Below are 72,089 nucleotides of genomic sequence, written 5' to 3'. Positions count from 1 at the left end.
AGTGTAACAGGTGTGGGGTAATGAAGCCAAACCAGTATAGCAGTGTGCACAGCTACAGCGGGGGCAACTATGCGCAGGCCAAGCCACCACCAAGCTGTACACAAACCGACTACGCCAGATCTATAAAGAAAGAGCAACTAAAATGTAACGTTTCCCAATTTTGCCCTAGTTTAACAGCATAGGTTATTTTATTGGGAAAGAGCAATGCATGATGGAATGAAAAATAGAGGGCAAGCAAAATGGAGTTCAATGTTTCTATTTGAAAAATATGCTTTTCACGTTTACAAAAATATATCAAAATGGATCCTTTTTTCCAGGGCTTCGTAAAAGCAGAGGCATATTAGTTATCAGCTGCACAAATTAGACACAGTAGTTAATATGTCAGCAGCACAGGTTATAAAGCACTGAAGGGCAGAATAAAACAATCCAGAGTTAATTGCATTGGTGAATTGGAGAAAATATTCAAATCAAAATAATTTGGTTCTCCAATTAAACAAAACAAAAGCGAGTCCTCAATTTCAACTCCAGTGGAGTTCAAATAACAAGCATTGGGCACGTATTCCATTGACTAAATATTCCCATTCTCCCAGCTAACAAAAAAAGAAAATGGATTTTCATTTTACAGCTAAATAATCACACAAGAGCCATTCTAGATCTCCCACTACCCCTCTCACCTCAGACAGAGGCGGTGCCGGGTTAAGAATGTAGCAGCAGCTGCAACACATGAGCTACAGTTGCTATATGCTGATACACACCACCACCAGTATATGCTACAGTTCATAAAGTTCACACACAAAGTAGCAGTTTCTCAAAAAAATACTACCGCTGCTCCTACTTCGCAGCCCAGCATCCATGCTCACACAAACTGCTCGTTATCCCAGCATGAGCACTTTACACCCAATCGATATGATAGAAGCTGAAATCCCACGTAACGAGGTGAGAATACTTGCCAATAACATGTGTATTATTAGGCTTGAATACTTTCAAGTGAATGAATACCTCTCCCACCCACAACAATTAAAAAAACAGCTATCTACATCACCGTTGAAACAAAATGTTTTCAGTATAATTAATGAAAGCTCACTAATGTCTTTGTTAATAGTACAATCATGCTTGAAGTGTGCGTGCTGTGTGTGACTACCTACACATTGCTACACTAAACCCAAACTGCATAACAAATGGAATTTCAGAAATGTATTTTTAAAAAAACTTAGCTCTGTATGGTGACCTCTGTCCCCCTCCACAATTTACTTTGAAAGCTGAATTTTTTATGACTTTGAAGAAGTATGCATGAGCTAAATATCAAAACACATGTGTTGAACTTTTGTCCCCTTTTATCCCAATAATAAGTTGCAAGGAATGTAATACCCTGCTTCCACTTGAGTTGAAACCAGAGATTTAATACAGCTGGTTTGGGAAACGGCTGTATATTTAGTCAAGAATATATCTATATGTGTGTGGGTGCGTGTGTGTGTGTGTAATATTTAGATTATTATCTTGAAAGAAATCATTTATCATGAAGAAAACATCAAAGTAATTTACACATGATTGAAAATAGGTTTAGTGTTTGTTTTCATAAACAGATTCAAATCAAAAAAGAGACTGGCTGGGAATACTCTGAACTGTGATTCGCTGATTAAATTCCAATCCCATAAGGCTAAAAGAGAACAACCATTGTGTGTTTTGTCGTTGAGCATTTCTGTGCCTGTAAAAATGTTTTTATATTAAATAAATAAATTGGATGATAAATCATTATCCTTTATTGATTGTCAGGTTGCGTTTGTTCTGTAGTGTTTAGTACTTGAGAGTTCCAACAACAACAATTCATATTTCTATAGCGCCTTTCATCATAAGGATCCCAAAGCGCTTCACACACACACACACAAAATAACAATTAAAAGAGATACAAAATGTGGTTTTAATTGTTAAAAAGCTAGTTTGTAGAAATAGAACAATTAAAAGAGTCTAAAACAAAACTGTAATACAGTTAGAAATCTTAAAAAAGGACAAAAAATGCAGTTTTGAGTTATAAAAAAAAAATAAGATAGAAGAATGAATTCCATGATTTAGCTTTACAAGAAAAGGCCCTTCCTCCCTTATTTTTATTCACCCTGGAATAACAGTAGCCCCATATCCTATGATCTAAAATACATATATTGACAATATTGTAAGTAACTGGATGCTAATCCATTGCTAATCCATTCAAGGCCTTAGAAGTTAAAAGCTAAATCTTAAACTAATTTCTAAACTGCACAGGGAGCCAGTGCAAAGAGGTCAAAATAGGGGTAATGTGTTCACATTTTCTGGTTTTAGTTGGAATTCTAGCTGCAGTGTTCTGAATGAGCTGTGAGACACTACACATTTTGGAATACCACAGAAAAGTTAATTACAATCAATTATAGTTGAAACAGGCATGTGTTAGTATTTCAGCATAGGTTACAGTAATAACAGGTCTAAGTATAGCTATTTCTCAAATGCTAAAAGGATACATGAGTCTTGAATGAAAGATGACCCCCACATTTCTGATTTCTAGTTTTAGTTCTAGTGAGAAACTGCTAATGTAACTCAAGTTAACTGGCATTTTTTTAGTTGGCTCTGCGAGTCCAGTAGCATAACCTCTGTTTTATCAGAATTCAACATTAAAACGTTCTGAGACCTCTAACACTTGAAGTCACCAGGGAAAGCAGCTAATAACACACCAGAAGAAGTATACATATACAGCATAATGAAAATAACAAAAGGACCTAAAATAGAGCCCTGTGGAACACTGCAGACAATGCTGATTTCACCTCCCCAACAGATGACCTGCAACCTTTCAGAAAGATAAGGCCTGAACCTGGGTGTGAGAGAAATCTGTGCTGTAAATGCCAGAACAACTTCTATTTGAATTTATTTCTTATACTATTTTTCAAATTAATTTAGAAAGTGCCTTTATGTGTGTTAACATTCCTAGCATGATCACTCTTCTTATCTTGTGTTGATTTTTTTATTTTATTTTTACTTTGGGATTCAAGAATAACGCTGCAGATCAATACAAATATTGTTTCTTTCTGGTACCTAATCACTTCCTGTGTGGAAGTCATATGGCCTGATTGCAGCCAGATCATTGGAGAAAATTCAATCATTTCATGTCAAGTTAACAGCAGTATTCTGCAGCCTATCTATATACTGCAAAATAGTACTTGGAGAATAATAGCAATCCCCTAGAATCCTTAATTTCCATCTGTTAGAGCCTGTGGCAAAGTGGCTGGTAAGGGGAACAAGTGTAGCGGTGATGCGATGCAGGAGTGACAGGCAGACAACGGTATTTCAGTGAAAAAAAGTGCTTTAATTATAATCCAGGTCTGGTGACCATAAAATAATAAATCCCCGTCTATACACAACAATGTGTAAAGCGCGGGGATAACAAAAACAGGGCACAGTCCCGAACCAAAACACAAGACGCGGTCACCAGTCCTGGGTGCGTGCAGACGTGCAGGTGCTCGGTGCAGACACAGCTTGTGTGGTGTGTAGTGGTGCTCCGGATCGTGCTGACCCTGGCGACAGCTCTGGAGGTGTGCTTAACTGTCTAGTGCTGAACACAAAAACAGACAGTTACACGGACAGACACAACAATACAAAACACGAACACAATCCACTCTGAGAGCTCCTCTCTCAGTCCTTCTCTCTCTCCAATCGTTTAACCCAAACGAAGGAAAAGATCAGCATTACCCTGGCCCCTATATGTAATCCTGCATGATATCTAGGTAAACGGTTGCAGCTGCCTTATTACTTGCAGCTGCTTCTCGTTTACCTTTCAAATCAATAAGGTCTTACAACAGAGTCGCGCTTCTTTCCAGGCTGACCCACTTCCCTGACCTGGAAACGAACTGTCAGGCCAGCCCTTCCAGATACTTCTCCTCTCGTTCTTTAGCGCCCTCACAGGTCGGGAGGAAGATTCATCACCAGAACTCATCTTTCCGTCACAGAGCCCCACATCTCTTGAAACATATGACCTTAGAAACTCTATTTTACTTCAGTCATTATTTTGTAGTATGCAATCATTTAAAAAAAAAAAAAAACAGTTACAGCGTACAACATAAAATACCATACAGAGACTCATAACTTTGATTGGTGCTTGTGACCAAGTGAGTAAATGTGTACAGGTGAAAGCAATGCAGAAGAAACAGACAGACAATGCGATTGAGGTGCAATGGTGTTTAATGATCTTTGTTTTTCCAAAGCCTGACAGGAAACAAACAGAAAACAATATTGATAGAAAGTAATACAGCAACGTATATTAATTTACATATAATCCCTAGGTTTGACCCGCAACCAAAAAGTCCAGTTCTTTATACACCCACACATAAAATAAAACACACACACACATAGTTCATTAGTGAGTGAATTTGTGCTGTGGTGCAAATGCAATCCTCGGTGAAAGCAAGTTCAGTGATGTTGTCAGTTTTAGTGCTGGCCTTTGGTGACAGCTCTGGATTGTGTTAGCTGTCTAAATAACAAACAAGTAGAATTTAGAAATGACAAACAAAACACTCACGGTTCACAATACAGGTCTCCTTTAGGTCTTGTTCTACCCATTTACAAAGGAACAGATAACTTTACTACATCCCCTTTTTATACCCTCACTCATGACCCCTTTACAAGTGCATCCGCTCCTCCAATCCACGGATGCCACACCATTTCTCGTCCGGGTCATTGAGTTTGTGTACCATAGCTCCGCCCCCTTTCTAGATAGCCGACTTCCACCTAACCCTGGGAATAAACTGTCATGTCCTTTAGTCCAAAGTACTCTGTTCCCTTTACACAGTGCCCTCGCAGGTCAGGAGAGAGATCTATAGTGGCTCTCAAAAGTATTTGCCCCCCTTAGACTTAATAATGTCATAATGTCCATAATGTCAAAGTAAAAAATGAAATCTACAAATTGTTCTAAATTAATTACAAATACAAAATAGAAAATAATTGACTGTATATTTCTGTATTGACTGTCAATATTTGGTAGAGGCACCTTTGGCAGCAATTACAGCCATGAGTCTATTTGGATAAGTCTCTAACAGCTTTGCCCATATGGACACTACAATTTTTGCCCATTCTTCTTTGAAAAATTGTTCAATCTCCGCCAAGTTGGATGGGGACCTTTGGTGAACAGCAATTTTCAACTCTTTCCATATATTCTCAATTTGGATTGAGGTCCGGGCTTTGACTGGGTCACTCCAGGACATTGACCTTTTTGTTTTTAAGCCACTCCAGTGTGGCTTTGGCTGTATGTTTGGGGTCATTGCCCTGCTGGAAGATGAAACTTTTCCCAAGTCCCAGGTCTCTTGCAGACTTCAACATGTTTTCCTCCAGGATTTCTCTGTACTTTGCTGCATCCATTTTGCCCTCTATCTTCACGAGCTTTCCAGGCCCTGATGCAGTGAAGCATCTCCATAGCATGATACTGCCACCAGCTTGCTTCAAGGTAGGGATGGTGTTCTCAGGATGATGTGCGGTGTTAGGCTTGTGCCAAACATAACGCTTAGCATTGAGGCCAAAAGGCTCTAGTTTGGTCTCATCAGACCATAGATTCTTCTTCCACTTGGTCTCAGAGTCTCCCACTTGCCTTCTGGCAAACTCTAGCCGAGATTTGACTGAGATTTTTTCAACAATGGCTTTCTTTTTGCCACTCTCCCATAAAGGCCAGTTTTGTGAAGCACCCAGGCTATTGTTACCGTATGCACAGTGTCTCCCAGCTCAGCCATGGAAGACTGTAACTTCTTTAGAGTTTCCATAGGTCTCTTGGTGGCCTCCCTGACTAGTGTCCTTCTCGCCCGGATACTCAGTTTTTGAGGATGGCCTGTTCTAGACAGATTCACAGTTGTGCCATATTCTCTCCATTTCTTAATAATGAACTTTATTGTGCCCCAGGGGATATTCAATGCCTTGGAAATGTTCTTATATCCTACCCTTGATTGGTACTTTTGAAAAACCTTATTCCGAAATTTGCTTTGAATGTTCCTTCGTCTTCATTATGTAGTTTTTGTTAGGAAATGTGCTAACCAACTGTGGGACCTCCCAGAGACAGGTGTATTTAACATGAAATCACGTGAAACACCTTAATTGCACACAGGTGGACTCCATTCAACTAATTATGTGACTTCTATAGACAATTGGTTGCACCAGAGCTTATTTAGGTGTGTCATAGCAAAGGGGGTGAATACTTATGCAATCAATTATTTTCTGTTTTATATTTGTAATTAATTTAGAACAATTTGTAGATTTAATTTTTCACTTTGACATTATGGACTTTTTTTTTTGTGTTGATCAGTGGCAAAAACTCCTAATTAAATCCTTTTTGATTGCATGTTGTTACATAATAAAATGTGGACAAGTCCAAGGGAGGTAAATACTTTTGAGAGCCACTGTAACACCAAGAATCATTCGATCTGTGAATCATCTGTGAATTATCTACAAACAGGTATTCACAATACATAATTTGATTGCTTACACCTTTGTGCTAAAATCCCTTACGTATTACATCTTAGAACTGACACTTACTTTAGGGTCATAAGAACATGATGTACAAGTGATACAGTTCTATAATGTGAATGGTTTGTACAGCCTGTAACACTATAACAAAATTATTACAACTATAACAATTATTTCTCAGTGCTCCTGTAGCTGACTACGCCATTGGGGATTAACCCCAAAAATATTTATTAAAAACAATTTATTGAGGGTAATATATGGCACACAGGTTCTTTTAATTGGGGTAATGAGTCCCTCCCACCCAACAAAAGCCAGAGAGACAATGTTAAAAAATCAATACATGTTTATTGCAGAAAAGTAACACTGGTAGGGCAGTCCAACCATTCGGATAATAAGGGAGAAATAGACAAAATCAACTGAACAATTGAACAACAGAAACACAAATAATCTATCAAATAATTTCAACAACAAAAACTGCGTAGAAAACAATCAGTGCTTCTTCCAGTGTAAACAAAACAAACAGTGAAAACTAAGCAACTAAAGTACTCTGCAGCAGTTTGGCTAAATTGGTGCTTAAGATGAACTGGTATGTTCTAGCAGCAGCAGACAACAGCTGCCATACAAACACAATGGCAATAATAGTACACAGCAATACAAAACAGCACTTTAATATCCCACCTCTTCCAGAATCTATTCATAATGGTTAAAACAATTACTCCCCAATAATCCACAATGTATAAAATAAAACACCAGTTTAAAGCAAACGTGCCAGCCGCACACAAACTAAAACACATAAAACACAGACAAGGAAGGAGCTAGCGGTTCAAATAGAGCAGAACTGAGAGTGCGGACACAAAGACATAAAGCAGTCTGTACTATACTTTCTGACTACAATATCAAAGCATCCAAGAACAGCTCACCATATTCTTTACCGCAAATGTTATCCTGAAGAGGTACCAAAGAGCAGCTTTCTCAAATTTTCCTTCTAAAAACAGCAATTGTCCCGTTCCCTCTCAGCATCTCTATTCTGTCAGTGCTCAGCAATCCTCAGTAGCAGCTTTACAAAAATTGCCTCTGCCTCACCATGCCACTGAATGGGAAGGAGATGCACACCAGCTACATACTATTACATTTAATATACCATTTAAGGCACAATACAAATAAACGGCAAACAAAAAAAAAACACACATGTTAAACAGCCTGATTGCATAGGCCATGAATGTATAATCTATTTTACACTCACTATGTTCCCCATTATCAGGATTTAATCTCCTGCAGAGCATAATAAATTAATTTTCTAATAACTATCCATGTATGACTCTACACACCATCCACTTTTCAAAACTGTATCAAAGTATGTTTTGCATGCAGCTTATAAGATGTAATAGGTTTGAGAGTGCTTGAAACTTTCCTGGCCGAGGAGATATTGCTAGGCCATGTTAGGTAGCTGCAAGAGAGGTGGTGGGTTGTTAAATCAAACACAAGGAAAGGTAGACAATGATATTTAAATTATGAACAACTATGAATCAATTTTTAGTATATGTTTGACTATTCACAATATAATAACGAGTAGGATGTTGTACCATATGGTCAGAAAGGCCTCACACATCTAGCAAAAATCCAAAGTGGTTAGTAGTAAAAACAAGCAGTACTGAACAGTGCTTCTGGGGTATTCTGTTTTCTATTCCATATAACAGCACTCCACATGTTGTCAACATTGTTCCACTTGAGTACATTTCCCATATTCTGCTGCCAAAACATTTCCATATCCTGGACCCACCTTTTCAATGATGGATTAGTTCAAAATATCAACACTAATTTGGGTGGGGGGGGGGGCTGCTGGGGAGACCCTTGTGCTGTTCTTCAATGTTATTGCTGTGTAATGTAATTAAATCAACTGTATTTCAATTAAATATAGTAATTGATTAAACTGAATACAAATAAAGTTAGTCTGATGTCTTCTATTAACAATTACCAACAATTGTATTTTTGTTGTACTCTGTTGATTTTCTATACAGTATTCCCTATATGAATGACACCAACTATTTGGAAAGTATAATATTGCAGTACATTTGACTTTGATTATTGTATTGATAGAATATATGTTTTTCTCTTAAGCACATTTACCAGACATCGAGGATCAAAAGTAAGCATTCAAGGAATGAACAGTAAATCTGTTTAATGGGAACCTTATGTTGGTATACACTAAGGATAACCCATGTGATTATCTCCTTTGATGGCAAATAGACCGTATTATGCTTGACTTCATTAACTTCATTCTCTGTGGAGGGAAATAAAAGCATGGTGATTATTATAATATACTGTGCTATCTTGCCTGTTCTAAACAAATTAATGGGACAAATTGTTCATGGTACCATATGTTTAGATGTTCTGATATTACCTTTCATAAACTGAATGTGCACGGTACAACTTATTAATGTATGCATGTAGGCAAATTGTTTGAATGAGGGATGGAGTAATATTACTCTTTCAGACAGCTAGTATATGTAATTTAAGATTCTAAATATACACTTGAAGATGTTTTTACATATGTAAGTGATCTTGAAATACTGTTACATAGCAACTAAAAAATCAAAGGATTCCACCAGCTCAGTTCATGGGAAAGAAAATGTCATGAGCTGGGACAAAGTAACTCCTTCCCCTCTAAAATCTACTGCAACAAAAATAAATCCCCTTCAGATGTAAACAGATGCTGTTAATTTCATCAATGCAAGAAAGACGTTAAAAGATTTATTGAAAATCTACCTTATTCAGATGTTACAGGCTGTGGTCTCTTGGCACGAGACCATATGATGTGTGATTTGAAGATACTAGTGACTGACTGGGATAGAGCAGCTTCAGTAGAATGTAACATCTCATAGACAGCATTCAATTAAGTTTCAGTATTTACTGTTAGGTCCTAGAATTTATTAGCGAAAGTAAAACAGAAAAATCTACAGTATCAGAGAGCCTACATGTGTTTATGCAGATTGTACTGTTTGTTCAGTAAATTCACAGTGTGTTAATTTATCTATTCAAAGCCTCTAGCTTTGTTAGAGAACAGAGCACAATGCCTTTTGTGGTTAAGATGTGGTAAAACAAAGTTGCTGAAAGTACTCAGTCTGCATCAAGTTGTTTGATTTATTTTCCATTCAAACCATAGACTGAATGTATAGGACAGAGACTTTAGTCTAGATTGAAAGATAACATCCAAAGGGTGTGTACAAAACTGAGATTTTCTTTCATCAATCATTAGAAAAAGATAAAATACATAAATGAATACTGTATTTACCAGTAGATTGATTTGTAACAGAGATCAAACATAGTTTGAATGATTATTATTTGTTTATTTAGCAGACACCTTTATCCAAGCAGACTTACAGAGACTAGGGTGTGTGAATTATGCATCAGCTACAGAGTCATTCACAGCAACGTCTCATTTGAAAGACAGCTCACAAGGGGGTTAAGTGGCTTGCCCAAGGTCATCCAGTGAGTCAGTGATTGAGCCATGATTTGAAATAGGGACCTCCTGTTTACAAGCCCTTTTCTTTACCAGAGATTAGGGACTTCATATTGATCAATCAAGTTAAAGGAAATCACTGATCTATTTTAAAAGATGAAGGCTCTACTGTGACCGTGGCTGGAGTTGTGCGCCCCAAGCCAAAGACACTGGTGCTATTAGAAAGCAATTTTTGTTATTATTTTATCCTCGATTTACTTGTAATGATTCGTCAGGTACCCTTCCACTGAGAAACGTTTTTGGAAAACAATGATGTTCATAAAGCATCACATACATAATTAGAGACTGTGACAAAGTGCCCGCCCCTGTGTATATTACCTGTTATATGTTGTGTGTTTAAATGTTGGTCTATAGACATTGGTACACGGGATATAAACGGGTCTGTGTAACAAGAGTGGTTAAAATGTATATATGTATTTAGGCACAAGGATTGCACAGCACTTCACGTGCAAGTAAAATGTTGTAATATATGAGCAGGGGGAATTGCACTTGTATTAATTCAGGTGCAGTTGTACCGAGACTCCAATTGAATGATTGATTACCAGTCGAGTCTCGGTACAGCTGCATAAAAGGAGCATGTTGTCACATACGCGGGGTTGTGTGTTCAAGAGTGGAGAACGGGGGAGAGAGAGAGAAAGAGAGCGAGAGATAGATAAGTGTAAATATAGATCTCAGTTGTTGTGTAGCGTTCGTCCACTCTGTGTTTTGTCTGTGTCTGTTCATTTTGTTTATCTATTTATTTTGGCCTCATGTGCCATGTGTTGTTTTGTTACAAACCTTTTATTTTCTGCCTGTTGTATTATTAAACTGCGCATCAGCGCCTTCACCATTTCAACAGCTGTGTGCAGAGTCAGTTCCTGTTTCTGGTCTGTCGTCACCCACTTCGGCCGTCCTTGTGACAGAGACAAATAACTTTAAACAAAGAACTTTTTACTAGGCAGTTGCTTATAGTTTTTCTAGCCTTTGCCAGGTGTCTCAATGGAGAATTGAAGAATAGCTAGCAGACCCAGCCTCTTTCATGAGAACTGCATCCCAAACAGGATGTACTGTATGTAGGCCTCTTCCTAATAATGTACAGTGTTGATTTTTGTTATGATAAACACAATGAATTAAACTTTTTTTTTTTGGCATACTGGGCAATTATTTTAGGTGTCTTTAATATTGTTTTATTTTTCGATTTTTACAATGGACTCAGTAACATTGCTTTCACTGCAAACTGGACAAGTGGCTATTAGTCCAAAATACACAATTTATGGTAGTTTAACAAACAATCTTTATATTAAAAAATAAAAGCACTTAAGCAATTTCAAATATTTATCGGCCATTCATTTTACCCCATTTTTCTCAAAATTTTAAATGTCCAATTGTATTTAGGCTCAGCTCACCGCTATCACCCCTGCGCTGACTCAGGAGCGGTGAAGACGAACACATGCTGTCCTCCGAGGCGTGTGCAGTCAGCCGACTGCTTATTTTCACTCTGCAGGCCCGCCATGCAGCAGGCCCACCATTCAGCTGACCCAGAGCTACAGCGAGGGAGGACAATGCAGCTCCTGGCAGCTTACAGGCAAGCTCACAAGCGTCCGGTCAGTCTGTAGGGGTCGTTGGTACGTGGTGAGCCGAGGACACCCTGGCTGACCTAGGCCCTTTCTCCCCAGGATGCACCCTATAGCCTTGACTTGACGTGGCCGCTTTTAGTCCAGGCTATTCCACTGCTGACTGTGGATGGGAGCACCCAGGAGGCATAGCACTATTGGCCCGGCGCCGCCCCCTGGGAGCTCCCTTTCACGGTTGGCAGTGGAATAGCCAGGACTAGAAGTGGCGACGTCAAGGCTATAGGGCGCATCCTGTACTCTATGCGGAGTGCCTTTACCGGATGTGCCATTCGAGAGCCCCCATTTATGAAAATTCTTAACCAGTATGTTACATCTGGGCCAATTTTGTTTTGCATATTTCCTTCAGCTAAGACAGATTGAATACACAAGGCATGTCTACAGCTTTTTCAGATCAGTGCAAAGCATTTCAATTGGATTGAGATCTGATGATTGCGAGATATATTTTCAAAGTTTTACATTATGGCACCAGTTCCTTTCTCTGGGAATAAATGTAGTTGTATTTATATTATTTTAGCCCTTCTGCAGCAGTGTTTGTTTATTTTCCCCAGCTCAGGTAAACTCTTTCACTTTCTTTTCACGTATTTTTGGCAAATTAAGTCTGTATAGGATGTGCTTGATTTTGTCTGACTTTCTCCTGCCGTAATAACTTTGTTTAGAACATATTTTATTCAAAGTATGTTAGTGAGTGGTCTTGAAATCAAAATGCTATATCAATTTTGTATACAATGCATTCTTCGACACATGCTGGCAGTGTGTAAGAGTTAAGCATATTAGAATAAACTATGATGGGTACTGTTTCCTTTGTTGGCTAGTGGAGAAAATGCGTTTAACAGGGTAACCCTGTTTAGACTGCACTTGTATTATCTATTGATCTACAGCTACTACTACGCTCGGGATTTTTCTGATCTAATCACCGCATTACTGGATCCTCAGCTGATGCACTATCCTTGCACAATTGCTCTACTATTATGTCATTATATATATAACCTCTTGTAATCCTAACTTGTTGCATCATATTTCACATTGTATTTTAGTAGTATTATTTGCACTTACTGTAAACTATACTGTATTTAAATATTCAACTTGCATTGTAACCCTTTACTGCCCTGTAAGTCTCCTTGAATAATAATAATAATAATAATAATAATAATAATAATAATAATAATAATAATAATAATAATAATAATAATAATATGAAAAGTGTAGATAAGATTCTACTGCTGCTGGTAGTGTAATTATAATAATAATATGAGAAAGCCTTTGCTCTCCAAGCACCCTTTCTCAGCATAGACAAGAGGGTACTTCCAGGTCACATCACAGGCTGTTCAGAAAACAATGTGGGGAAGTTTTCGGTGTCGTTATCCATTGCAATAAATAACTTGATTTCCCATTATCTTAATATTCATAAAGGAAAACCAGTATGAATAATGTGCGCAGTGTGTAATTGAAATGTCAATCATGGAAAGCAGTCACACTGTCAAGAATAATATTTTAAAAAGTATACAAAGTTCGCTGCATTTGAATTGATATTTTCACCCTCTTTAATAAAACTTGAAGGTACATAAAACAAGTACTTTTGGAGCTGTATCGTTTTTACTAGGTAGAGGAACAGCTGCATTGTTTAAAAAAAAAAAAAAAAAACTAAATTGGGGTGAATGGATGATATTATGCAGTAGAGCTTTATTGCTTAATCTAAAGCACCCCTCCTTTTAGGACATGTGTGTGTGTGTGTGTAAATGTTTTTCTATGGTTAACATATCTTTGTCAAGATACTATGTGTTTGTTTAAATTTCCTTCTTTCTTATCATACTCCACATTGCCTCATCCCGCGAGAAAGTCTTATAACATGTGTTGTTAAAGATAGCCATTCAACCTAATTGTCCCGTAAAGCTATATATTGTAAGCAATTGCTGTGTTCTTTGGTCTTCATTTGTGATGTTTGTACTTGCTAACATTTTTATTATTGTAATGTCTTAAGATATTATTATAATTTTAATCAAACTCAAAACGTACATTCTTTTCTGATGTGTTATGTGCATCCCGTTTAGACCTAAATACTTCATGCTATTTAGCATCAAGACTATAAAATTAAATTCCCTTGTGGTGTGAATCCAATTTGAAACCAGGCCTCTAGAAGGGATGAGCATGACTGAATAAACCTGTGGCTCAACACTATCAAATATTGTACTTACAAACTGGTATTAAACATACTTTTATTCTGTATACAGATGTGATCTCCAGCATAGTAGTTCCTGAGTACAAACTTTGCAGTCTGGGCAGCTCATCTTCAGTCCTCTGACCCAAAATGTAAGTGCAAATTCAGTATTTCAGACACAGTTTTGTGACTTGTAGCCATTAACACTTTTTGCTGTATTTATTGAAATCTAATATCTTTTTTTAACCATGTTAGTAACACAAGGGTTTGACAACACTGGCAAAAGTGTTATGAATACAGATATGCATGTAATGTCAGTTTTCAAGATGATCATAAAAAAATAAAATGTAAACAACTGAGCCAACATAATCAGCCACCTGATATAAGCAGATACAATTATTCAGTGATTGGTTAATTACCACATGGAGTTACTATAGTGTAAACTGCAGTATATGAGAAAAAAGAAGCAGCAGTTAACAGCAGCTAAATATGTAAATATTATGTAGGTCGATGAGCACATACAGTAAGGTTAGGTACATAAAGAGAAAAATGGTAAATCAATAGAACAGCCATGCAGAGATAAATGTCATTACATCTGAATGCAACACTTCCCTGTGTGGCTTGCTGTCAGAAAAAAAAATTGCCTGTCTTAGTGAAAATGTAATCGTTCTGAAAAGCTCACTTGCACAGATGCAGTCGAGATAAGACATGTTGCTGTGTAACTGAACACTTATCATCTGCTACCACTTGCTTTGCTTATATTTATCTGGGAAAAGCACGCTCTTAGGAAAGTCCTCCCATTTACACCAGTTTCATCAAAATGTACAGTACAGTGACACTAATGTTTGAGCTGAATAATCACCACTTTGAACTTTTGGTATCTACAGCAATTAGTTTCGAAAGAGAATGTTTTCATTACTTATAACATACAGAACCAAAGTTAATGGTTAAAAAAGAATTAAGTTAACAGCTATAAAGTATGTTGATGTTTTTATGGTGCTGGGGGTGTGTGAGACACTTTTGACTTTTAAGGTCCTTTATTAAAACATTCCAATTAAAATCAATGTAAATACAATAAGGTAAAACACAACATAATTAAGATTCCTGCAGGCCTTATCAGCATTAAAAATCCTAAAATACATCATGTTTTCCTTAAAAACAGGTTTTAAACAAATAAAAGGATCATAAAATATGAATAAAAACACAGTGTTTTCTTTCTGTTAAAAACAGATTAAAGCCAAATGAATAAAAACACTGTAAAACAATAAAAAGAAAATTAAAACTAGAAAAAAATAACAAAAACTGCAGCTCCCCCTCCTCACTCACAGAACAAAAGGCATCTCCCACACACCACCTCTTTAAAATAACTAGTTTTGCCTGACCCATTATAAAATTAATTAAAACACACCTGCTACTCTTTTTAAAACTGTATGGAACCCCAAAGATAAATAGCTCTTTAGTGAACTCCTCTCCTAAGCCCTGCAAGAGTTCCTGTATGAGATGGAAGAGTGGTCCTAGCCTTATGCACTTACTGTATGTGGAACATTGTCTCCTCTGCAGAGCAGAAACAGCACTCTGAGCTAATGCTAGAATCAATTTTGTGGAGAAACCTGCCAGTGGACTGTGGCAAAGTGGCCTCTGCCTCCGCCACCTACACCAGTAGAGGGTGAATGCCTGCTAGGTCCCTTTCCACCAGCAGAGGGTGAATGCCTACTGGGTCCCTTTCCACCGGCAGAGGGTGAATGCCTGCTGGGTCCCTTTCCACCAGCAGAGGATGAATGCCTGCTGGTATCACTTCCCCCACCATCACGAGGAGAGAAGCTGGAGCTCACTCTGCCTCCATCACCGTGAGGGGGAGAGGAGCAGGAACTGCCTCTCCCTTCACCAGCAGAACCAGGAATAGATGCTGGCGGTCCCGACCGCAGTGGCCGAGAAGAGGGCCAAAACTTGCACCCCAGCTTGTCTTCACATCTTCGCCCAAGGATGCCTGCCTCACTTCACCCATGGATGCCTACCTCGCTTTGCTCAAGGATGCCTGCCTTGCTTCTCTCAAGGATGCTTACCTCACTTTGCTCAGGGATGCCTGCCTCACTTCGCCCAAGGATGCCTGCCTCGCTTCGCCTGGGCTTGCCTGCTGCTCCGCATCGCCTGGGGTTGCCTACCTCTGTGCATTGCCTGGGTTTGTCAGCCTCTCCGCATCGCCTGGGGTTTCCAGCCGCTCCACATTGCCTGGGGCTGCCAGCTGTGCTTTGCCAGGGATCGCCGTCAGCTTTGCTTGGCCGCAGGAGTCAGTGTGGCCGGAGCCCCACCAGAGGGAGCTGCCGGCTATGAAGAAGGTGGGAGAGGTCAGGAGACCACCTTCCTCAGCAGCCTTTCCACTGCCAGGACTGCCCAGGCTGAATGATTTAGCCTGGAAACTGTCAGTTTGTCTGCTGACAGCATTGCCCCTGGCAGTTTTTCCGCTGCCAGGGGTGCAATTGGACAGAACAGCTTTTCTGCTGCAGGAGTGGACCACCATGCTGTCAGCCGTGCCACTACCGGCAGGGGAGCTGACAGCATTTTCAGCCATGGTCCCAGTGAAGCTTCCCTTCCCGGCCCAAGAGTTTGACCTGGACTGCTGGGTTTTTAAGGGGGGAGGTGGCCGTTACCATGTGCAGGTAAAATGTAATAATATGCAAGCACAGGGAATTGCACTTTATTAATTCACGTGCAGTTGTACCAAGACTACAATTGAATGATTGATTAGCAATCAAGCCTCGGTACAGCTGCATAATAGCAGCATATTTTCACTCACTCGGAGTTCAGTGTTCGGTGTGTGGAGAACGGATGAGAGAGAGGAGATTTATTCAGATTACAATTGCTATTGCATGCTGGAAGTGCCAGCACAGTACTTGTGTTCTGTTCGTCCACTGTCTATTTAGTGTTAGTGTGTTTTTTTTGTATATTTATTTTGGCTAAAGTGCCCTGTCCTGTTTTGATGTCAGTGTTTTTGTTACAAACCTTTTTATTTTCTGTCTGTTTAATTATTAAACAGCGCATCAGCGCTTTCACCATTTCCGTGTTCTGTTTTGGTTCCTGTTTCTGGTCTGACATCACCCACTGCAGCCATCTTTGTGACATGGACACAATACAGTGCAGGATACTCTGCTGCATGTCCCCCACTCTCTTGCTGAGGGGCAATTTATACAGCACCTTCCACACTGGCCTGTACCCCTCCTCTACCTCCCGACATGCCCTTCATCTTGAATCCACCAACCCCCTCAACTGGTTAAAAGGTGATGCCTTCACACATAACTGGTAGATTTTCTTACTTCCTGCTGTGTGAAGAGTTAAGTCTTTAGCTGTGTTTCCCTCATTCCTTCCATACCCCTCTCCTTCACCTACTGCTGGACACACTAGCAGCCCTGGAAAGATGAAGTCTTGTCTGCCCTGTGCTGCAAGATACCTCCTCCCACAAAGCCTCCCTGAACTCAGCATAGAGGGAGCGTCCCAGCTCACTAATCATTTTCTCTGCCAGCCTCTCAGTATGCCAACCCAGCTGCCCAGCCACTTGTGCAGCAGTCAGCCAGCAGGAGAGCTCAGGGTTGATCAGATGGCTCAACCTGGTCACTCCTGCCCTCACAAAACTGGCACAGAGCATAATTGACTGACAGAAACGCACAGAGAACAAAGGATTGAAAAATAGGAGCTCCTCCAACAGGACCTTTCCTGTCAGAGACCCCTCAACTCTTTCCATCCTCACTGCATCTAGGCATATAAAACACTCAAGTAAAAAGAAGGGAGACCTATTTTAGCTAGTCCGGTGCTCTCAATTAAAAACAGGTGTTTGTCTATCCCCAGTCCCCCTACTCTGCTGAGGAAAAAACAAGCCAGCCTCTTCCAATGTGCCTCCTCCCCAGCGTACAGGAGCCTCTGAACCACCAGCAGTCTGAAGGCTGCCACTCTGCTGGCAATGCCAACCAGCCCCTGTCCCCCTTCATCAGTGGGGAGACACAGGGCTTCTGGCCCAGCCAATGTCTCCTGCTCCAGAAGAACTCCAGCAGCATTCTTTGGATCTCCTGCACCATGTCCCGGGGAGGGTCCAGACACAGCAGCCTATGCTACAGCATGGAAGCCACCAGATTACTGATCATCAGGACCTTTCCCTAAAGGACAGTTGGGCCAGCAGTCTTCTACATCTCTGCAGCTGCCATCCTTACCCTGTCCACCAGGCCCTTCTAATTTTTCTTTATATAGGTCTCCATCCAAAGAACACCCCAGCAATTTTATTCCTGTCCTGTCCCATCTCAGTGCCTTGGGCAGGACAGGGGGTGTGCGATCATGCCAACTGCCTGACAGAAATGTGTCACACTTTGACTAGTTAACTCTTGCCATGCAGGCTCTGCTGTAGCGCTTTTATGTCTCCATCATTGCACATGAACACGTTAACATCGTCTGCATATGCAGACATCTTCACTGCGACAGGGGAGGGTGAGGATGTGCAGCAGGGGCTCTATGGCCAGTGAATAAAGCATTTAAGACAGGGAGCAGCCCTGGCTAATACCCCTGCACACTGGGAAGGGCTGGCCCGGCCCATTGTTGATATTTAAAATGGTAAAACATTTAAGTATAAAAGCTGGATGTAAGAAATAAAAGCAGGGCCAAATCTGAAGGCTTCCAGAGTTTTAAATAGGTATGTGTGGTCGACCCTGACAAATGCTTTCTCCTGATCTAGAGAGACCAGCCCAACATTCAAATCACATGTATTAGCTATTGATAAAAAGTCTTGAATTAAAAACAAATTATCAAAAATGGAACGTCCCAGTATACAGTAGGTTTGGTCCATGTGAATTACAGCTCCTATACAAATTTTGAATCTATTGGCCAGACATTTTGAAATTATTACAGTTTTTGAGTAAACATAGGCCTCCCTTCTTGGGCAGTAGTGTGATCACTGCCTTTCTGCAGCTGAGGAGCATTTCTTTATTTCAGAGACTCTTTCCCAGCATCTGAAAAAAGTCTACTCCAATCACAGTCCAGAATTATTATTTTTAATTCAGCAGGCAGACCTTCAATACCTGGAGATTTTCTGTTCGAAAGCTGTGTAACAGCAGCGGTCTGCTCTGGGTATGTTTGGTCCATATCCTGCTGGTCACATGGCTCTTTGCTATATAATTCAGTAGAGAACTTTACTGCCTCACTGCTGATTTCCTTCCAGCTGTACAGCTCCCTGCCAAAAGGCATCCAGATGCAGTGCATCTGCCCCCTGTCCGTTCTCCTCATCTCCAAGCCAAAGAAGAAGTGGGAGGGGGTGTCCATGTCTTTGAGTTCCATGAAGTTAGAGCACACCAGTGCCACCTTCACTCTCTCCTTCAGCAGGCTGCCCAGCATGTGTTTCTGCTCCCTTAGGATTTGCAGGGTCTGCTCCTGGTGGTATGTGTTCAGGCTGTTCTCTAACTGCAGAATTTTAACCTCCAATTCTCTCACTGCTGTGTTCAGTGATCAGGTTCAGTTGAGTGTATACTGCTGGCAAAATATTTAAATCTGTGTTTTGCCAATGTCCCATCACTACCTCATATTTTTATAGTGTGTTTTTTATTTTTTCCATGTTTCAAAATTGATGAAACTGCTTTAAACAATTTGTGACCTGTAATAACTTTACATTAAAATGCCAGTAGGATGTACTGTGAGAGTCAGAGGCAAGTACTACTGTAACTGACAGGCAGTGGTGATCAGAGATGCTAGTGGGGATGATGTTGGCTTTAATAAATTTATTCAGATGAGTGTGTGACATGTAGAAGTGGTCTAACCTTGCTCTATATATTTGCTGTGAGCGACAATGAGACCAGATGTATTGTCTTGTACTAGGGTGCAGACACCTCCAGACATCAGCCAGGCCACTGAACTGAAAAACTGCAGCTAATTTATAAGATGATTGGGGATTGGATTCCTCATTATTTCTATCTATAGTAAAATCAATGGTGCAGTTAAAATCTCCCACTAACACCACATAATCATTATCAGTACTTAAAATAATTTGCTTTAGTTTGGTTAAAATGAAAATGTGTTGCCTCCCTATTTGGTGCATACATATTAATAAAAACATATACAGTGTCACCCAACCTTGCCCTCACTTTTAATAACCTCCCCTTTTCAATATTTTCAATATCTAAAATTGTTGCTCCTAGGCAGGGCTTAAATAATATTGCCACTCCTTCACTGCACTTTTCCATAGTGGCTAAATAAATGAAAACTGACAGAGTAAAACATGCAACAATAAAAATAATTCTTAAAAGAAGTATCCATTTAAAAATTATTATTTAACGACATTAGCAATCTTTTTCTTAATCATTTGAATAGCATACCACACAAGCGTTCAAACACTACTGCTTCCTTGGAAGCTCCTCCTACAATCCCACAATCCCCTGTGAGAGAGAGACTTTTTGTACTTTTAAAAGGCCTTTATTAAATGAATTATATAAATATAAACAATGATATTGCCATAAAAAGAAAAGGAACGAACTAATCAATATCAAAAACAATCATTTTTCTAAAATAAATATTTAACTCATCACCCTCACTACGCTGACAAAGAGACAAAGAGACAAAGTGTATACACCATTTCAATTAAAAATTCTCCAGGTCACAAGTCACTCTGTAAAATGTTAAATAAATGTTATGTCTAGTGACTATCAGCATCCTTAAAATACACAACACATTGTTAAAGCTTCAGAGCTTCTACTCACAGCACCTTTTGGCACACAGAGAGTATGGTGGGAGTGCCCCCAAGTGGACAGGACTACTTAAATAGTTTTATTCTGAATATGATGGGAAACCTTAAAGACTGAACTTGGTTTTTAAAATCTGATACATTGGCATCTATGTTACATTAAATGTAATTAACTTATGATCAGTTTGCATCTTGAATATGATTTCCATTACATAAGAGTTTGTGTTAAAACTTCATGCTGAACTCTCGCCAAAATAAGCACCAGCTAAGACATAGCTTATTTTACTGTAAACTAATGAGATCCATCTGTGTTTCCTTCCATCTCATGATGTAGATATCCTTCTGCCTGGTGTTGATGGTGGAATGCTGGCTCCAGGGATCAATGTTGCTTTCTTTCTATGATGCTTGAGTTCCCCAACCAGAATCTTTTCGACTCAACCAGAGATTGTTGCTGCTCCTCTCTGCTGCTTCAGATAAGTTCTTCACTATGCGTCGCAACTCTTGACCACTGAATCCGATGTCTCTGAAAAACTGGGTTGTGGCGTGTGCCACCTCCACTGGGGAAACCTGGACTCTCCATCCTTGCTGTTCTGCTTCAGCCGCCAGTTGAGCATACCAAAGTTTTTTCCTTTCATGCGCCTCATCCACAGCATCCTCCCATGGCACTGTTAACTCTACAAGACAATATCAGGTTGAAGGTTAGTGGTGGCAATCTCAGGTTGGAAAATAAGCCATTGTCCAACATCTGCCAGCATTTTCCAATCTTTAGCAGTTTCCATTTGTCCATGACAAGTTTTGGTTTTAATACCTTTTCTTGGTGGTTACTCCCCTGGACAAAGGAATGTTGTTCTTCACGTGCCATATATTGCTGGAATTAGTGGCAACCTGCTGGTCATGCTCCACTTGTATTCGAATGCTAAGGCCAAACATCTCAGCACTTGGTCATGACGCCAAGTAAACTGTCCTTAGCAAAGACCCACCTTACATTCTGTCAAAATTATCTCTCCTACCCAAAGATATGGGAGAACATCATATGTTGACCTAATGAGGAAACTGATCCTCCTCTGTCCATTGTCCATAGATCTCGCCAGCCGATCGTGAGTTGTTCCACACTCTCCCACCTCGTTCACCCTCCCTGCTTGGCCTGGGAAAGCCTTTATGCCCCTCATCCTCTCCTCCTGCTTTTGAACCTTGTTGATTACCAGCTTCCTCTGCTGAGCTGGGGCTGCTTTGTACCATGTAGGAGGAGCTGAGCTAAGATGAAGGCCTCCTCTTCCATGCTGTACTTGCCCCATGAAGGACAGCTTTTGCATCTTCCACAGCTTCCTTGCCACCCACTTTCTTCCAGTTTTCAACACAGGTGCTTCCTCCCTCACACATTCGTTGTGTGACTAAGGTTAGTGTGTATTCAGTACACTGAGATCCTCGAGTAGAGCTGAGTATTTGAGGACTATGACTCCCACTCTGCTGAGGCAATGTGGAACTCCTAACCATTTCTTGACATATGAACTGATTAACGCTTCCAGCTTCTCTACTGTTGTCAGGGAAACCTCATACACAGTGAGTGGCTACAGAAGTCTTGGCAATAGACCAAACTGAAAGCACCAGAGTTTAAGTTTGCCCGGTAAACCACTGCTGTCTATGCTCTTCAACCCTTGCACTGCTTGTTTTCTAACTTCTCCAACATGAACTGTGTCCTTTATGTCTCCATCATACCATCTCCCAAGATAGTAATCTTCTTGAGCATCGTAGCTGTATATAATAATAAATAATAATAATATAATAATAATAATAATAATATAATAATAATAATAATAATAGTTGAGATTGATGCTAAATATTAATTTATTTCAGATATTTTAAAGCAATGTAATTTTATTTGTATGTAAGAACATAAGAACATAAGAAAGTTTACAAACGAGAGGAGGCCATTCGGCCCATCTTGCTCGTTTGGTTGTTAGTAGCTTATTGATCTCAAAATCTCATCAAGCAGCTTCTTGAAGGATCCCAGGGTGTCAGCTTCAACAACATTACTGGGGAGTTGATTCCAGACCCTCACAATTCTCTGTGTAAAAAAGTGTCTCCTATTTTCTGTTCTGAATGCCCCTTTTTCTAAACTCCATTTGTGACCCCTGGTCCTTGTTTCTTTTTTCAGGCTGAAAAAGTCCCTTGGGTCGACAATGTCAATACCTTTTAGAATTTTGAATGCTTGAATTAGGTCGCCACGTAGTCTTCTTTGTTCAAGACTGAACAGATTCAATTCTTTTAGCCTGTCTGCATATGACATGCCTTTTAAGCCCGGAATAATTCTGGTCGCTCTTCTTTGCACTCTTTCTAGAGCAGCAATATCTTTTTTATAGCGAGGTGACCAGAACTGAACACAATATTCAAGATGAGGTCTTACTAGTGCATTGTACAGTTTTAACATTACTTCCCTTGATTTAAATTCAACACTTTTCACAATGTATCCGAGCATCTTGTTAGCCTTTTTTATAGCTTCCCTACATTGTCTAGATGAAGACATTTCTGAGTCAACAAAAACTCCTAGGTCTTTTTCATAGATTCCTTCTCCAATTTCAATATCTCCCATATGATATTTATAATGTACATTTTTATTTCCTGCGTGCAGTACCTTACACTTTTCTCTATTAAATGTCATTTGCCATGTGTCTGCCCAGTTCTGAATCTTATCTAGATCATTTTGAATGACCTTTGCTGCTGCAACAGTGTTTGCCACTCCTCCTACTTTTGTGTCGTCTGCAAATTTAACAAGTTTGCTTACTATACCAAAATCTAAATCATTAATGTAGATTAGGAATAGCAGAGGACCTAATACTGATCCCTGTGGTACACCGCTGGTTACCACACCAGTTTATTGCAGTATGCAATAAGTAGTTTTATAAAGATTTTTCTTTTCAGGTTAGCAACTCATAAATATTTTACTGAAAAAACAAACATTCGACGTGATCTTTGAAAAACAACATTTTTAAGGGCTTCTTGTTTTATTATTATTATTATTATTATTATTATTATTATTATTATTATTATTATTATTATTATTATTATTATTATTATTATCATTCGATAACTTCAGTTGTACAATACAAGTTGTTGCACCCAACCCTTTTTTACATGTTACTGCAGTTTCCATAGGTGTTCTCATAGATACAAGGGTTAGCTAAAACAAGAAGAAAATAACAATATTTAGAGAATAATGTTTTATCAATGAAAATCTGCTTAACCGAATTGAATTCATATTAACATGAGGCTGTGATGTTTATCCACTTTGTGTGACTTATCAATGTCTGCCCTCTGCTGGTCCGTGACGTTGTTGTCGAGTGAACTGGTCCAGTCAGCCAGTGTTCGTGAGGATGTGAAAGAGCTTGTGACAGCTTGCCGCTGCTTTGGCTTCAATTGGCCAACTGTTTTTTCACAGAGTGGAACTTAAAAAGACACATTCATGACATTTGCCTAGTGCAACTACATGAAATAACAAGGTACTGTATGCCAGTAGAAATGCTAATGATATAAATAATGCAGGTGTTTCAGCAATTTTCAGATAGCACATATCAACAGAAAAATTAAAAGTTGCAAAATGCAATAAAGGGTGTTTTTTATTTCATATAAGGCAATGTAAACTAAAATTATCGGTACAAGTGAACATTTCAGAGTTAAATGAAGTATCACAGAATACTGCATATAAGCTGATCAGATGCGTTTATAATTGCATGCGTGATCTGCAGGAAATTGTGGTCCACTTAAACCTCATTAACAACTGATTTCGACCAAGGTGTTACACAACGTTTGTAAACTAAAGTACATAGAAGTACTGCATATTGCCTATGATAATATGAACAGTTAAATGCCCCAAAACGTATTATCAAAAACGTTTCATTGGCATCAACAAACAGCATCATATCGTGTATTAATTGAGTGACTTACAACCTGTATGGAAAGTGTGTATTTGGTACAGAATATGAAAAATGTCTCCTGAGGTAACTGTAGTTGTACTATTTTCAAAAGGCACCTACAGACAGCACGTGTGTGCGAGTCCTGTAATTTGCATCTCTTATAAAACATTGGAGACCGCTAGGGCATGCGCACAGTGGTTCTGTTGAGTTTAGGCTTCAATCATACACAAAACGCGGAGAACATCAGTCTTTCTTTGTTCCTTTGATTCAGACTGGAATATATTTTAAATGTATTACGTGTAGGTTCTAAGCCCTTTGTTTATCGTTTGAAAAGGGAGAACGTACAATGAAGAAACGTTATGTGGATACGAGCAGGATGAGGAAAATGAAGAGGACTAAAATATCAGAGAGGCTTTCTGAAAGGTATGGGCACAAAACGCGCGCTTGGCATCAGTTCTATCCTTTCTGTGACGCTGGAGTTTTCTGTACTGTATGCTTTTACCGAATATTTCATGCTTCTTGTGAATGTGTGGTGTCAACGTTGTTAAATACAGCTTTTTATGAGCAAGATGTTAGAGATACAAAACGTCAGTTTCGTACATTTGCTTTATAGGAAACGTGCAGTCAGTCCACTAAGTGGAAAACGATAATGCTGTCATATTTAAACAAAATGGAAATCTGACAGCGCAGCCTGGTAAAGTAAAAGAACTATACAGAATACAATATACCGTATAGGACTAGTAGGGTATTTCATTTTTGTAATAATTACTTGGCAACATTGTCGTGAACCATCACGCTTCACTTAAAATCAAAACAATAAAATAAATTGAATTGATCCGGTACAATTACTCATAATTAGGGTTCTGCATAAAAATACTCAAGATGTCTAGACTGCTAGACAATTGCATTTCCTGGGGAGTCACACAAAGAGCAGGTAACGTAGAATATGCTTTTGCATTACCATTTAAAGTTGAGGGCGATTACAGTTGTAGCATTAAAGACGACAACCGTTAAGAAGCTTAAGAGGTTACGAACAAGGAATTCTGCACGCACTTGCAATACAGACTATTATTGGTAAGCAATGTCGTCATTATGCCATCTGCACAATGCAGGGCTCAGGATGTTTCTCGTCATTTCAAACTTGACTGGGATGTTTTATGTGTATCCGGGTACTGATTTTGTTATGGCATACTCAGGGTAAAATGCAACTAATACACTTTTAAGATGAGGGAATATCTTGGTAGTTCTCAATTTGCAGTGTCCATGCATAATGTCTCAGGATGCTCATTATTTGAAGTGCCATCCATTAAATGACTCCTTCAGTTCGGTCCCATTAGTGAGGAAAATTAGTTTGAAGGACTAGTGATGAAGGTATTGGGTCATTTTGTGTCAACTCATCCAGAGATTCCCACCTCAAGATTTTGGCTTATATTTTGTGTAGTGGAAGATACAGGTCAGGTTTGAAACCAGGCCAAATATAGAAGGAGGATGAGGAGGTGGTACGTCATATTAGAAACGTGTCTAATTTTGGGAGTGATTTTGAGGATCTAACAATGAGATTTAGAATGTCAATAGCCCAACTGTGGCCCTTACAATTGACAAATTGTCCAATTGTCACTTGATGTAAGTCATGGAGTAAAGTGCAATTGCATGCTTTCATTGTTAGTTTACAGCAAACAAACAAAACAAGTTATGGTTTCAGGCATTTGCAAAGGGAGATGCATCTGTCCCTGACACAGTCACAGTTCATGCATCCTACAACCATTAAAGGTAAAAGACAGCATTGAATTTGGCAGGAAATTCATACTTTACACTTTTTTTGTTGTCTGACCATGCCACTCAAGTCTGCACATGCTGTCTATGTGTCACACAGTGAAGCAGGTCAAGTAGACTTGTTGAGCAAGATTTCAATTGCAAATTACATGACAATCTGAGAACTATTTATTATTGAGATAGAGTTCCACCAATTATTACTAATCATTTTTTTTTTATTATTATTATTTTATTTTATTATTATTATTATTATTATTATTATTTTATTATTATTATTATTATTGTTAATAGTTTCTGTGATATATTACATTTTTTCAGTGCAAAAGCAATTGCCATATAAAATAAAGATATACAGCACAGAACAAAGGAATTACATTTGTCCACTCACTAGGGAGTGATGGAAACAGAATGTCTCCCCCTTGAGGGGTAGTAAACGTATAGGATAACATGTAACACATTGGAAACTGAAGCCTCGCAAATATGTGTACAATAGTAGTCTGTTTTTATCTGTCCTTTTCAGTGCTTTTGCATTTCTGAAGTTCATGGCGGTTTGGATTTTTGTTCTTTTGGTCGACTTCATTCTAGAGTTTCGCTTTGAGTATCTGTGGCCTTGCTGGCTTTTCTTTGGGAGTGTTTACACCTTTTTTCACTGTCATGGCCTGGTAAGTGTTACAGTTAGAAAAATACATATTTTTAAATGCATAAAAAAACATGCACACAACCAGTTGAATTTTTATGAATTTTTCTGGTAGTACTTGTCCATCCAGATGTTTTATAATTTAGGTAGGCTGCTATAATTAACCTAAAAGCATTTTGTCTAGCCATAGTATTCTTTCTGTTGTTGTGGTTCAGCATCATAACATCGAATGAAATGTGTTTCTTTTAAATTTATCACCCCACTTTTGTTTCCAGGTGGTGTGTGTGGTTTTCGTATGTGCAGCATTCACCTTGGATATATTTTGTTTAATCTTTGTACCTCTTCACTGGCTTTTCTTTGCTGCCAGCACATATATTTGGTTTGATTACATATGGCATACAGGTAAGAGAGACACTTTACTTTGACTGAATGTATTGCACAAAGCATTTCAAAAGAGCAGCATATGTAAGAATGATTACTAATTAATATAAAATATTAATCATTTGAATAAGCAAAGTTGTGAGACATTAATAAAACATACAAAAAAAAAAAAACATTACATTACAGACATGATTTACTATGGCACCGTTAAGGATTGCATTCTTAATTTAAAACAATAATATGTATTGTTTTCACTTACGTATTTTTCTTTTAGAGAGAGGATTGTGTTTGTCTACAGTGTCACTATGGATACTGCTTGTTTATATCGAAGCATCTCTCAGGTTTAAGGATCTGAAAAATTCCCATGTGACTGTGTCTCATCTATTTGCAGCACACTGGTAGGTTGGCAGAAAATATAATCATTTTGATTTAAAAAAAAATAAATAATAAATAAAAAAAAATACATATTTGTGCCTAGTGAAAGACAGTGTCTGTATTTATACAATGGCTTAATGCCAGAGCATCAAGTGAGTTATATAAATTTTGAGCATTGTATGTTCTACACATCTCAGTAACAATATATGTTTGTATGAAAAATGTACTTTCATTGTGTGTTTTTAATGTTGTATAGCAGATTTGTTTGTCTTGTGTTGAATTTGCACTGTCTTCAGCAATGGAGCAGTAGATGGTTTTGAGTTAGATGGCTCAAACACAAAAAGTAGTCATGTGTCAGACTTGCAGTCACTTTAAATATGTTTTTTATTCACACTTTTATATGTTCAACAATGGTTCAATGGTTTTAGAAAATAGATTTTATCAGTAATGGATAATTAAAACAATGTGGGAATAGATTTGTTCCCAATAGTATACAGTATGGACTGTATGAGCCACCTGTTTGATGGGTTATCTTCATTGGTGGAAATGGGAACAGGAACTCATCCTGAATATGGTAACACATCTCACTATTCCCTGGCCAGTCTTAACTATCAAAATTCTGTCTTCATTTTATTGCGATACAGCTCACAGTAAAGAATTAAGTTATGGTGCAAATATTAGGAACACTTAATTTTGCTTAAGTTTATAATTCTTTTCCCCAAAAATGAATATAAATTGTGAAAATGATGAGCTGCTAACCTCTTACTAACTCCAGTTTATCTCATCTGGTAACTTGCAGAACATGCATCCCCCTGATCAGCCACTGACAGCCACTGTTTCCACACCAGACAGCCAATGGGAATGCTCCCTGTGTCTGTTTGCAGGAGTCACATGCTTTTATATTGGCTGAATGCTCAGGATTGGAGAGCACCAGTAAACTAAGGCATCTGCAACACCTGATCGGGGGGAAAAAAAAAAAGGAGAGAAACATCTAGGGCACGGATAATAATATCAGAATTATATATTATCCTAGGGGGATAATATATAATTCTAGGGGCATCTAGAGAGCCTGTTCGGGTTCGCCCCTGCCCACATCACCACTGGAACGCTGTTCCGGCCGGGAGATTTACTCCCGCAACAGGCGTTCCGGGCCGTTCCGTCCCATTTCCAGCACTGGCCATTTTCACACTGATGATTGTCCAGTTACACTGAAACATATGTGTACTGTACTGCAAATGCACCAGATGAAAACTTTTTGACAAAATATTTATAAATGACACAGTGGTACTGGACATTAAAATGTATGGAAATTGGTTTGGAGAAATAGAAGGCGTGATCTCGTTGGTGTCTGTATTATGAGGTATAGATTAGGGGAATATATAACCTGTTGAAATCCAGCAGTACTAGGATTGTACCAGATTAGTGATACCGATATAGATATTTATTTAAATAATATTATTGAAAAGAAGTGTTAAGTGCATTCCCAAAGAAGTATATTTGAATCCATGAATGGTGAAGAGTTTAGATGGGAATGAACTGACACGTTTTTACTGTGCTTCCTTTCAGTTTTGTTGTAAATTGAAAGTTCAGCATAGCATTTACTATAACAATTGTCTCCCTCCTTTCTTTTAAAGCATTGGGTACCCAGTAGTCTACTTAGGTTTTGATGCAACGTGTTACTTCACCAGCATTGTTAAACTGAGGATACAGAAAGCTGTGCAAAAAGAAAACAACTTCTACATGCAGTTACTGCACCAAGCTCTACCTCCAGGCCTGCAACTTTACCCAAGATATGAAATAGACAGTAAGGAATGTAAGTTATACACAGGTTTTAGTCTTGTTTGGGGGGAATCATTTTTAATAGATGCATTAATATTTTCATTATTTATTAGGCATATTTTTTCTTACGTCACCACTTCCTTTTTTCAGACAACTATCTCTCTCTCTCTCTCTCTCTCTCTCCTCTCTCTCTCTCTCTCTCTCTCTCTCTCTCTCTCTCTCTCTCTCTCTCTCTCTCTATATATATATATATATATATATATATATATATATATATATATATATATATATATATATATATATATTATATAAACATACTTTTTTCCTCTTCCCTGTATTCTTTTTTATATGACATAACCAAAATATACTGTATGGTCATAAGTTATTCCATAGGTAACAAATAAATGTTTAAGTAGGCAATTGAGACTACATCCCAGTTAAAAAAAAAAAAAAAAAAAAAAAAAAAAAAACATTTGGTTTGATTTGTCGTTTCCAACATGTATAATAAAAACAACATGAATTTATTGATACCACTGGTCAGTGTGTGACTTTGATTCTTAAGAATGCCCAACTCGATTGCAACGTTGATAATATTATAAATTGTGTGTGAAAAATAATTACCTATCATCATTTTTTATTATATTTTAAACAATGCCAAAAAGTTTATAATGGTTCTGAAGTAAAAGTGAAACTCCACATTCACTTTGGCATTTTGAATAGATTGTTGGATTTGTTTCAAATCTTATTTTTCTCTTCTTGGTAGGTGAATATTACATTTCTTTATGGATTAACCTGTCGTGATTTCATAGACTGTGTTTATTGTTTACGCATTCAAGAATTGCCAAGATATCTCGTAACATTGAGACCTTTCAGGGATGGAAATAAGACTCTTATTGCATAGCAGTTTCACCCATGCCAGGTTTTACTACAAGCTTGATTATTCAGAGTGTGTAGGTAACCAGCTCAGGTGTGTCTTTATTTCCATCCCTGCCTTTAGTCTTTATTATTATTATTATTATTATTATTATTATTATTATTATTATTATTATTACAGACGTTATTATGTATGGGACCAACAAACTATCGGTTGATAGCCAAAGTACGGGTAAAACTTGACCCATTTGGGTCCAGATACCCAGGTGATGAAACACTTTTATATAGTTAATTATTATATTATTATTATTATATATTATATTATATATTATATTACTGTAATTATAATATAATTCTAATATACTATACCCATAATTAGACTCTCTCTCTCTCTCTCTCTCTCTCTCTCTCTCTCTCTCTCTCTCTCTCTCTCTATATATATATATATATATATATATATATATATATATATATATTATATATATATGTATATGTGTATGTATGTATGTATGTATGTAGTCATAGGCACAGTCTATTGAATCTCTCTTTCAGGGTGTTAGGTGTAGGTTGTTAATGCTACTTCTAAGCAACAGGCTAAAAGACAATATTTTTCCCCTGGGAAAATGTGTTGTCTACATGCAAAACATTCTTTGCTTCCCGATTGTTAAAACGTGCACACATGCATGGTAAGTGTAAGTGAATGGTGAAAAGCAGTACACCATTTAATGATGTGAGTGACATGTATTTATTTATTCAAACTGCGCTGTTCTTTGTTAACAGATGCTAAGAGTTAAATTGATATCTGTCTGTCGTATTCTCCGTGGTGAACAAGATAACTACATTGATCTTGCACCAGTCTTCACCTAAATTGTATTATACACTCCTAGCCTCCTGTAGAAGTCTCAGATTGCATTTCTCTATAATGTTGGACTTATTATGCGATTAAGAGACCATCTATGTTCCTGCACTGGTTTCTGTTCTAGTGGTTCCAGAAAGGAAAACCATAATTTCAGATTATTAAAACATATATCTGTTTTTTATATTTGCAGCGTCTAAGTGGGTGGCAAAATCAGATTGCACACAATACCAGTGCCAGAACGAGGCTGCTCTTACAGATGTCAAGTACCTGTTAGACTATACACAAATTGATTGCAAAGACACAAATAATGACATGGAGGATACAAAACTAAATGACCAGAGTTTCCAGCCTTCAACTTTTAAAGCAAATGAGAGTGACAGCAAGGAGAACTGCCTGAACAGAAGTGAAACTTGTGAGACATCTGGAAGCTCTGAATGTCTACCTCAAGAGGAACAAGGGGTTAAAGTTCAAAGGACTGCTAAAAACACATCTCCCAAAGTGCGTAAGACGTCTAACCGTATCCTAGTGCCTATTGTTAAAGCGGAGAAAAAACAGAAAAGCGTTACCAAAAATATCAGCCCTAATCGGGAGATGAGTGAACAAAGCCTTTCAGCAAATCAAAACACTCACTCCGAACAAATACGGAAGTAAGTTTATTTTTTTCTTAATTGTGGGCAGGGTGGGGTGGAGGGGTTTAACTGCACATATCAAGATAAATATTTCGTAATTATTCTGTACTGTATGATTGTCTAACTGATCCTTTCAGTGGCAAATTATTCATGTAACTAGAATAGACCTTGCTGTGCACCCATAGATTGTAACTAAGATGATGCAGACATTTTGTGTGGTACTACTTTATTTTACACAGCAAACCGTATAAACTGAAGCTCTTAATTCCATTCAAATCTAAACTACTAAAGATCTGGTGAGTCTCAAGTGTGGAAGGTTGAAATGTCACCACTTGACAACATTTCTATCTGCTTTGTATTAAATAATACATGGAAGGTTAAACAAAAAATAAAAAAATAAATAAAAAGATGATGCTAGTAATCCCCAAAAGTTATGTTTATTTAAAAAAAAAACATTATAAGAACATAAGAACGTTTACAAACGAGAGGAGGCCATTCGGCCCATCTTGCTCGTTTGGTTATTAGTAGCTTATTGATCCCAAAATCTCATGAAGCAGCTTCTTGAAGGATCCCAGGGTGTCAGCTTCAACAACATTACTGGGGAGTTGATTCCAGACCCTCACAATTCTCTGTGTAAAAAAGTGCCTCCTATTTTCTGTTCTGAATGCCCCTTTGTCAATCTCCATTTGTGACCCCTGGTCCTTGTTTCTTTTTTCAGGCTGAAAAAGCCCCTTGGGTCGACACTGTCAATACCTTTTAGAATTTTGAATGCTTGAATTAGGTCGCCACGTAGTCTTCTTTGTTCAAGACTGAACAGATTCAATTCTTTTAGCCTGTCTGCATATGACATGCCTTTTAAGCCCGGAATAATTCTGGTCGCTCTTCTTTGCACTCTTTCTAGAGCAGCAACATCTTTTTTATAGCGAGGTGACCAGAACTGCACACAATATTCAAGATGAGGTCTTACTAGTGCATTGTACAGTTTTAACATTACTTCCCTTTATTTAAATTCAACACTTTTCACAGTGTATCCGAGCATCTTGTTAGCCTTTTTTATAGCTTCCCCACATTGTCTAGATGAAGACATTTCTGAGTCAACAAAAACTCCTAGGTCTTTTTCATAGATTCCTTCTCCAATTTCAGTATCTCCCATATGATATTTATAATGTACATTTTTATTTCCTGCGTGCAGTACCTTACACTTTTCTCTATTAAATGTCATTTGCCATGTGTCTGCCCAGTTCTGAATCTTGTCTAGATCATTTTGAATGACCTTTGCTGCTGCAACAGTGTTTGCCACTCCTCCTACTTTTGTGTCGTCTGCAAATTTAAGAAGTTTGCTTACTATACCAGAATCTAAATCATTAATGTAGATTAGGAATAACAAAGGACCTAATACTGATCCCTGTGGTGCACCACTGGTTACCACACTCCATTCTGAGTATATAATTTGTTTTTAGGGTGGAGCAGGAAGTTAAGAAGTTAAAGGCAGACCTCCTGACCAGTAAACAGGGTGAACAAGAGCTTCGCAGTCACTTCTGTAACCTCACAAACAGCGAGCGAAGTCTTCGACCAGAAATATCACTGCTTCGACAAGCAAATGACCTGCTACAGAACAAGTATGTGTTATTTTTTAATATGTTAATCACTTTTGTTACCATAAAATAAATTAAAAAACAACGTATTAACCACCTAGCTGCCCATTTATTTTAGCAATATCCATGTTTTTTTTTGGCAGATTTCATTCTTAATCCTCAAATTTGGACATTTATCAAAACAGTTTGCTATACATTTTTTAAATACCCACTTTTTTGTGATTATGATAAACAGAAATACAGTATTTCAGTAGAACTTAAACTAAATAACAACAGTGTGTTTACAATTGTAACATTATAATATATATATTTTTTTTTTCCATTGGCAGCATTATAAAGTATAAATAACATTTATTTATTTATTTATTTACTTATTTTACAATGGCAGCATTATAATAACATTAAAATAATTGTACAGGCATATCACTTTTTAGAAATTATTTTTTGTGTGATAGATTTCAAAGCAGATGCACGTCAAACCCTCATCAATGCTAACGTCTTTATCTAGCACATATACATCAGAAAACTTGCGTTGCAAATTTTCAATCACGTCATATACAGTATCTTACCCAGTTTCAGGCACTATAGCGCTGTTATATGAATTATTTGTGAAGTGTTGGTAGAATAAATAAATAGGTTGTTTTGATCAGTATCAAACTTGACGAGGCTTCCTTACAACCTGTAACACCAACAAATAAATGAAGAATTCTCCTTGTTTTATTCTGTAGATAAACAGGCATCCATTTGTCACTCTCAGCTGTGTATATATAGATGACCGGTCTGTCACGCACATTTCTTAGGGACTGCTGCCATCTGCCAGTAAAAAATAAAACAGCATACAATTTTGCAATACAGTTCTTCACTGAAGCATGTTAAAAAGACATGTTAAACTTTGCAAATGCACATATAGGCGCCTGCACGCTATTCTCATGGGAGTGACAAATTTTGACTTACATGAGGTCCATGTGGGAATCACGGGATAAGTAGCTGGGTGATTAAAGAATGCAAAGTTGTTCTCTGATATGTGAAAGTGCTTTTTTCCCCTCAGTTACTCATAACGGTTTAATGCTTAAGAACTGTCAATACTGTAAAAAAACAAAAGGATCATTTTAGCTCAGGTGGACCAAGGGTTGTGGTTTGATCATTTCAAGAAAATGGATAGTGACCCCAAATAGATGGGTTTGTGGCCTTAAGAGAGCGAGGCTTGGGAAGTTTTCTTTCAGCTAGTGTAGTGCCAGCTGTCATGTTTAAAGTTAAATGTGTTTCTTTAAAAACTGGGTTGGGACCCATGTAATGAAAAGTGCATGTGTGTGGAATGCATTTGCTAGCTGCAATGACTTTAATGTCTCTAACTGAAGCTGTAACTTGCTTTTGACTGTTAATTCTGCCCTTTTCTTTTAGAATTGTTTGTGTCATTAAGACCAAGCAGAGAGACAAACAGGCAACAGTACTGTTAGAAAAGAAGATCAGAGCAGAAATGGAGGCTCGAGCGATTATTGAGAAACAGCTATCTGATATAAGAACAAGAAAAATAGATGAAACTTCTGCAATAACCCAGGGTGCTCTACTTTTCACAACTCGGTAACTTTACCTCTCCTTCCTGAACGTTCTGAAAATGGCTTATTCTCTGGAGTTCTTTGCTTCTGAAACACTTTGTCATACTAATTGCAGAACAAGGTCAAGTAAATATTCCTTGCCTATGTAAAAATAATTGTAGACTTTTTTGCTTTTCTTGTGTTCATTCATGGGTAAATTTACACATACTTATTTACATTTTTGTATATTCCATGTATAATTTATTTGTGGTTTCCAAAAGACATATTATACTTGAACAGGTTTCAGGGGAATTTAAGTGAATAGAGTGTAACAACAAACTGCGGTGTACTTTATATATAGACACATTTTCCATTAATCTAAACTCCAGGGTAGCCCTGGCTTACAATGAAGCACGCAGCATCCAAAATACAGTTTTGTGACCAGTGTTTTGGCAATATTATTGGGCCCATGAAAAATGAACACTCAGATAAGTGACTGATGTTAGCTTTACTGAGGCAATCAATAAGGTGTATTGCTACTCTTTATACAATACCTTGTTGTACAATCTTCAGTGGAATTAATGTTTTTGTGTACTTTATAAATTCAAGTACATCCCTTGGCAGCGAAGCCTAAATCCCTCACATTATTTTTAATTCCCTCTATTAGGCAAGAACACACAGAATCCCTAAAGAAAAAAGCTAAGGAACTGGAGACAGACTGGAAACAACTTCAGAAGGAATTTCAAGCAAAAGAAAGTCAAATAGTAAACCTTGAAAATGAAGTGGAGGTAAATGTTTAATTTAAAGACAAATATGGGTTTAGAGGCTATAAACTAGGGGTGGGCAACGAAATGAAAATTGTATGTCGATGTCGTGCACGTATTTCGATATTGATAATGTCGAAGTCTTCCAAAACACAGAAAACTATAGTAACACAATTGCAAAATGAAACATATACATCTAGACGTTAACTGATATACACATAAGAAATGCAATAACTTACTTTAACTTAGTATCTTAATATTCATGGAGAAAAACAAGGTATAGTTATATTGTTTTACTATTACATGCCATCATCAGCTAACTCAAAACCAAAATATTTATTTATTGTACTTCACTGCGCTGACTAGCCAATCTTCTCTAATGCACGACACATCTAAAAGTACTAAGTACGGTGTCATGCTAAATTTGGCATTATTTTGAGATGTGTTTTGATGTTTTAAAAGTACAGTAGATGGCGGTTATTAGCAACCCTGTTAAAGGCAACTTTTGATTATTAACTACATTTTCACGGGAAGCAGTCCCATCCCATAGACTTTAATTTTAATGGCTTTCGGATGGAATGGACTGTTGGTTGCTTAATTACTTTTTTTTTTTTTTTTTTTACAATTTCTTTGTCTACAGCACGCACACGAATATATCGTGCACACGCAGCTGTACATTTAATGAGTCTGATTATGATCTGTCATCATGTTTTTAAAATGTGTTGACCTTTCTATAGCTGATGAAGTTTGGATTCTGGAGGTGGAGGTGGCGAATCGTAAAAAAAACATTGGGCAACTTTTTCTTTTAAAACGATGCTTCTGTATTAATTGTAAGTCCTGTATGCCAAATGTGTTTACTGTTTAAGGATATTGATAGTACGTTGTTGTAGTACTATGTGTACAATACAGTACACTTTTTAGTTATACACATCCGTGTAGTGTTAGTGAACAGTTGTTTGTTCTGATATTTGGTGTTTTTTGTGTTTATTTTTTAACACTGTGTAATGAACCAAGACGTGTATTTCAGTGCTCTGTTTCTACAGCTATAGGATACATCGTTCTTCCACATACTCGAAAATGTGGCTTTTCGCTTAATAACAACATTCAGTTAATAACAACTTTTTGCTCGGAACGTACTGTACATCTCATTTATAATACAGAAAGTTTACATTTTAAAAATACTTTATTATTTTTGTATGCCTTTAAAAAAAGATGATCCTGTTTTTTATTTAGTTGATGTGCGCACTTTTTGAAAACAGGATATAGTTTCTGGTAAGGGATTGGCCGCTGAGAGGAAACAGGTGAAGAAATGGGAGTAGACCATATGAGAGAGGGTACACAGGTTATGGATTTGTTGTTTTTCTTCATGTATAGCTATTGAATGTTTTAAATACATTTGTTAATCATGTTCTTAGAAAAAGAAAAACGCCAATGGTTAAATAATACATTATGTGTGGTGTGTACCTGCAAGACTAATAATGATTGGTATGTATATAATAAACTTGATTATACTGTGTATGTAGTTTTAGCAGTATTGGCAATTAAAAGTATGTCTCTGTGAGCGTTCGTATCGCAATATGGAAATTATCTTTCGAACTATATCGATATCATATAAAAATATCCATATTGGTGCAGACCCCTACTATAAACCAACATTTGTCTGCATGAACGTTATTATGCAGATATGTCACATTGACTGTACATCATAGTCAATGCAATATACAGGACATTCAAATATTTTTAAAACAACCACTTAAGAAACTGCCTTGTATAGGAATAAAATAATTTCATTTTCTCTGCCACAAAGTTGTTACAGTTCCAGCAATGACCAACAGTGGTCCAACTGCATCAGACAATTTCAAGTCCCTTGTCTGTACATTTCTAATGCAAATTGTTTGTTGATTACACTCCTGTGGCAGGGCAAAAGCCCTGCTTGTGTAAATAATGTGTTTGGGAATGTAAGGTTGGCAGGGATGGGGTTAATTCTGTCTCTGTTGTTAGCGGCAGGAATTAGAGACTCGGAGACAGAAGCTGCAGTGAAGCGCTGTTGCGCACATTTATTAACAAAACAGAACAAAAAACAAGAAATAAACGGCAAAAGAGCCAAAACAAAAGGTTTAAACAAAATCCACAAATGTAGGCTGGGCATTCGCCTTCATGACTGTTACTAACGAACACAGTTTCACTTACCTAACTCCCTCCCCCACGTAAAGGAGTTTTAATAGAATAGGCAGCTATTCTCCAATTAGCACTCAATTGCCTAATTGGAGAATAGGCACACCTGTGATTGCTAACCTTCCCTTCCCAAACAGACACTGTTTACAGCAGCAGGGCTTCTGCCCTGCCACAATTCCTAAATTAATATAATTGCTTAAAGCATGTGCATCTTTTGTATATACTTTACCTAGGAAACCAGTAAATAGTTGTTCCAATTCCCAACTCTTGCTGGTCAAGAAGCTGTTGGAATTGTGCTCATGCGCCATGTTGAAAACAGTGGATCGAGGGTGTCCAATCCTGGTCCTGGAGGGCCGGTGTCCCTCCTGGTTTTTGTTCCAACTGTGTCATAAATTACTTAATTGGACCAATTAAGTGCTTATTAAAAGCACTTAATTAAATTAAAAACCAGGAGGGACACTTACCCTCCAGGACCAGGACTGAACACCCCTGTGAGTGGATAATAAATCAGTGTACAAGAAAAAGAAAGATGTTGCGTTCTGAAAATACAGGTCTATAAATGGCAAACTGTGGGTGCAAGTCGTCAGCGTTTCCAATTTGCTCAATACCCTGATACTGAGGACACCTTGCCTCTGGTTTAAAAATGCCTGTGATCAGAATGGGACATGCAGATTTCAAGTGCAGTTCATTTGAAATGTATACTTCTTAAAAGTTTACTTACAACTGTATTTTCAATAAAATGCAGTTAACATATAATAATTTTCATTGTACTGTAATTAAAATTTGATTTTCAGTGTTACTGTAACTTCACTAAAAATTGACAGTGTGCATTTGGCTTAGACTCCTGACAATAAGAATTACTGATGACACTTTTTTTTTTTTGCTGGTCCCTTTTTTGCTGAAATTCACATTAATAAAAGTTGACTTCAGCAATTTTACATGAGGGAATATGGGCAGAAGGGATACGTTACAGTGGCCACCATGGACAGTTGATCCTTTCTTTTACACTGGTGTTCTTTTATACAGGTTAAACTTACTCTCTGTTCATAATTGCAGAGTTCTTCAGGGTGTGAGAAATTGACAAGATATTTGCTTCTAAATCTATCCTGGCATTGCCTTTATCTTTAGTTAGGCACTGTACATCAGTAAATCTTATTTATGACTTTTTTTTTTATTATTATTGATTTAACTCAATTATTAAAGATAGTAAGTAAGATAATACTAACATCACCATGTCTCTCTCTCTCTCTCTCTCTCTCTCTCTCTCTCTCTCTCTCTCTCTCTCTCTCTATATTGTTTTTTGGCAGAAAAATAACTACTTTGTAAAGTTAACATTTATTTTATTAGAAGTGCTTTTTATTCTCTTTGTTACAGGTACTTTGCAGATATAAAGGCATTGAACAAGATAGTGAGATGTTGCTGTCAGCACTTTCAGCCATGCAGGATAAGACCCATCATCTAGAATACAACCTTAGTGCTGAAACAAGGATAAAGCTGGACCTGTTCTCTGCTCTTGGAGATGCACGGCGGCAGCTAGAGCTAGCCCAAGGTTTTATTTAAATATTTTTTATTAATTCTTCCCTATCACAGGGATTGCAATGTTGTACATCTTTCCTACATTGTTTTTATGTGAGTGAAAATAGTATTCACTTATTCTTTATTAGATTTATTACATCTCGATTAAAGAACCATTTTAATAAAACCCTATACAGATCTTTGATTATATCCGTTATCTTCTTGTAATTTACATGCTTTGTTTATTCTGTAGGAAAACTAATGAAACAGGACAAAGAGATTGGAGGAATGAAACAGAAGATTGCTGAAGTAATGGCTGTCATGCCAGGCATCACATATGGTGTTCAGCATCCAGTTACACCTCAATATTTAACTAAGTTTGTCAATTCTGAACATTACGTGCTTGATCCCAGTGCATTAATGTACCAGTGTCTTAAAAAATAAACATACCAGCTTGTCCATACTGTGCTGAAACCAGGCTTCGAATGTGTTGTCAGGCCACTGTATGCAGCCCAGGGTCTATGTGATCTAAAACAAATGTTTTTATAGAATTCAGTCTGGGAGAGAAAAGAGAGAACCCTGCCTTGTGATGAAAAGGGTATGATTGCCGTAGTCAAAAGTTGTAACGAATTGACATTTGCTGGGGATGCTTGTAGCGTTGTAGTTGAGGCACTCAAAAGCACATCCGTGCATATAAAGGAGCTGCAACTAATGTAAATGTAGGTTCTGGTCCATCCGTGGTCCATAAGCAACTGATTATTCTTGATGAATGTCCATGTACTGTAGCTCACAGAGATCCATGTTTGTAATGTTATTTTTATCCCTTTCAGGGGATGTGTATGTTACTTTCAGACATTGTTGTAAAATGGTTATTTTATTTTGTAGTTTCTTTCCATTTTCATTTGTGATGCTATTGGTGATTACTTATAAGGTTTACAATAGCATCAAGTAAAATGAATTCCCAGCAGGGAACTTGTGGCACTGAATTCTTCATATTCTGTTAATATTTGTCAAAACCAAGAAGTGGTTTGAATTTGGGACCCTTAGTTCACTGAATGATTGTTGATCACACTCAGAAACACAGGACTCCCTGTAAATTATTTGCCTGCTATCTAGGCAGTAGAAGAAGAGCCTGCACCCGTCAGTAAACTGGACTCTTTGCTGACAAGGCGTCCATGGCTTGTGTTTTTGGGCTTAGAGCATACATCTTGAGTTCCAGGTGGAGTATATGTATACGCGTCAATTGCTGATGCACAGTATTGACAACCAGATGTTTTTTAAGCGGTTTGATCTTAACCGATTGTGGATCCTTAGCTGGACTGTCATTGTAGGATGGTCTGCTAAAGATATGCCATTTACAGTTCTGAGCTGTGCTTCTCATTGTATGTGCTATACAGCTGTGGACTGACTGCAGTTGGAAGAGAACTAATGTCATCTCTTCACATTCAATTATGAGAGCAGTACCTTTGCTGGTCTGTAAAATTTTATTGGTACAATGCAACCCATGCAAAGGTTGCTTGGGTTAAATTTAATAATTTATATTTTACTGTTATTGAAAAAAATTATTCTGAGCAAGAAGTAAAGCTGATTTGTTTTGATCGACTGCCATTTTTGGAAAGAGTTGTTGGTCTGCTTGCAGGGAATTTGGGTTCGAAGGCAGTTTGCGTAGTTACTGCTACAACATATTTCCCTACAGCAAAGTTAGTTGATCATCTTAGTCGGGCCCTTAGATCAAAACTGATTTTTTTTATGTCTGATTTTTTCTATTATCTGAAATGCACTCTTACCCTTCATTTATATTGCATGTATTATGTCATAATTTATTTTAGTATCAGTAACTTCGATATGTTTTATATTATTTTATGAGTTGAAGATGATAAAACAATAAACTGAACAGTTTCAATTGTGTACAGATTTATTTATTTATTTATGTATTTATTAATTTATTTACCTATGGTTTAATTTTATACTGAATTTCAACTTTATGTTGAAACATTTAACATATCTTTATGTTGTATGTTCAATTTTGAATTAAAAAACAAAACAAAACAAAAAAAAGTATATGATTTATAGGGATTTGACTTGATTTTGTAGTATGTTTGATACTTTGTAAAGGTTTTGTACTAGGGTATTGTCCTTTGTATGTATGTTCAAAATGTACCTGTTTGTAATTTGTGAACATTTAATTTACACTTGAAGCATATTAGGCAGATATTGTGTATTTTGTGAATATTACAAAATCCAGACTGCTTTACTACTACCACTACTACTACTACTACTATTTGACTGCGGAGTTATGTTCAGGGCTCTGGTCCGGTCCCAGATTAAGTTAGAGCACACCCACGCAGAGTTTGCTGGCAACATGTCGGTCTTTGTCTACCAGTGGGCTCTGGGTGGTGCTCTGTACCACCTCCCCCTTTGTTTTGCATTTTTAATTTACAGTAATTTGAACCGGGTTTCCTTTTGTTTAGGGGGTGCTGAACAGAATTGTTTTACTGGTAGCCTTTGAGCAGCTGGTCCATTAAATAGGACTACTATGACTACTACTACTAATAATAATAATAATTACTTTATTTTTCAAACCTGATAAACACTTTGTTGTATAGGCTTTAGTTTCAAGTTTATTGTTATCTGCATGCAAGCTTACCTTTTGGTCATTGTGGGACATTAACTTCAGCCCTAACCACATATACAAATGTGTCATTTTTACAACCTGATATTGAACTGAGCAATATGAAATGTTGGATCATATTCCCAAACCTTTAACTCATGCGTTATTACAATAACTACAGTTTCTGTATTCAGGAAACTGATGAGAATAATGTTGGGTTCTAACAGTTTGGACCAGATTCTTGACTATCCAAACAAATTTTGACCTTGGTGGAAAAAACAAAAACAAAACTTGAAGCTTTGTGAATAGGGCTCATCATGTCTGACATCAGGTATTTTGTTACGTTTTTGGTAAATACCAAAATACATTTAAGGGCTTGTTGATTTTTACACTATGTTCTGTTACTGAAATGCAAATTAAAGAGTTTACATTTTACATAATGAGTGTTTTGATCACTGCTATCCAATGGTTTCTTTCCAACCTATCCGCAACTTGACAACACATACACTATTTATGTTTCTGTAAGTTTGTGGTCAGATGGTACAGTTTAAGAGAACTTTTTCCCAAGCAAACATCAATCACAGGAGAAAACAATACAAAGAAACACAAGACAAATCACCATCAATACAAACTGTAGATAGTTGCTGCTAGATCCATTCTTTTACTTTTAATTTTTTTTTTTAAGTTCTTGAACTAAAAGTTTGATTTGACCCCCCCCCCCCCCCCCCCCCCCCCCCCCCCCCAAAATAAATAAATAAATAAATAAATAAAAACTTTGTAAACCTGGGCCAACAGCACCATAAAAACACAGATATTTCTTTTTGAAAAATACCGTCCATTCTTTTGCATCAATAAAGCTATGTCATGATTGCATTACATGGGGAGGCATTAAAACAGCAAAGACTGTTACCATGGGCACAGAACATTTAAAATAAAAAATAAACAACTTTTTTTAAAAAAGTTATCAACTATACTGTTTTGTAAATTGCAAATTCTTGGTTGAAAAGGTGTGACATTAAGTTCTGTGTTTTTATTTGACTTAAGTATTAGCAATGAATTTTAATTCTTTAAATCACCCAACTTTTGTTTAATTTATTTAGGACTGTGATCGAGTGGTCTGCAGTGTGCAGGTGTACATGTGATACAGCTTCTCCAACAACTACAAAGTTCACGGTTCAAAACGGTTCTTTATTTTCTGTCTCCCGGTTTGCAACCGGTTAAATAATAATGCTGACTCTACACAACGATGTGTACTGACAGCATATAAACCACAGGGTTCAGTCCCAGAATAGTAACACAAAGAATAACACACAACACAGACATGGTCACTTCTGATAGTGAGTGCTCTTAGTGCAGGGGTGGTGCAATGCAGTTATAGTGACAGTAGTGAAATATAGTCCTGGCTTGATGCTGGCCTGTAGCGACAGCTCCCGGTTCGTGTTAGCTGTCAAAAAAATGACAAACAGTTAAGTTTGACAAACAAAACACTTAAAACTCACAGTACACTTTTCACACTGTTTACTTGTCTTTATCATAACTACATCAAAAGGAACAGATTATGTCGTCACATCCCCATATTATACCCTTGGTACCGTCCCCTACGATAGCTAGTTCAGTCACGTCTCCTACAATCCATGACTGACACATCGCTTACCGCATTAGGGCAATGACTTTGGGCATTGTGACTCCGCCCCCTTCCTGGATGGCTGGTTTCCGACTGACCTTGGAATGAACTGCCAGCCCAACCATTACGAGGCACTCTGTTCCTATTATACAGCTGCCTCACAGGTCGGGAAGAAGATTGTTGACTAGGATTCAAACAATTGCTAAAGATATACTTGCCACTATATATATATATATATATATATATATATATATATATAATATATATATATAGATATATATATATCCATATATATATTATAGTGGCAAATATATCTTTAGCAATTGTTTGAATTATAGATATATAGATATATCTATATCTATATAGATAGATAGACAGATGTACATATCTGTTATTGTTAACAGATCACATGGATCTTTCATTAAATTTGATATAAAAGAGGTCCCCTGGTCAGTAAAGATTTATTTTGGAACCCAGACTTGCGTAAACATTAGTGGCAAAAACTCCTAATTAAATCAATTTTGATTCCATGTTGTAACACAATAAATTGTGGAAAAATCCAAAGTGGGTGAGAGCCACTGTATCTATAAATGGCTGAGCAGAAAATCTGAATACAGTTTTTTTTTTTTGTTGTTTGTTTTGTTTGTATTACACTGTACCTAATTTAGCAGTGTGACACTTCACATTATTTAGATGATTAAGCATTGCTAACAGGTGTTGAGATTTTCTTAAAATAACCTTACAGATTACAGTATAGCATTGGTTGCCCACTAGAGGGAGCTATGATATGTATTGCCCTGATACCAGCGACAGGGGATTTCTCAATAGAAATAAATTAGATGTTTATGTGATACCTTTTTATTGGACTAACTAAGCAATAATTAATTACACGCTTTCAAGAGCTCAAAGGTTTCTTCATTTGCAAGTAGGCTAGAGAGACTGATGTTTACATTAAACAGTGGCATCAGAACTTTAACAAAAATAACCCATTTTGAATAACTACAATTTTAATGCAAGGAAAAAGTTGTGTGAGAAACGAAAAGGACAGGAGTGGCTGCATAATAAACAATGACGATAACAAAGACCAAATACATAAATAAATTATAAGAATAAAATGTAAAAATTGTAACAGTAAATACTATCATAGGGATAGCAGTGATTCAAAATGGGTTACTTTTGTTAAAGTTCTTTGCATGTAGACATCAATCTCTCTTTCCTACTTTCACCTGAAGAAGAGACTTTTCAGGTCTTGAAAGCTTGTGATTAATTATTGTTTAGTTAGTCCAATAAAATGTATCACCTCCTTCTCTTTGTCTATCATCTCTGGACTAATATGGTTACCATTTAATCTATCAACATCAATAGAAATAAATTGTCAGGAAAGATTTCCCTTACAAAAAAAAAGATTTGTGTATCTTTCAGTAAAACAAGTCTGGGCACACATATTGCTGCATAATTATTATGTAAACCATTTGAAATGACACAAATAGTATACTAATCATTATTATTTTGTGTAATTTACCAGTGTTTGGTCATTAATACAGATGTAAAAACTGACAGTCATGTTTTCAACTTAACAAGATAGCTGCCTCTTGAACACTTGGATCAGAATGCACAAATATGAAGAAAAAAAAACTATCATAAATGGTTTCTAAAAATAGTATCAGGTGGTGAATATGCATTTGAGATATGTGGCTGGAGATGTCATACCTGCGTGGCTATGATGCTGGGGCACCCATTGAAATGAACAAAAAGCTGATCCTTTCTTCATGGCAGAGGTTTTTCATATCATAATAGGAATATATGAACTATGACTTGGAAATAAAACATATTGATGGGGAAATGTGCTAGTTTTGCAGTTTATTTATTTGCTTTAATTGCAATACGCAGGTAAGTTATGAAATATGAAACATTGCTTACAAACTACTCCAGCAAAAAAAGCTGACATTCTGCAGAGGTGGTTTGAAAAATGTATTCTATTGGAATGAATCTATTGTAAACTGTGACTTTGTACAGCAATGAAGGAGGGCATCAAATACAATTGCAAACCACCAGCTTTTAAAAGAGACTGTATGGAAAAATGAAACACATAATAGGATATATTTAAAAAAAAAAAAAAATTTAAAAACATGGTATAGATGCCACCATCATAGATTCTCCATCAATTTGAGGTTCACTGGTGATGGAATTAACATTGTCTCTCAAAGCAAGTAATGCTTTATTTTAATGGGCACTTTTTTGCTTAGTAACTTAAATTAGTTTATTAACACATTAGCAGATGTGCTTCATTATTTGTTAATTGGCTAATTAATATGTAGTTTCATGTGTGCAGAAAAAAGCCTATATATGCTTTAAAATGCTCTAGCTAGCAAATGTATTTTCTACTTGATACTGTGCTGTGATTATACAGTGGTTTGTAGAAGTATTCACCCCCCTTCAAATTTTTAACATTTTGTTGGCACCTGAGCATACTCCATGACACTTTCATATTAGACTTTACATGTAGAATCTACTCAAACTACTCCACATTGATACAGTTAAAAAATGCACATATAATGTAAATAAGAGAAAAACAGATTAATCTCAGTTGCATAAGTATTCAACCCCTTTGCTACTGCAGCCCTGAATCAGCTCAGGTGCAAATGATTTGTTTGAAAGGTCAAAATTAGTGTAATGGTTTCAGCCTGTGTGCACTCGAAGTGGTTTAACTTGTAGATCATTTCCCTCAGGTATATAAAGACTTTCAAGCTGCAACTTGCATAGTAATCCAACAAAGTTGCCGATTATCCCTCTCAGCATAGTGAAGTCCATCATTAAGAAGTGGAAGATGCATCATACCACCCAGAGACTACCCAGATGAGGTCGCCATCCCAAACTGAGCAAGCAGGAAACTGGAATCAGTGTTCATACATCAACAATAAGCCGGCCCCTACACAAAGCTGGCCTGTACGGTCGGGTGGCAAGAAAGAAGCCATTACTCAAAAAGCCTCATCTTAAAGCACATATAGAGTTTGCGAAAATGCAAGTTTTGCTGACATTTAACCTCCTCCTCATATAACAGTGTTCAATTTAACCACTATAGCTTTGAACAAAAAAAAGTTCATTGAAAAACTGTGCACACGTTATTTGTAATTCAGCAAAATGTGACATTACTGGTAGGGGGTGAACACTTCTGCAAACCACTGTATATCCCTTGAATGACTGCATAAATGATCACATTACCAATTATGATCCCTTTTTTTTCCTTCCCCCACTTTAGACCTGTGATTCTTGAAGCTCAGAAAGACGACCAAAAAACTTTGCATTCACTATTAAACAAATCAAGGGGCAGAGTCAGGGCCTAGTTAATTTATATACAAATTACGCTATAGTGTATAGACCCGTGAGGTCACCATTTGTTTGGGACATTTTACAAAAACTGCATGCGGGCGGGAGAACGGGCCCACACACCGGTAGAGAGGCGCGCAGAAGCTTGCTTTTGGTTATTTTTGTTCTTGTATAAAATTGAAAATAAAATAATTCAGGAAATATCATCTTGTAATTAACAGGTTCCTATTTCAAACTTTTTAAGAAAAATAAAACCGTGCTCAGTTCTTCTCAGTGCTGTGAAAGAGCAGGCTGGAAATGTCCGCTCTGTGCTCAGCTCCATACACAACTGTTTCGTTCTGCTCCGCTCACACACTCTGTCCTCAACACAGGGCCAGATTAACCAATAAACCAGTAACACCATTTGCCATTATAAGCATAGGACCCCCAAAATATGGGTTAGCATAGGGCCCCCATGTTTAATCCAGCCCTGGGCAGGGCGTAGGTAAATGAATACCTAATCTATCAATCAGTAACTAATGACATTAATACTGAATGAGATCAGCTTCTTGGTAGCATTGATTTTTGAAACACTGCCAAAGCTAGGCAATATATGAACTTGTAACCAGTGGTGATTGGTTTACACTGCCTGGAGCAGTTCATTTAATTGAACTATCTCCAGTGTAAATTAAAGAGTAAATGTAAGCATGAATTTAGGAATTCCTTTGAGAAATAAATGCTAGTTTTAAAGTAAGAAGGCACTTGGCATAACACACTCTTTTGTCAGCCTGCAGTGATTCATGAATGCCAACACAAAAGCCATTGACAGGTTACCCATTATATTAAACATGTTGTGCAGGTTTAAACCAGGCAGCAGCTTTCACACACATCATCGTCTAAGAACAGGAGAGCTGATGTTAGGGTAGATATGATTTGTCACAGCTTGTTTTACTGTATCTGTAATACCCTACAGGGATTCATGCAAAACATGATATAGTGTTGTGGAAGAAGACCTGTCTCTTTAAAATAGTTTAAAACATTTATGAAATCTATCCTTAAATCAAGTTGTTTCTGTTGCATGATTATGTTTGTCCAGCCTTGACTTTTTTTTTTTTTTTTTTTTGTGGTCTTTTTAGTTTTTCCAGTCAGGTTTTACAACGCAAGTTATCAGCCATTGTGAACAGTATTCAGTTACTACATGGAGATATATTTTGTGATGCCAGAATACATAATCGGGATGCCAGGACAAATGTATCTACACAAAGCATATAGATTTTCAGATATAATGGGCACTGTGGTATCCCCAAAGAAATAATAAATCCAATCAATGATCTGAAATAATCCTCTCATTTCAAATACCCAATTGAAATTAACCATGTTAGCATTGGAACTCTAAAGTGCTGTGTGGAAAGCTACATAGTTCAAGTCTTAAACAATTACATTAATCAACTTATAATAAACATTGTTGCAATTGCAAGTTGTGGTTGTGATCCTTATTTGAAGCAAAACATCTCAAACTACATTTATGGACTGTCTAGCACCCTCTAGTGTTGCAAACTGTTCATTTGATACTGTATGTTCTCAATTTTAATGTGGCGTTCTTTGTCTACAGGCTCTCAAAATGTTAGCTTTTCTTTATATCACAGAGGCCTGGTCTATGGATTTTAGGGTGTTGTAAATGTATTTTTTATTATATTTTCTGATAGTTTTTGAAAAACTGTAACTTGACCTGTTTGTTTGTTTTTACTGCTATGTATTAATTGAAAAATATGATTGTAACACACATTTGTGCAATTGTGGATTTTCATAAGGAATTGTTCAGATGGCTTTACTATTAACTGTGCTTTGTTCATATCAGGACCGGGTTAAAGGATGTGAGGGCCCTATGCGAATCAATATTATGGGGGCCCTATGCTTATAATGGCAAATGGTCTTATATTGGTTAATCCGTCCCTGTGTTGGGAACAGAGAGTGTAAGCGGAGCAGAACGAGACAGTTGTATATAGAGCAGGGGAGTGGAGCGGGGTAGTTGTATAAGGAGCAGGGGAGCAGAGCGGGGTAGTTGTATAAGGAGCAGGGGAGCAGAGCGGGGTAGTTGTATAAGGAGCAGGGGAGCAGAGCGGGGTAGTTGTATAAGGAGCAGGGGAGCAGAGCGGGGTTGTTGTATATGGAGCGGGGTAGTTGCTGGAGCAAAGACAAATACAGATGCAGTCACTTTACAGGATTTTCCACCATACCTGTGCATGTTAACCATTAATTTTCCAGTTTTAAACCAAATTTTGGCACTTTTACGTTTTGCAGAGTGGAGAATTGTATTTTTTAAAAAAGCTTTTCTATTCAATGTGATTGGCGTTGCGCTTCATAATTCATTATGGAGGGAAAAAATATTCTCCCGATTGTGGAGCTGCCATAGAAACATGTGAGAATGGTCACCAATGTGTCCATCTGTCTGCAGTTATTACATAGCCTATATTATTCTTATACAGTTCTACAGTTATGCACCAATACAGCGCAGCATGCACACCTTAAGGATAGTTCGTACACTAAAGGTTGGTCCGTTAGCCACACTGAGACTCACTCATATGTGTTCGTGGGTTGCTTTGAGCTACCTATTATATTTGGATACAGCCCAGTATAAAGCTAATTTGATACAAATCATATGCAATGTTTGAAATATGTGACACTGTACCTGACATCGTAGGAACCTGTTAAAAACCTGTTAATTGCAAGATGATATTTCTTAACTTTTAGTTTACTTTCAATTTACGCATTTTTTCAGTACCAGTCTGAGAAAGCGTCTTCAGGCTGAATTAGATAACTTCTCTAAGCACTTTATGTTGGCTATTTTCTTTGCTGATCATAGTTGGACATTTTCTTTTAATGGGTCAAACTATGCGGTTATAATAAGGAAGATTAAATAGTATTCATATCTGGATGTCAATTTTTTTCGTCTGCAATCGACAAGACAGTGGGAGGAAAAATGGCTAGTTTATTTATTTTTGAAATTTTTCTTTAATACCATGTGAGCGGACCAGAGCGTGCCTATTTTGTCTGGAGCGAGGGAGAGAAGCGGGAATTACAAGCAGTAGAGTGGAATTACAGAAAGAGTGGAGCGGAGGATATTATGAGCAGTGAGCGAAATTTTTGAACCGCTCCGCTCCACTCACATTTTCTGATTGGGGAACCTATACAAAGCCATATTTTGGTCCAAATCCAGGACGTAGCAATTGTTATGTTTTTACTTTCTGTTTCGCTCACGTCTCTCCCGTTCTCCACTCTCAACACACTCTACCCGAATCACCCAAAGCTGCAGGTTTATATACATGTGTCCGTTTCCAAATTAATAATAAATTAATCAATCGATCTGGAGACGGTCACATTCTGCACGGGGTTAGCATGGATGGGGAAGTTTAACCCCATCCATGCTACAAAAATTCGTAGTTTATATGAATTTAAACAATATGTTTTTAAATAATAATACAACAAATGCAAAACATAATATGCACAGGGGCAGGGTGCACCCCCTCACAATAATTCATACATTTCATCCTGCAGACATACCTCTGATGTAGTAGGTCTAGACTATGCTGTAATCGAGAAAGAGATGCATAGCCATCATAAAATAGCAAAATGAACCGAAAGCAAGCTTCTGTGCTGCTCTCATCCCGTGTGTGTGGGCTCTCCCGCCTGCATGCAGTTTTTTTTTATAAAATGTCTCAAACAAACGGCGACCTCACAGGGGCCCCAGTTCTGCTGGGGGAGCTACCCTCTAGAGTATTTGCGTATAGGTTAATCCAACCCTGGTTCTGATCATTGTAGGTCTATAGTTAACAAAAAAGCCTGGCTTATCTGTGCAAAACAGGAGCTATTTCTTTATCAATCACATTAAGGTGTATTATTTTTATATAACTTAAAAACAAAGTTGGAATAAACACAATAAATAAATAATAAAATGGTCCAGAGGACTGAAGATCAAGATGCAACCTCTTTTCCAACTTTGAAGATAATTGCCCCTAGTCATCTCCGGATCAAAAGATGTTATCAAGCTACAGAACAGACCATTGTTCTTCACCAGCCCATGGGGGTGCACAAGGCAATGACTTGAATGTGCATAAAGATTTACATTTTGCGATTTTTCAACAGGAAGGCATCTAGAGTGGTAGCTGCCAAGGTTCTCTTTTTGAGAATTTCTTAAAATTAACTCTTTTAAATAAACAGTATTTCCCAACAGTAACAAGGGGGATATGACTGCCTAAAAGTTTTTTTTTTTTTTTATCTTATCTTTTCCCCTTCTTATTTCTTATCTATTCAGATATTGAAGCTGTTTCTCCAGTCGCAGGTAGTCTGGGTGGAGGAACCTATGTTACCATCTGTGCATGGGAGAGAATTAATCTAAACTGTAAATCTACCTCCCGACCAAGAAGGGCGCTAAATAAGATTGGTGGTACACCTTCACAGGGATGGGCAAACTCGATGGTAGGACCAAACCGGAAGTCGGTCATCTTGGATCTGAGGCGGCAAGCCTTCAGGACCTCTGCTGCAGCTGTTGAGGGTGGGGCAGAGCATTCTGTGGTGGCTGCCTAGGGCAATGGCCTTGGAATTGCCTGCTGGAACTCTGTTGCGCGGATGCACCGCGGGCTGCATTCCTTGTGCTTTGTGGAAGGGCTCAGTTTCCCATCGCTGCTGTGGCCTGTAGGTGATTCCTCAGGTCAGCTGGCAGGGCTGTGGGCACTGGGACTATCCCTGTGATGGTACGCGCCTGGGGGCCTGCCAACGGCTTGACCTATCCCTCATCGAAGCATGGGGAGGAAGCAATGCGTCCACCTGCCAAGATGCTTTGCGCTGCCAAAAGGAGCCCTGTAAAATCTCCTCCACAGCCAAACCAAATGTATGCCCTGGGGATATTGGCACGTCCAGTAACTTCGCATTATCTGCCATAGCTGTATGCAAGCCACCGCCTGGCTTGCCAGGCTCAGGTCTAGGGCTTGCCCTTGAAGACTGGAGATCTTGAGCTGCATACTAAAGAGGAGGTGGAGCTCCATGCCACAGGTTCTAGGAGTGGGGCCCCTGTGAGCATTCCATTTAAATACACTGTGAGAATACCTGCTGTGTTAGCTAGATGGGTAACTTGCACTTCCTCTGTGTAAGCCCTCCTCAAATGTGTTTCTGTAATCCTACATTGAGGGTTCGGGCACATAGGGTCCCTTGACAATCCACACACCGGCAGGGCCTTAACCAAGGCCGTGATGGTGGAGTCAACCGGGGGAATCTTGCCAAGCCCAGCTTCTCTGTGCCTTCCAATGAAGCAAGTTGGGCGGCTTGCATCAAAATACTCGACGCCGATGCTGGTCGATCCCAAGAGGAATCGGAATGGTGAGAATGGCTGTGCTGTGGGAGCTACTGCCTGAGTCCGAAACACAGACTGGCGGGGCTCTGCCCGTGTCTTTCACGGAATCAGCAAAAAAATGCTGGCATGGAGCTGGGCAAAGGTGGTAAACCAGTCTCCGACACAATCTTGGAGCTTAGTTCTGCCACAGTCGACAGCGGTGGCCCCTCTTCTTCCTCCATCTCCTTGTGTACCGGATGCACCGTGGGCATTGAGCACCCGAGCACCATCCGCAACAGGTGCATTAAGCACCGACCGCATTGTGTGCACTGGGCACCGAGTGCACTGGGCAACGCGTGCAATAAGCACCACGCACACCGAGGCACGAGGTACCAAGGGCTGAGCATGCACCAAGGTACCGGAGCACTGGGGGGCAGCTGAAGCAGTGGTGCCTACCCTAACCGCGTGTAGTCACACACCTGGTCAACGCATAGCATATACCAGGGTACACACAGACTGAAGCAGTGGCAGGTGAATCTGTAAACTGAGTACAATGCAATATGTACAATTACAACAATAATACAGGGAGCACACTGCTGTTGTTGTTCTTTTTTTCTGAAGGCCCGATGCACCGAGGAGGGCGGGCAGCCATGGCAGACGAGGTCAACTCTACAGCTGGTCTGGAAAAATAAAGCCGAAGGAGGACTAGGCCTGTTTTTTTTTTGTTTTTTTTTACCTAGCTGCTGCACAAGTGGGATACCGCGTGTACTCTGCTGATGTGTCAGCAAAGGTATTTAGTCAACAACGGATATATATATACCAGACTATATATATATATATATTATATATATATATATATATATATATATATATATATATATATATATAACTGCCACTTGGCAGCCAGCTGCGTCTCTCAACAGCAGGGGTAAGGTAGAGCCTTACCCCCCCCACACGAGTGAAAGGCTGAAAAGATGACAACACTCACTCCTTTAAATCAATACTGCATAGGCAGTCGACTCACGTACCAGATAGTAAAGCAGCAGTCTGCAACGCAAGCACATGCAGGATGCTGAGGAAGAAAGAAAGAAATAGGCTAAATCAAGAGTCACTGATTCTGTGAAAGCAGCAAGCCAGCTTTAAGCCTGAAAGGCAAGGGAACTACAGTGGACTCAAAGCTCTTTTTCACTTTAACCTCAGATACCAACACAACCTTTCCGTCTTGAGAGGCAAAAAGAGAAATGGCTTCATCAGTATGACGATTTTAACCTCTCGGTAGGCGGGACTGAGGGATTCATCCCAGGAAGGGGCATAACGGCAGATCTGGTATACAGAGCTCAGAAAATGCCTACCAATAGGCAGGCATATCTCATACCTAATGTTTTTGGCGGTTGACTTTGAATTGAAATGGAACCATAGGCCCTACATATTTAAAATAAAATAAAGCATTCCTGAGCCATAGCGCTAGCATATCCTTGTTTCTCTTTTGGGGCAAGATAAAGTGGGTTCTTTGTAGTTCCTTTTTTATTTCAGCCAAGCGCAGAAGGAAAACAAGGTCACAAATGTATAATTTGGTGTTAAGAAATTGTTATGTGACTACATTTTTTTAATGCAATGTTTATCTTATACTGTATATCTTGGTTTAGAATTAAATGTGGATTTTTTTTTTTTTTTTTTTCTCTAGGAGAAGATTGCTGCCATACCCAGTGTGATATCCAGATGGACTAAACTGGGATTCAACCTGGGATGAATATCAAGGAAACTGCAACTGAACAAAGGGAACAAATATTACCTAGAAGCAATTCATCAAGGGAAGACAAGCTGCGGTCCAATGTCATAACACCTGGCTACCCCTCGATGTTGTGAATACATACATTAGTGAGAGACATGAAATTCGAGCCAGTGTTGAGTGACTCCTTGGGATAATGGTTGGTGCCAGTTAAATATTTATATCCAACAAGTTTGCTCTTTTCCATATGTCTGTCACACCTTATTTATTTCTCTTATCCCTTCCTTTAAACCAAGATCTGGCATGTATTGCATCTTTCTCCCTGTCAGTTTTTTTTTTTTTTTTTTTTTTTTTTTTTTTATAGCACAAGTATGTGCTTATGGATCACGAGGGATCAGTCTTATGTGGAATTGTGTATCAAGCACTGAAATACCTTCAAATGCAAGTGTTAATCAGCTATTATATTTAAAAACTAACCAGCGAATGTCCCTCTGTGCTCTTTAAATCCAGTATTCTAAAATATGTGTACATTTACTGTTGGCTTTGAGCTGTATGGGCCCTCAAATGTTTAATTCCATTAACTGTTTTAAGAATCTAAGAGACAGACATACCGGTAGCCTTTTTATTTATTATTAGACTGATTTGTGTAATGTTGAGCAAGAGTGGCTGCCTTGAGAAATAATTGTCTCAACAGTACAAGAAAGTGAGCAACCGCATTAATATGCAGTTTTTAAAAGTATACAATTTTCAATCCATTCAGCAATTGAAGAGGTTCTGTCAGTAAATGTGGTACTGTGCTTTCCTCTGCTGGCATTCTATTCAGATCCGGAAAGGTACCACTTATCCCTGTTCCCCAAGATATATATATATAATATATATATATATATATATATATATATATATATATATATATATATATATATATATATATATATATATATATACAGTGCCTTGCAGAAGTATTCAGACCCCTGACCAATTCTCTCATATTACTGAATTACAAATGGTACATTGAAATTTCGTTCTGTTTGATATTTTATTTTAAAACACTTAAACTCAAAATCAATTATTGTAAGGTGACATTGGTTTTATGTTGTGAAATATTTTTAAGAAAAATAAAAAACTGAAATATCTAGCTTGCATAGGTATTCAACCCCCACACATTAATATTTGGTAGTGCCACCTTTCGCTGCAATAACAGCTTTAAGTCTTTTGGGGTAAGTATGTACCAGCTTTACACACAGTGTCGGACTGATTTTGGCCCATTCTTCTTGACAGATTTGCTCCAGGTTGTTCAGGTTGGTTGGACGACGCTTGTGCACCACAATTTTCAAATAGTGCCACAGATTCTCAATGGGACTGAGATCAGGACTTTGACTGGCCCACTGTAGGACATTCACCTTTTTGTTCTTGAGCCACTCCAATATTGCTTTGGCCTTGTGCTTGGGATCATTGTCCAGTTTTTTAGCGGACTGAAGCAGATTCTCTTGCAGTATTTTTCTGTATTTTGCTCCATCCATTCTTCCTTTAATTGTAACAAGACGTCCAGTCCCTGCTGATAAGAAGCATCCCCACAGCATGATGCTGCCACCACCACACTTCACTGTAGGGATGGTGTGTCTTGAGGCATGGGCAGTGTTAGGTTTGCACCACACATAGCTCTTTGAGCTTTGGCCAAAAAGCTCTATCTTTGTCTCATCTGACCACAAAACGTTTTCCCACATCGCAGCTGGGTCACTATCATGCTTTCTGGCAAACTCCAGACGTTATTTCAGATGGTACTTTTTGAGTAACGACTTCTTTCTTGCCACCTTCCCATACAGGCCAGTTTTATGCAGAGCTCTTGATATGGTTGACTGGTGCACCATTACGCCACTCCCAGCCATGAACTCTGTAGCTCCTTCAAAGTGATTGTTGGCCTCTCTGTGGCTTCTCTCACAAGCCTCCTTCTTGTTTGAGCGTTGAGTTTTGAGGGACGGCCTTTTCTTTGCAGTGCCTGGGTGGTGTGATGCAGCTTCCACTTCCTGATTATTGATCCAATTAAGCTCACTGGGATATCCAAACACTTGGATATTATTTTGTACCCTTTCCCTAATCTATTCATTTATTACTTTAGCTCTAACTTCTGTAGAATGCTCTTTGGCCTTCATTTTCCTTCAGATTCACAGCCTTACCAATGATCCTTCAACAGTGGGGTTTTTATCCAGAAAATGTGACAGCAACTTTAATGGTTCACAGGTGGAGGCCAATGGTAAGGTAATTGTGTCCTCGTTAGGGCAATTTCTTTCATCGGTGCAAACTGGAAGATTCCACAGCACAGTGGTTGAATACTTATGCAAGCAAGATACTTCAGTTTTTTATTTTTCTTAAAAATATTTCCCAACATAAAACCAATGTCACCTTACAATAATTGATTCAGAGTTTCAGTGTTTAAAAATAAAATATCAAACAGAACAAAATTTCAATGTACCATTTGTAATTCGGTAATATGAGAAAATTGGTCAGGGGTCTGAATACTTTTGCAAGCCACTGTATGTGTGTGTGTTATATATATATATATATATATATATATATATATATATATATATATATATATATATATTATATATATATATATAGTGATAGAGCCCGTCGACCGCGTGGTAGTGACCGCGAGGTGGAATTATGCGTCCCGTGCCAAAGGTTGCGCTAATGAAAGTCATGATCATCTACCACTTGGTAAAGCCCACATCGAGAGAGCTCTATCACTATCAGAAAATGATTTATTTCTTTATTTTCTCTTTAAAAAAAACCCTTTAAAACCTGTATTTACATTGAACCTCTGATATTTTGCCAGGTTAACATAATTAGAATAGAAAAATGACATACACATAGAGAAAACATTATTATTATTATTATTATTATTATTATTATTATTATTATTATTATTATTATTATTATTATTATTATTGCCAACATATTTATTTATTGGGGTCATGCTCTTTCTTATTATAATTTATCTGGACATGTAAAATTGTTGAATAGTCCAGGTAGTATTGAGTCTGACTCGAAACTTGTTGTTGGAGGCGGGGCGTCATTCAAGCAGGCAGGGAGTGGATTGGCTGGTGCTGAAAGAACTGAAACAGGGTTGGCAGTTTGACTGGCTATTTTTGAGGGAGGGTGTTGTTATGATCCAGACGATGACAGAATTGTGGACCAATCGTGTCTTCCCTGTTGATTTGCTGTCCAGTAGCTTCTAATTGAGCTGCCTTTATGGTGTCCTGTTACAGACATGATTTCCCTTGTCTCAAGACCAATGCAGGAGAGTACGTTTTAAGTAGCTTTTATGTTATCAGATTAATTGTAGATTAGAATGTTAAGGGAAAAAGCCAGTATTTGCAAAATAGATCTGGAGGCTGATTGGCTGTTATCACTCAACTTTAGCAACCTGCTAAACAAGATCAGTATTTGTATCCTTTGCATTTACATGGAATTGTCTTTGTTTATTTAAACAGGAGAAGCCTTTTCCAGCCACTTCAATCTGAGACTGAAGGTTCAGTGTTCACATCCCAGTATGACATTGTACAATACACACCTAAGCACATACAATAGTTAACATAACCTCTACTATATTGTAGGAAGATTTTGTGATAAGAATTTGCAGATGAATCCTGTTTCAACCACTTTGATTTGCATAGATGTTTAGAGTTTTATTTTGTATGGAATTCTGTAGGTGCTGGAAATATCTCTGTTCATGTTAATGGGTTTTACTTCAGTGAAAACAACTGCTGTGCAAATTCAGATTGAGGAACCCCCTATGAAGTTACCAGCATGAGTGAATCACAAATCTTTGTAAAATGAATTTGCTACCAGTTGGACTGTTTGTCATTAAAGTTCTCATGGATTCATATGGCTATGCAGTGGGACTGACATCTATTTGAGAGTAAAGCCAGTGATTTTAAACTTTACGCCTTCTGTATGCTTACAAACAGGTAGGGTACTTGACCTCAAAATACTTTTTTCTTCATTACCAATATATTTTCTGAAACTGAACATAATTTCAGGAACATTTTGTTTGCATTTGTAAATGCTAATTTCACCAACTTTTCACATTGAATGTGTAACACAGACTCAGGAAGTAGAGGATGAAACTGAAGCACAGGGACACACCGTGTTTATTAAATAATAATAAACAAAAGATTTAAACAAAAACAGCACAGCAAAACAGGACATGGCACTTGACGCCAAAATAAAAAGGTAAACAAAACGGACAACACTAAACAACACAGTGGACTAGCAGACAAACAAATACGGTGAGTCAAAACAGTAGTTCTATTTACTTTCACTTCGTTTTACTCTCCTCTCCACACCCTTTCTCCACTCACCGAACACACAACCCCGAGTGAGTGATTACTATTTGATTGCTAATCAGTCATTCAATTGGCGCCTCGGCACAACTGCACATGAAATAAGTGTAATTCCCCACGCTCACATATTACATTTTACCTGCACGTGAAGTTCTGTGCAATCCTCGTGCCTAAAGACAAATATACATTTCAAACACTTGTGCTCTTAACCCATATTTATATCCCATGTATTTTATACATAAACACCAACATTAACACACTGCATACAACATAAAACACTAATAAACATAAAGGGACGGGACACTCCGCCACAGAATGTAATAGCTTTTGTCTCCAAAATAACCCCCTAACTCTCTTTCACATGTGTTTCTGTTCAGCCCTTTCTTAACATGTGATTTTCCTTGGGCATTCTATTGTCTTCAAAGCACTAATGTTATACCAGTGATTGGAATACTGATTATGGCAATAGCCTAAATATTGAATGTTTCCAATCATAGTCTTTATTAAAGTTGAAAAACACCACAACAAAATGATTGCTATTGTATTTATTTTTAATTGAAAGAGCAGTACAGCACTTATTTAACCTGTAGCAGTCGTACTGAAAAAATGTCCTTGATAATCAAATACTGATGCTGATTTTTCCAACATAACAAGTTTTTATTGTTTTCCATCCTCAATAAGCCACTGTTGATGTCCCATATACACAGGGAAACCTGTGTGTTTGACTTTCAAAAAACACATATAGGTTTATGACTGAGGGACAATAAACACATTTCCCCTCATTACAGTAGACAAGCCAATTGATAGACATTTTTTTAGGTTTGTTTATTTAACCAGTAATACATAAACTTTTTTTTTTTTTTTTTAAGGGGATGTTCTTTTTACTTTCCTTACTAATCACTTCAATCCAGTGGACAAGGTGTGGTTTTTAACAGAAATAACAGCAACTCAACAAATATTCAATGCACATTTCCAGTCAAGGTATAGTATACTTCTGATTGCTTCTCCAACAAAGCATTGTATTTTTTTTTTTATAAAACTTACCACAAATAACCAGTTTGAGAAGGTTTGTTTTACGATCAAAACTTTCATTAAGAATGCAGTCATCTTCTGAAACCTGAGATGTCAGAATTTAGTGGAACTATGCCAATCCTTTTAAAGCTATTATAGTTTGGCAAGTTCAGTTTTCCAGAATGTCTTTATCCAGACTTGCACTAAAATGCCACCACTTGTTTACTGTGCACCTTGCTCCTTTGAAGTTAACAGCTGGGTTTACTGAGTCACAAGTATATGATAGGATTTTTTCTAGGACCAAATACTATAATTTAACAGCCAAGTATTTTTGTACTCATATCTTCTGCCTTACAGCTACTCAGCATGTCAAACTTTGTTTGCAGCGTTTGGGTTTTCAACACTGTGGTCGGCCTAATAGTCATTTTGGATGATTCCCACGCAGCACAGACAAAATTAATTGACAATTCCTTCTTTTTGTAATAGGGGAGATCTATGCTGACTGTCTGGCGCACGGATGGTTCTGCAGGAAGAGGGCAGCAGCCTCGTAAGATCCACCTTCAGTCATGCGATATGGTGGGGAAGAGAGTGTGTTGGCTTTCCCTCTCTCTGAGTGGCTGAGAGGCGGGCCTTAGGGATTGCTCGGCCCATAAGTATTGTGCTTGGTTATGCATTCGGGTGGCCGTGATTGGGAATACCCAGAAAAGCTGGCTGAGAAGGCCAGTGTAAACATAGACCAGGCAGGAACACCAGTGGTTGGAGCGAGAGAACAAAACAGGCAAGCACAGCTGAGGAAGACAGCCAGCTTAGAGAAAGAAAATAACAAATACAATAAATTGTTACGTATCCAAGGGAATGTAAATGACTAGAAGGGGAACCTTGGCCACCCCAGTGCATAGCAGAGCTTAGGACAGAGACTCAAGTTCACCGGTTTAACAGCAGTGGGGGCACTCCGTAAGCAGCACCTTTATTTTGTAGTTTTATTGTTGTGTTTTTTTTACCCATTTCATTTTGCCTTTTGTTTTCATTATTATTTTGAGCACTTGCGAGTGCGCCAGCATCAACCTGACTATCTATCTGTGTTGGTAACCCTGTGGTCCTGATTACCATTGTCGGTATTCAGGCCACAGACAACAGAACCATCTACAGGCCAAAATACATCAGTGCGCAGGATTCAAAATACATCAGTGCGCGTTTCAACTATAATTCTGTCTCCTGTGTGTCAATAAATTGCCCACCACCCTTCCACAGCATTGGTTAAACTTGTTTCTTTAAGCAGCATAGTGAAGGTGTTGTGGTAGATGTCATTGTGATGGTAAGTAATAAAACATCTTTTTTACCTTTGGCATTCAACTATGATCCATCCCTTAATCCAGAAATTTTAACCCTAAGCATTATCCTTTCAAATAAATATGGAGATGTAACAAATAACAGATGTGATAGGGTTATAGTTATGCATACCAGAAAAAAAAAAAGTAATTCAAATTTCCTAAATGTATTTTCAACTGGGCTATCCTCCAGTACTCAAAAATCTTTATGAATGATTTCCTGTTTGCTCTGTATTGTATTATGTTTAACTGTACTGTTACTCCTTTACATGGCACTCATATAAAACGAGATAGCCTGACCATCTATCAGGATGTCACAATTTTCCAATTACCATGTAGGTCAAAGTTCATAACTCTTTGGCTCTTGTTAAGGACATGACTCCAGATGGTATCAATGTGTTGCAGCCTGCATTGCCATTGGGCTGGTACAACATTTCTGTCTATATAAATGGAGCCATTATCATCTCTAATGGGTGGATACAATTACCAATCAGTTGTTGTAGATTAAGGAAAGCTTCCTGTTGCTTTCTGTACCTAATTGTATAAAAATATTTGTTTCTGGATATGGGCACATTCTATTTGTGGACTGCTTTAATGTCTTCAGAGTGCTTTAAAGAGTACTATTGCCTACTAACATGAAAGCTGTTTTAAATATGACTTTTGTAAGTAATAAAATGAATACCCAAAAAAATAAATGGTTTAAGTCAATGGTGACACACTATTTAATTTATATGAATAACCTTTTTTATATATATTAGACATATGCAGTCATATTGCATTACACTGATAACCAAGATCTCACTGCCTAACAGTATTTTTTCACAGCATTTATTTTGATTTATACTGGCTATAAAGTAATCTGTTGTTTATCTGCCCGTCACATATCTGCCCTAGCTGTTTATCCACCATATATCCTCTATATCCTGCCTGTCACTCAGCAGTGAATGTACACACCCACACTCCAGACGGCTACCCTGTCATAAGCATTAATACCCTGTATTTTTCTAAACAAGGGATTTAGGGGAGCTGCCTAATACAAGCTGAATCTCAATAGAATAATAGTGTGACTATAGTAATTGTTACAGCTGTGTATAATGGTATTTAAAACAGGATTAAAAAAACTGGTCCCACCACAGTCGGAAATGCAACAGATTACTGTATTACCTTTTTTTTTTTGTCAGGGATGTACACATAGATGTGTGTAACCCACTATAGATTATATAATGTATAATTTATTTTAACAAGCTAGGCTTACTGTATTTTTTCTTTGTTTTTTTCTTTGCTTTCTTGAAGGAGTTACATGAAGACTCATAGATACAGCCTTGTTCTGCCTCTCATTATTTATAATTGAAATTGCTGGAACATCAGTAATTCATTTCTTTCTGTTCCTAGTTGGTGCTTTTCTTATGGTTTATGGATTATTGTCTCTATAGAACTTAAGCAAACTAGTTCTGCAAGCAAACTTACAAGTCTCAGCAGGTGGTATTTGAGCCCCGTCCTGGCTGAGCTGCCATGGTGACAGAGATGGTGTTTCTGCACCCTCATGGCACAGACGTAGTATGTCTGTGCAAATAAATTACTTCAGTTCAGCACAGATATACAGCTAGTTTATGTAATTTCCTTGACCAAATTTGGTCTTATTTCCATAGCACGATACATGGTGTGAGACAAAGCACATTAACAGTTAACATCTGCATTTTCTTTTTCACTTCACCAAGATCAGCAGAAACCCAGATAACAAGAAGTTACATTAATTATTAATTGCTATAATAAGGAAGCACAGACCTACTGAATCTTGTAAGGTTCCAGGCAGTTCAGCAAAAAAATTAATGAACTTGATATGATATGTGTTTTGCTCAATTCTCACAGACGGAAAAGTGCTATACCCACGCATCACAAGATCGAACAACAAGGCTGGTGATTGCAAACTGCTAATGTGCACCAGCTATGTACAGCTTTCTTTTAATAGTTAATTAACCCTGCGTTGATTCAAGCTTACATTAAACACAGGAAAATCACACACTGTTCAGAGACAGAGTTTCAATGATGTTGCACTTCTTTACCATTTAAAGGGGCAAATACAATTTATATAAAGCCTTACACAGTATACATTTTTCCAACCAGAATCTATGAGTTTGACATTTTCTACTGATTGAAATGTATTAAAGTCAGGTCGATCTTTAACATCAGAATACAATGTTGACTCAGTTTTTTTTTTTTTTCCTGCAAATTGCAAGCATTTAAAAAAAATACAAAGCAGGAATAAGTAAACTGGATCATTTTTATAGATTATGTAAAATAATAATATTCTTAAGTGTTCTGTGTGGTTGTGGCAAAGTCTTGAGTAGATACAGGTGAGTGCAGTGCAGGTACAAATCACAGAGACAATTACAAACAGGTGCAAGGGTGTTTATTGAAATGGTTTACAATGTCCATAGCCTTATGGCGAATACCTGTAAATAATAAATGATGGAAGCGATACAGCGGCGTGTATCACTTCAGTTTGTATAATCCCACGGGTTTGACCCGTAACCAAAAGTCCAGTTTTATCACCCACACAAAACACAAAGACACAGTTCCTATGGTGCTTGAATTAAGTGCTTGTGGTGAAAAGACAGTTCCCAGTGGAAAGTGAAGTGCTGGTGTCCGGGTTTAATGCTGGCCAGCGGCTGCAGCTCCGGATCGTGCTAGTAATCTTGAAAACAGATGAAACAAGCAAACAAAGTTTACAAGACAGACTAACAGAACACTCATTGTTTCTTTTAAATGCAGGGACTTGACAACTGGACAAGCAAATCAGAGTGGAGATCAAGATTGGTAACTTCTCTGCTAATTGTAAACCACAAAATGATTATGCATTTACACACTTTGTATACTTGTTTCATCAGTTACAACCAACATCACCACCAAAATATCCAATGGAACAGTACAGTTATTTTGAAAATGCTAGCGTTTTTATTTGAGGCATTCCTAAAAAAGGCACCCTACCCCTAACCTTCAGCCAGTACAGAATGTACAAGGTTTATTCATTTGCTCCTTTGATCTACAGGCCATTTTCCAATTACAGATCTAGACAAGCAGCTTGGATATCCATATGTTACATGAACATGTATCCAAATTATACCTTATTTCAACCGATATTATCCATAACCCCATCCTATAATTCCACTTGTGGTAGCACTGTTTTACTCATATCCGGATCTGTTTTGAAGTCTAGTAGTAATTATGTAAACGTTATCTCAGATTATGCTTGTGACATTTCAATACAATTCATTTGCACTGTAATAGATAGTTGGTTATTCTAACCTAACAGTACATGTTACTGTTATTGTGAATTATATAGGCAGTGAATGCACTGGAGACTCCCTTTAACATACACCAAGAAGAGACACTTGTAGTAAGCAGCACTATGACTCTATTAAATGGAGGAATAGATTCTATAAGTAACACATGTTTACAGAGCACAGAAAATCCCTGCTTCACAATCCACAATTTTTGCCCAAAGGAATTTGATGTAAGCTGTGGTGGACTCTTGACAATTGAGGGTGTAGCATTATTGAAATGTGACTGCAGTCTAAGTATGAGGTAAAATGAATTCCATCTCAAACATTAACAATTTCAGCATCCTGTGTCAAGTCCCCCCAGAAAATGGGACAAGATCTGTGATGGTTGAAGTTGATGGAAGTTTTCACATTGTTGGAAATATAAACTTCACTAGAGTTTATTGCTGTCAATAAATTCATTGCAGTTCTCTCTGAACAACACACAGCTGCAGAGTTTCATTGGGGCACATCCCTGTACTGTACAGTTATAGCTGTGAACACCTCTGTTCTGCAGAGTCAGGTGCCACAACCTCATGCTGGAGAGTATACAGTCAGAACCAAGGATCTCCAAAAAGGGTGGGCAACATCAAATCAGACTTTTGCTTTTGATCTGGCTGTCTCCTCTGTAAAATCCAATATCGGTAAGTTAAACCAGCATGTAAATTTTTTGTGTTTGTGAAATTTGTATTGACTGCAAAGAGTACCAGAGAAATTCATGATTAGAGGAATTCACGAACAATTAATTATGAACTATTGTATTGGGTTGGGGAGTTCTATCGTAATTTTTAAAAGCTTAATAAATATATAATGAAGTCTTACATACATGTATAATAACAAACAACTAACAAACACAAATGGTATTTGAAACTCATTTATTTATAGCCTACAAACATACATAATAAAATACATCAAAAAGTAAATTCCAACCAATCCTACACTGCATATACTTCATGAGCTGACAAGTCTACCACACCCACCACACCATCCAAAAAGAAAGGAAAAAAGGTATTGTTTTCTTTTTAACCAAACAATGATTGCAAAATACACATTAAAAGAGTGGTATATAATAAGCTGTGGCAAAATATCCCCCCGAATGAGGGTAAATGACTAGTGGGATTTAATCAATTAATTCTTTTATTTTTAAATCTGCCGTTCAATTTATACCCACCTGCTAGACAATCATAAATCAGCATTTTATATGTGAAGTGTTCTAAATAAAAGTACATTCTGCATGACAAAATGCAAAATTTTAAATTACTTTTACAAATTACACACAAAATAGATATTTCCATTATTTTTTAATTCCATTTGGCTGCTGCTCGTTGGTGGGAGAGCCGTCTTCCTGTACGCTAGTAGTTTCTACAACAGCAAATTCTGTATTCATTCTTTTTTTTTTTTTTTTGATCTCGTTAACATGCATTTTGATTAATGAGTTCCCCTTATCTAGTAGTTCAGACAGGAAGTGATGTATATGACCTGTGACAATTAAGCTTATTCACGAGAAATGCGTTCATTAATGACCTTATCAACTCAATTTCAAAGCATTAATGGATTCATTTTGTTAACAAATTTTGTTTGAAAATCACTTGCTACTAAAGCTGCTGTTACTATACCACGAGTTCAGCAAGAAGAGGTTAAATAAATTGCCCTGGGGTAATTTGTGGAACCCTAAAATCTCCTCATACACAGCAAACAACACTAATTTATAGTGTTATTGTTGTAGAAGATAGTGAACCATGGATTTAGGAATAAAATAATGCAGAATTATCCAGCTCTAAAACAAAGGTTATCTCATGAAGGCCAATGTCTCAAGAGCATGGCTTCTACCCCTTAAAACCAATGACTGCCAGTTTCCATCTTCCCCAGAGTGTTCAGACTCTGCTACAGCCAGTGGCCTCAGGCAAGGAAGGTAGAGTAAGCTTATCCTGTCTCGATGAACTGTCCCGGTTCTTTGATGCTGGCTGAGCCTTTTGTTTTGGCAGCTCATTCATTAATGTTAAAAAAGGCACATTTTAAGCTGATGTGGAGGCTCGGTACACTTGTGCTCTCTATTGGCCCTCTGGATAAGCAGGTTATGTGCTACAGATATCCAAACTCTGCCTAAAGATCTAGTTGGTTTTCAGGATCTGGATCATTTAACTTGGCAGTTGTAGCTTATGGTCACTCTTCAGGGAGAGGGTAAAAAAACATCAGAATTGTGCTGTGTGGCTACAATAGATGCTAATCAGCAGTGAGCAATGACAAAGTATTCATAGAATTTTTTTTTTTCCCATATCTTGCAGTCAGTTTAAGCCAAAGTGGACTACAATGAATAATGTATTTACTGTTAATGTTAATGTTTATATCTTATAATGCAGTTTCTAACGTACTTCACTCTGCTTTAAAACCCATGTACAGTCCACGACATGGATGTACCACATGACCTGCTTTGTTGCTTTTTAAGCTTTATCAGGACTGATATTTTGAAGCATCAATCAAATACATTTTTGCCCCCTTATACTCCAGCTTACCTCCTCACTAAATAACCTGCTGTTTTTGTCAAGGGCTGACATGATTAGAAGCCAGTCAATGAACTTTTTCACTATTAAGTACAGAATGTGTGTATTAATTAGATAATTTACACATTGTATGGTCATGACCTAAAGTTTGAAACTGCAGACATTAGCCAGCTAATATCCAAAGTAGCTTAACAATTAGCAGCCACTAGTGGTACAAGCACTCTCCCACTTCCTTTTCTAGTGCTACAAATCGAAACAAAACAGTTTGAGAGTGTTTCCCAAATGATTGTTTAATAAAGGACAAGATCCAACAGGCGTTTGTTTTATTACTTAGTTGTCCTATTGTCAAATTCCCTCTAAAAGTAGTTAAAAGACTATCACTTACAACAACGTCTCACCCAAAAGAGGAGGTCACAAGGAGGTAAAGTGACTTGCTCAAGGTCACACAACGAGTCAGTTGGGATTTGAACCAGGGACGTCCTGGTTACAAGTCCTTTTCTTTAACCACTGGATGGCACAGCTTCCTATATGCATGTATACACTGTAGTTAAATGTTACACTGATTAGCATTTTCAATATATACTGTATTCATTCAAATTAAAACAATGCACAATATCATGAGAATATATTTCTGTTGCAGATTTCCTCACCTCCTTTGTTGTTTAGCCCCTGCAGATGTAGTTTATATAGTATACTGTAACCTTGGTGGTTTTATCATTTATATTTGGTGGGTTTCGGCTGAGCTTATATTTACAGTGCAGTACTATGTTTTATATATAATGGAGCTGTTCAGATACTGTGCCACAAGATGTCAGCAAATGCACACACAGCACCGAAGGTTGCTAAAACAATATCCCAGGTTTCCACTACTTATTTGGTTAGTTTATTTTTAGTTATTTTTATTTTTAAATATGACGTGATAAACCTAAAACTAGTGACCTGTTTATCTTTGTGTGTTGGAGTGGAGGAGTAGTTTTGCTTACTGGTACTAATAACATGTGAAACTAAGTGTAAAATAGATTTTTTGTATTACATACAAAATATACATTTGTATTATATATATACTTTTCAGTTTTTATTTTCCTCAGGATGGCAGTTTCTTTTTAAATAACAGAGGAATACACAACCTGATTTTATGTATATTTGTTGTAGTATATACTGTTCACAACTGTATTATCCTTGTGTAGTTTTATAGTTTCAAACAAGGACACCTGCAATGGAACCAGTAACATGTACATCCAATGTGATGTTACCATTCAGTCTGATATCTTTTGTACCAGAAGGCTATAAACATATGTGCGGACACCCCATCTGTTTTAGCCAAAAATAACACAACATCCACTTCATCTACCATTCATGGTCTTTTCTTCAGGTATGTTTTTTTTTCTATTTGAAAACCATCCATGTATCATGATCTGATTATAATGCAGTGTCTTCATGTCTCCTGCAGGGGATGAAATCCCTGGTAAACGGTATATAGTGGAGTCGGTCACAATTTACGTTTTTCCATTATCTGAAAAACTTCTTGTCCAATAAAGATGCAACTTAGTATTAACATTCTTTAGAATAAGTTATGAAGAGTATTTTATATTCTACATACTTGAAATCAGTCATTTTAATATACTTTATCATGATACTAACACTTCATTTGCATACCGAATCTAGGTCTCAAATACCATTTTAAAGAAGTTTCAATTTTCATTAAATTATTTATTTCCATTTCTTATTCTATACTATTCTGTATATACTGTTGATATACATCGTGCTCAGTGTTGCAATTGTACACTTTAAATAAACTAGGTAGTACTTTGTGATGAAGCTGAGAGAGACAACTAAACAGTGTCCAACATGCCTGGAGAATCACAAAATGTGGCTATTTTAAAATTATCAAAATTTGACTGAAAGGAAAAGAAATCACCCCCATGCAGTGAAGTCATCGGTCCCACCTACCAAGGAGACCATTTTCTCTTTTGCATCAAACCCATGAGGACGACCGATGCAACCTTGTTGGTTGGTTGGTTGTTGTCCTCTCTTTCAGGGAACCAGAGTTACAGTAAGTAAGGGTCCCTTTCAATTCAAAGACGACCACCAACATTACTTTTGGGAAAGTATACCAGAGCCTTCGCGAGGGAGAAGGAATGGTAGCAGAAGAGGAATGCATCAGAACCACATTACCCAAGGTTTAGCGGTACAAGCGTGCCACCTCAAGGACCTTTGTGCCTAATGAAGGCAGGGAAGGATCTACCACATTAAGGCAGTATAACCTGGAGAATGTATGCGGTGTAGCCCAGCTAACCACAGTACAAATGTCAGTCAATGAAGCTCATCTAAAGAGGGCCCGATAGCGAGCACCCAGGTGTCCGAGGTGCATGTGTACCAATATTGCAGCTATTGTTCAGTGAAAGCCTGGGTCTGAGGCCACAAGCCTTCAGGGCCTCTGCTGGAGATGCTGAGGTTGGGGCGGAGCACTCTGAGGCAGCAGCCTAAGGTGACGGCCCTGGAATTGCCTCCTAGAATGCTGCACCGGGGTACCGCGTGCACCGAACACCATGCGCACTGAGTACCATGTGCACCAAGGTCACGTATGCACGAGGCACTATACTCACCACGCACAACGGGTGCAGTAAGCACCGAGTGCACTGGGAAACACGCGCTCCACGGCACAGAAGTACCGAAGCACCAGGGGGCAGCTGAAGCAGCGGTGCCTGCCCTAACCGTGTGTAGTAACATGCCTGGTCAGCGTGCAACGTATACCAGGAGACACACAGGCTGAAGCCGCGACGGACGAATCTGTGGACGGAGTACAATGCAATACAAACAATTACAACAATATTACAGGGGAGCACACTGCGGGCTGGGGCAGCAGACGAGGTCTACTCTACAGCAAGTCTGGGAAAATACAACCTGTGGAGGACAAGGCCTGCTTTTACCCAGCTGCTGCAAAACGCAAGCATGTGGGACACCGTGTGTACACTACAGATGTACCAGCAAGGGTATTTACTCAACAACAATAACAATATATATTTTTTTATATATATTAAAACTGCCACTCGGCAGCCAGCCGGGGTACGGCAGAGCCTAGCCCCAGTGGAGGACGTGCTCCCACACGAGTGAAAGGCTGTAAAAGACGACAATACTCACTCCTTTAAATCAATACTGCATAGCCTGCAATGCAACCACATGCAGGATGAGGAAGAAAGAAAGAAAAAGGCTAAATCAGGAGTCACTGATTCCGTGAAAGTGGCAAGCCAGCTTTCAGCCTGAAAGGTGAAGGAACTGCAGTAGACTCAAAACTCTTTTTCACAATACACTCAGATACCAATACAGAGGGTCTTACCTTACTGTATTGAAAGGCAAAAAGAGAAATGGCTTCTTCAGTATGATGGTTTTAATCCCTCGGTAGGTGGGACCGAGGGCGTCATCCCAGGAAGGGGCCTATCGGCAGCTCTGGTATAGACAGCTCAGAAAATACCTACCAATAGGCAGGCATATCCCATAGTATCATACATAGTATCTTTGCCCGGTTGTGATGTGGACTAGTTTCATATGAAAAACAAAAAAATACTTTCACTAAAAACTTTAGTTAGAGGCATGATATTCTCTATAATGAATTAATAAATTATGCAGCCACCGACCTGGCAAAGTGCACACAAAAATAATTTACTTGAAAGCAATAAATTCATAAACTCCTGCATCTAGTCTGTAATGATCCAGCCATAGTGAAATTGTTTCACCTGCTCCTAATTGTGGATATTAATGGCTATTACAATAGACTTTTTTAAAATAATTTTGGGCAAAGTTCATGTTTACTGCATACATGAAATGAGTATAAAAAATGCCATTTAATTACAATATCTGTAGCTCAGATGTTTGAATGCAATTAAATAGTTTACCATTTATTTCTGGAATTTAAATTAGATATGAATATTATTGCTTGAGGTTAAGCGATTGATGGCATTTGCAACCAAAGCCTTCTGTCTTCTCAAGATACAATATTGTGATGTGCAAATACTATGCTGCAGGGGAGGGAGGGTAGTATACCTTTCCCATGCTTTTTCAATGCTGGGTTTTGTGTCTAGAGTGTGAAGTGGACTGTCAGATTCTATGATGCCTTTGTTATGTTGACAGCACTGGAAGAAACTAAGCCAAAACCAAAAAACTCAGTTCACATGTGACTGAAACCAAAAATGTAACAAAGGTCTCTTGGAAGCTTGAGACAGGGATTTATAGCACTCCACCACCCTGGAAAGAACTGCCATTAACTGTACAACCTTAAAAAGGAGGGGAGAGGCACATCATTCATTTGCAGGTATGCAACTCCTGAAGTAATATTTAAGGTCACATTACACATGCACAGCACCTTTTTAGAGAAGCATTTAAATCATCTAGTTTTAACATACAAGAAAGGATATTTACAGGACACAATTTCATTTCCTAGACCTAAGATAAGTGACATAGCAGAAGGCACAAACAATAAGGGAGAAGGGAAACAAAATTACAGAAATTTGCAAAGTTTGACAAATGGTGGCCCATAGTTGCCACAAGCTAATGGCTTGCAATGATTAATAAGTGTAAAAATAATTGCATTTCATTAAGATTGATGACACTCCATTTAACCTCCTCTCTCATTTCAGCCCTAAAGTGGAAAGAGATGAAGTTCTCATCTATAATGGCTCCTGTAACGTCACTATAGCAACCGAGGCAGTGATAGAGTGTGAGTTGCCAGAGCAGCCAATCACCAGAAAGATTACTGACATACTGGTAGACTGGAGACAGACAATTCAGGTATCATGATCTTTGTTTTTACAAGTCTAATAGATAAGACTATACTAGGACTTTTTAAATAAAGCAATTACACTTTAAATATTGAAATTTAAGTTAATCTAAATAATACACAATAAACCTCCAAAAAGTCTAGAAAAAAAATTAAAATAATAATTGATGGTTTCATTTTGTTAACAAGTTGACTACAGATATGAAATGCTTTAATTTATAATATTGACTTTATTTTAGATGGTGTATCTTTTGTCCATCTGAATCTCTGTTCTTAACCATTGTCTAAATACAGCAGCTAGCACAAAATAATAAACTGTATGCAAATAATACCTTGGTAGTTGTAGTTTTATGAAAAGGAAAACAACACAACAGTTCACAGAACTACCTATGTTTTAATACAAGTGTTATTTAGCTTCCTCCCAGTGTAGACTTTTGCTTTCTTTTCATTTACTTCACTTTTAAAAAAATCATCTACATTTTCCTTTTGTTTGTTAAATATCCCATTATGTGTATTCTGTATGATTCTCTTTTTTGTCCTTTCTACATAGAATATTATTCTTATTCTTAAGTCAAGGCTGATTTTGAGTAAGTGAGGTGGGGAGCATGACAAGGTTGCAGTGTGCACTGAAGCCGGTGCAACCCTAATATAAATCCCCACCTCACTTCCTCACAATCAGCCTTGGTTTAGTTTTCTGAGAAACATTTTGCTCAGGAGTAGTTAGTAAGCATGACCAATAATGATCTGAGAAGAAACAACAAAGAATACAGAAACCACATATACAGTAAGTACATAGGTGTTTTACTACTGGGAAATTGTAGATTATATAAACTGTCCCTATATTTACTTTAAGGTAGTTCTCAGTGTATTCCAACATTTTGTGGACTATACAAATTAAATATATTCATTAACCATTTTCACCTGGGGCATAGAGCTTCTGACAAGACTCT

General features: G+C 37.8%; 1 protein-coding gene across 1 annotated transcript; it reads left to right on the top strand.

Moving 5' to 3' along the window:
* Positions 1 to 24,150: 24,150 nt before the first annotated feature.
* LOC121315591 (macoilin-1-like) lies at positions 24,151 to 41,063 on the top strand. The gene is made up of 11 exons (XM_041249820.1): positions 24,151 to 24,796; positions 26,667 to 26,808; positions 27,059 to 27,185; positions 27,439 to 27,562; positions 29,174 to 29,352; positions 31,241 to 31,697; positions 33,140 to 33,298; positions 34,676 to 34,855; positions 35,477 to 35,597; positions 39,123 to 39,297; positions 39,517 to 41,063. Exons 1-11 carry the CDS (start codon positions 24,720 to 24,722, stop codon positions 39,705 to 39,707), a joined length of 1,932 nt encoding a protein of 643 aa, XP_041105754.1. The 5' UTR covers positions 24,151 to 24,719; the 3' UTR covers positions 39,708 to 41,063.
* The last annotated feature ends 31,026 nt before the right edge of the window (positions 41,064 to 72,089 follow it).

This window comes from Polyodon spathula, chromosome 5 (assembly GCF_017654505.1).
Source record: "Polyodon spathula isolate WHYD16114869_AA chromosome 5, ASM1765450v1, whole genome shotgun sequence".
Lineage (NCBI taxonomy): Eukaryota > Metazoa > Chordata > Actinopteri > Acipenseriformes > Polyodontidae > Polyodon > Polyodon spathula.
This window is presented reverse-complemented; position numbering and strand designations above follow the sequence as displayed.

What these genes read in the sequence shown, in the direction of transcription:
- LOC121315591 (XM_041249820.1), top strand. Translation starts at nt 24,720, where the DNA reads ATGAAGAAACGTTATGTGGATACGAGCAGGATGAGGAAAATGAAGAGG. An exon ending in CATCTATTTGCAGCACACTG is followed by an intron (nt 27,563 to 29,173) that starts GTAGGTTGGCAG and finishes TTTCTTTTAAAG; the next exon opens with CATTGGGTACCCAGTAGTCT. An exon ending in GCTCTACTTTTCACAACTCG is followed by an intron (nt 34,856 to 35,476) that starts GTAACTTTACCT and finishes TCCCTCTATTAG; the next exon opens with GCAAGAACACACAGAATCCC.